This window comes from Tetrao urogallus (genome assembly GCF_951394365.1).
Source record: "Tetrao urogallus genome assembly, chromosome: 6".
Classification (NCBI taxonomy): domain Eukaryota; kingdom Metazoa; phylum Chordata; class Aves; order Galliformes; family Phasianidae; genus Tetrao; species Tetrao urogallus.
In genome coordinates this window covers 7,004,694-7,070,758 of record NC_136819.1, presented here as the reverse complement: position 1 = coordinate 7,070,758, position 66,065 = coordinate 7,004,694, and the positions used below count along the sequence as shown (strand labels likewise).

Below are 66,065 nucleotides of genomic sequence, written 5' to 3'. Positions count from 1 at the left end.
TATTGGGAGCCCTGAGCTGGAGGTGAGAGGAAGGGCAGCTGTGACAGGACTTGCAGGGGTCCCAGCTCCGGGAAGTCTTGGGAGGGCAGGGAGGATTGCCTCTCCCAGTTACAGCCCCACCTTCCCACCCAGGTTCTCGCTCATGGTGCAGGACAAACCTCTTCGCACTTCGTGGGAGCGAAAGCTGAAGGAGCGGCAAGAGAAGAAGCTTGTGAGGGACTTGGTGCAGCAGCTTCAGGAGGCGAAGCAGAGGGAGAGAGAGGTAACAGCATGCTGTGTTTGGGAGCTGGGCCAGCTCCTCCTGCATCACCCAGCGCTCTGGGGCAGCCCTCACCTTCCCCTTGGCGCAGTTCCACATCTTTGCCTACATCCCAGCCTTGCGGGCTGCTGCCCTGCAGTGAGCACAAAGCTTCCCACAGCCAGATGAGATTCTCCTATTGGATCCCCTATTGTCCTGCCAGCTCCGTGCTGTGATAGTCACTTGCTGCAAGTTGCTGGTTTTTTGGATAATTTCAAACTTGGGCCTCATGGAGGGTGGGGAAGGAAAGTGTTGACTCTGTGTGGCAGGTTTCTGCATGCAAGGGCATTGCTGTAGCCCTGCAGTTTCTTGTCTGGCCCCTCTGCTCCCAGTGGCCTAAGCTTAAGGCTAGAGGGTGGGAGCTGCAGGGACATTCTGGTGTTGTTCCCACAGGAGAAGAAACGGCGGCGGGAGGAGAACCTCAGAAGGCGGCTGGAAAATGAGCGGAAGGCAGAGATTGTTCAAGTGGTGAGTCCAGAACTGAATGCTGGGCTCTAATTTGACTTCTGCTCCAGTTCCTCCCCTTACCTCCACCCCAGCTCTGGAGGGGCTGGGGGAAGACAGTTGCAGCTCCTCATGAGGTCATTCCGGGGTGACCCATGAGGTAACAGAACATGGGATATGGGGCAGCAGCAGCGCTCCAAGCACGTGAGGCTTTGGTAGGGCTTCTCTATGTTGGAGAGACCTGGGGGTGGTGGGGTAAAGGGGGATGACTATCTCCTGTTCCTTTCCTCCCGTGCAAGAGCTGGGGGAGCCTGGAGTTTATCCTAAAACTACCTGGGAGTTTTAGGATAAAATGCTGCCTTTCCACCTGTCTGAAAGCTGCCTCCTTCTGCCCCCCAGATCCGCAACCCAATGAAGCTCAAGCGGGCAAAGAAGAAGCAGCTGCGCAGGGTGGAGAAGCGGGACACACTGGGCATGTTCCAGAAGGCACCCATGAGGGGCAAAGCAGCTGCAGAGTGAGGCTGGAGTTCTGCAGGCCCTGCTGATGTCTGGGGTCCGCGCTCTGAATGGACAGCAGGATGGAAAAGAATCCAGCTGCTGCGTGCCCTGTCTTGTGAAAGCAGGTTGTTGTCAGTGCCTGGGGCTGGACTGAGGATTGCCCAAATCTACCTTTTCTTCATTAAAAGCAAAGAGGAATTGCTCCAGCCTTGCCTTCAAGGAGGCTTCTGTACCTCTGGGGTCACAGGGCACCGTGGCCCCTGCCCCTGGGGCTTCATTTCCTCTAGGAGAAGCCTTGCTCCTGAGAATGAGTGCTGGGGTGGGAGCACCTTCACTGTGTTGCAGAGCAAGTGAGCACACTGCAGCCTCCTGCCTGCTCTTTTAGGCTGGGAGACAGTAGGGAGGTGGGAGGAATGAAGGAGTTGAGCTGGAAGCCCATGTGCACCTCTTCACAGTTGTAGATAGATTTCTTGCCTTACGAGCGCCTATTTCTGCGTTTTTCCTGCTGGTTGTGTTTCCCTGTGCTGCGCTGAACGAGCAGTTGCTGGAGGGAGCCATCCCACGCACCCTGGGCAGAGGGAAGCACGGGCATTTAACTGGATGCAACATTTGTGGGTTCTCCACTGGGGCAGGCGGAGTTCCCCGCTGCTGCATCCCCACCCCCAGTAGGGGAAAGGCTGAGGAGCCTGCCATGGGGCGGGGCAGAACTGTGGGTCATCAGCCTCGCGGCTGCATTCTTGTTGCTTCCTGGGTTAATGATTGCTGGGGTGGCGAGGTGCTGCCAGTCTCCAGCGCGCAGTAATTGACCTCACCTTCGCCTGCTCTGCGGGGGTAAGAGGGGCTTGGGTCTTCTCTACGTGGCTTTGGGGCACACGGAAGGTTTTCCAGTGTGGTGTGTGGGTGCACCCCCCCTGGGTGGGGCCACGGAGGACTCCTAGCTCTCTGGGAAGGGGGTGAGCGCAGGGCAGTGGGTCCAGAGTGTTCTGTAGCCAGTGCTGAAGAGAGGAGGTGGAGGTGAACGGGGAGGGGTTCCTGGGGGATCCTGGAGCAGCACACCGACGCGCTGGTGCCGTGCTGCTGTCCCCAGGTGCACCATGGTGGAGGTGATGGTGACACCGAGCTCCTCGCTGGCTGACCAGATGGTGCAGGTGGTGGTTTCTGGACTGGCTCCCTCGCAGTTGGTGACTCTGCGTTCCTGGCTGATGGATGAGCATGGCGAGCGCTTCCAAGCACGTGCCTTCTACCGCTCCGATGAGGAGGGCACGGTGGATGTGGGGCGGCACGCTGCCCTGGGGGGCAACTACAGCGGCGTCTGGCCCATGGGACTCTTCTGGTTCCTGCAGCCTGACAGCCTCTTCAAGCGCCTGGTGAAGCGCGATGTGATGGGCAGCCCCTTCCTCATCCACCTGGAGGTGTTTGACGGCCTCCGCCTGGTGTTGGGGCAGCAGGATGAGCCTCTGGCCACCTGCACCGCCGAGCGGTGGTACGTGGGCCCTGGTGTGCAGCGGGTGCCCATCCGCAAAGGGAGGGTGCGGGGGGCCCTGCTGCTGCCACCAGGTGAGTTGGGGGGCAGGAGCAGCCCCAAAGGGTCTCTGGGTCGCTGCCCTAGTGGCTTGGAGCCGGAGGTGGGACTGGGGGGTTCCTTGGTGGGAAGACCCCAAGGCTGGGTTTGGGCTGTGGGCTGGTGGCACCCCCTTGGTGTGGGATGGTAACGGGCTGTTGGCACCCGCTGGTGGTGGATCCTGCGTGGAAAGACCCCCAGTCTGAGTTTGTACCGCGGTGTGGTGGCAAGGGCTGGTGGCAGCCTTCATGGTGTTGGGTTCCTTGCTACCTGCAGGCCCAGGGCCCTTTCCAGCAGTGATCGACTTGTTTGGGGGTGCGGGTGGTCTCATTGAGTTCCGGGCTGGGCTGCTGGCCAGCCGGGGCTTTGCAGCGCTGGCCTTGGCTTTCTTCGCCTACGAGGACCTCCCCAAAGGCCTAACCCAGCTCGACCTGGACTATTTCGAGGAGGCTGCCGAGCTGCTCCTGCAGCACCCGAAGGTGAGTGCTGTGGTGTGGTGGGCAGCCTCAGCAAACAGGGACACGCTGATGAATGAGGTTGTATGAAGGGCTGGGATCATCCTGGGTATGTCATGGTGTCATGGAGGTTGTGGTGAGGAGAGGTATCCTGGTGGTCAGGGGCATCCTCCTGGCGACTTGGGAGTGTTGTAGTGATTGGGAACACTCACAGATCATAGAACCACAGAATATGCTGAGTTGGAAGTGACCCACTAAGGGCTGTTGAATTAAATTCCTGGCTTCGTGCAGACCATCCAAAAACTACACCATATGTCTGAGAGCAACGTCCCCATGGCCAGGGCCATCCTGAATTTGGGGAGATCCTGCTGACAGGGATGTCTTGATGACCAGAGATGATGCCACAGTGCACAAGGAGGCCCTGAGATGCCTCCTCGTGAGCAGGGCTTCCCCAGTGGTCATGGCTGTCCTGGTGCCATCCCATCAGTGCCACCGTCCCCTCCGTCTTCTCTCGCCCTGCAGGTGCGAGGCCCAGGGCTGGGTGTCATTGGTGTGTCCAAAGGGGCTGAGGTGGCTCTGGCCATGGCCGCCTTCCTCCCGCAAGTGGTGGCCACAGTGTGGATCAACGGCACGACCTTCCTGTATGGCAACCCCCTGCTCTACAAGGGCCTCCGCATCCCTTCCATCCCGTACCAGACCGAGCGCATGCTCTTCACCGAGCTGGGTGCCATGGACAACTCGGCCATCTTCGCCGACCCGCGCAGCCCAGCCTGCAGCTCCTCGGCCATCCCGGTGGAGAAGATCCAAGGCAAGGTCCTCTTTGTGGTGGGTGAAGCCGATCGCAGCTTCAACAGCAAACTCTTTGCCCAGCTGGCCGCGGAACGCCTGCCGCAGGACGCCTACCGCCTGCTGTCCTACCCTGGGGCTGGCCACCTCATCGAGCCTCCCGGCTCACCCCTCTGCAGCATCTCCAGCCTGCGTGGCAACCCTCTGCCTGTGGTGTGGGGTGGAGAGCCCCAGCCCCATGCCAGGGCTCAGCAGCACTCGTGGCAGGAGATTCTGCAGTTCTTGGAGCTGCACTTGAGCCCTGCTCCTGCTATCAAGTTGTGAGCTGCTCAATAAAGTCAATGGTTGCACCGGGGGGCACGTTGGGAGTTAATGAGTCTTGGTGGAGGTTAATGAGGCCCCTTGACCCGGGGTGTGAGTGTGCTGGGCAAGGAGCGGCAGCAGTCACATTTCCTGTGCTCAGCCCCAAAGTGGGATTTTACATCTGGAGTTGCTCTCCAAGAAAAGAGAAGACTGAGCCCAAGTCTTGTTGAGCCATGCTCTCTTCCTGCTGAGCTGAGTGTCTCTGTGCAGTCCTGGCTCAGAAATCATCCTTTATCCTCCCATGGAAGGGGAATGTTGCCCCATGGGTGCCTGGCTCCAACAGTTGGGGCTTGATGGCTGAGCTCCAGGGCTCCTTGGGTCTGTGTAGGCTTGGAGCAGGTCTGGTCTGGCTGTGACCCCAAAGCAGGACTGGGGTCAGGGTGAGAGAATTTAAGCTTCACTAAGAGCAGGACCCAGAAGAGAAACTGGGGAGGGGGGAATGGGGGGTGGGGGAAGCGCACAGGAGAAACATGAAATGCTGCTGTCAGCAGCAACCTAAGGGGAGCAAGGTCCTTCCCAGCCCCATGGAGCACTCCCCACACCTCCAGCCTGGGCACAACTCACTTCCAGGTCTTTGTGCCCCCTCTACTCGGTGACAGTGGGCACCCCACAGCTGTTACACTGAGCACCTTGGAGCACTGCTGGCAACGGCACCGGTGCGGTGTGGGGTGACGAATGAGCCAAGGGGTGTCCAGGGACTCCTGTGCTCTGCTGGGAGCAGCAGTCTCAATTCCCCATTTGCAGGAACATTTCCCCGAGCCCATGACAGCTGTGGGGCACCGTGATCTCCAACTGACTTTCGGTTCCCCTGTGGCACCACGAGTGGGGCAGAGCGACCTGGGTCTGTGCGTGGGGGCACCCCTGGCCGTGAGAGCACTTGGACAGGGACTGGGGCAGCCCAGCCTGGCGGAAGATGTCCCTGCTGTAGCACTGCTCTATAGACTCCTTGGCATGATCCCATGGCCAGCAGGGAGCCGGATGGCATACACCATGGAGCTGTGGGGTCTTATGCCAGCACAGTGCTGCTTCAACCCCATTTCTTGGTCTAGCACCAGATCTCAATTCCCCATTTGCAGGACACAGGGCATGCCGGCCTTCAAAAAGCTTTCGCTTCCCCCCCATCACTTCTCTGACGCCTCGGTCATCTGATTGTTGCCCAGGTATAAATGGAGGAGACCCACGGGAAGCTCCGTGTTGTGCTCAGTGCTGAGATGGCCTGGAGCTGCTCCCTGCTGCTCCCGTTGCTACTGCTGCTGCCCACATGGCTGCCCTCTGGCTTGGCACTGCTGCGCTACCATTACGATTGTGGGGACTTTGGCATGCAGCTGCTGGCGTTCCCCACGCATGGCCGCACCATGCGCTTCAAGGTCCTGGGTGAGTGATGGGCATCCCGTGGCAGTATGAGGGGGGTGGGAAGGGGTCAGCCTCACCGCCGCCGCGTCCTCGCAGATGAGTTCGGCACCCGCTTCGAAGTGGCCAACTGCTCCATCTGTCTGCACTGGCTCAGCGCTGTGGAGGATGGTGGGCTAGTCTTCTCAGCCGGCTACAAGGGCTGCCACGTGGTGCTGAAGGTGAGGCTGTGCTTGCTTGTGGGGCACCCGGTGAGCTGGGATGGGGTTACACCTCCTGCTTTCCCTGAAACAGGATGGCCGCTACGTGCTGCGGGTGCAGCTGGAGGAGATGCTGCTCAGTGGGGTGGTGGCTGCCTCCTACGAGGTGAACATGACGTGCCCACGGCCAGCTGGCTATGAGGTCCTCAGAGATGAGAACGTGCGTGGCCACCACCAGCCCGAGCGGGGCAATGGCGCCCTGACAGGTCACGGTGTCGATGTCCTCATCCCCCGGCCACGGCCCGGCCTCCTGCAGCACATAGCCCATTCTGCCCTGGCCGTCCCTCGCCCCCAGCTGCCCCCCAGAGCCCCCATGGAGCAGAGTCACCCTGTGGCACACGCACAGCCCATCCTGGAGCCCTCAGAGCTGCAGCACCAGCCTCAGCCCGGCATGGAGCACCCAAGACCCCAGCCCCAAAACCAACCTGGGACGATCCACGCTAGTGGTCAAACCCAGATGGGTCTCCTTCATCCAGGCCTTCAGTCCCCAAACCAGCCTGCCTTTGTGCATGTTGGAAGTCAGATCCAACCAGGGGTCCTTCGCCCAGGTCTTCAGTCCCAAAACCAGCAAGGATTAGTGCGTCCAGGGAGTCAAACCCAACCAGGTGTCCTTCGCCCAGGTCTTCAATCTTCAAACCAGCATGGATTAGCACACCCAGGGGGTCAAACCCAACCAGGTGTCCTTCGCCCAGGTCTTCAGTCTTCAAACCAGCATGGACTAGCACACCCAGGGGGTCAAATGCAATCAGGGGTCCTTCGCCCAGGTCTTCAATCTTCAAACCAGCATGGATTAGCACACCCAGGGGGTCAAACCCAACCAGGTGTCCTTCGCCCAGGTCTTCAGTCCCCAAATCAGCATGGATTAGTGCACCCAGGGTATCAAACACAACCAGGCATCCCTCGCCCAGGTCTTCAGTCCTCAAACCAGCACGGCTTAGTGCGCCCAGGGAGTGAAACCCAAGCAGGTATCCTTCACCCAGGTCTTCAATCCCCAAACCAGCATGGATTACTGCATCCAGGAGGTCAAACGCGGCCGGGTGTCCTCCGCCCAGGTCCTCAGCTCCAGAACCAGCCTGGGCTGGTGCATGCTGGCAGTCAAATCCAAGCAGGTCTTTTTCACTCTGGTCTCCCAAACCAGCCTAGCTTAGTGCAACCCGGGCTGCAGCCTGGCTTGATGCACAGCAGCACTCATGCACAGGCAGGGTTTGTCCGCCCAGGCCTCCAGCCCCAAAGCCAGCTGGGCTTGCTTCTCCCCAGCCTCCAGTCCCACACCCAGGGCAGCCTCCTGCGCCCCAGCCTCCAGAGCCAAGCAGGGCTGCTGCAACCCAGCCAGCCCCGACCAGGGCTGCTGCGCCCAGGGCTGCCACCACGACCAGGGCTGCAGTCCCAAGCCCAGCCCGGGCTGCTGCATCCCACGGCTCTCTTCTACTCCTCGGCGGGGGCAGGTAAGTGGATAGCATGGGATGCGGCATAGAGACCTGTGCATAGAGACTTGAGGGTGCTGGGAGTGGGTGGAGGGTATCTGAGGAGGGTGGGCACAAAGGATGCTTGGGGTGGGCTACAGATATCTGGGCAGGGGGATGCTCAGGATCGGCACAGGGATACTTTGGGTAAGCTAGAGATGCTTGAGCAGGAGAATGCTGTGGTCAGACAGGAAAATGCTTGGGCAGAAGGGTGGGCAGGGATACGTTTGGGTTGGGTTGGGTAGGTGGACAGTCATGTTGGGCTGGGGGATTCTTGGAGTGGGCAGGATGGTTTGGGTTGGCAGGGAAATCCCCCTCCCCAGGGAATGCTGTGGGGATGCTTGAACAGGAAAGTGAGCAGAGGGTGCTTGGTGTGGGCAGAGGGACGCTTAAGGCTGGAAGGAAGATGCCTGGGAAGAGGATGCTGTGGGTTGACAGGGATACTTGGGCAGAAGGGTGGGCAGGGAGATGCTGGAGGTGGGCAAGAGGTTGCTGAGGTCGGGCAGGGGGCCGCTCGCTGTGGGCATGTGTGCTGCTGAGTGCTCCCTGCCCCAGGTGAGCCTCTGACACGGGAGCAGTGCCAGGTAGCAGTGGGGAGGCTGTCCTGCGTGTCCCCGCCGGGCCGTGATGCCTGCCTGCAGGCAGGCTGCTGCTTTGATGACACAGACCGTGCGACGCCCTGCTATTACGGCAACACAGGTAGGGCTCAGCAGCGGGCAACCCATTGCTTGCTGTGGCCAACTGCAGCACATGACTGCACCTCTGTGTGCCACAGCCACCGTACAGTGCCTGCCCGAGGGCCACTTCGTGCTGGTGGTGCCACGGGGGCTGTCGGCGCAGCCCTACAACCTGGACAGCGTGCGCCTGGCCAGCACCCAGCCCGGCTGCCAGCCTGCCCAGACCTCTGACACCTTCGTCCTCTTCCACTTCCCTGTCACGCAGTGTGGCACCACTGTGCAGGTGGGGGTACAGCCCTGAGACCTCTCCCCTACCCGACTGCCAAATGGGAGCCTGACCACCATGTGCCCCCCCCCCCCCCCCCCCCAGGTGATCGAGGACCGGCTGGTCTACGAGAACCAGCTCATCTCCACCATTGATGTCCAGCCAGGGCCCCGTGGCTCTGTCACCCGTGACAGTGTTTACATGTAAGGGGACGACGGGTGGGAGGCATGGGGACGCTCACAGTGCTGCTCACCCCATTGTCCCCCCGCAGCCTCCACGCCCGCTGCATTTACAATGCCACTGAGCTGCTGCCGCTGAGCCTGGAGGTGGCTGTGCCCCCTACCGCTGCTCCTCTGGCACAGCCGGGGCCGCTCCAGCTGCAGCTGCGCATCGCCACCGGTGAGCCCGTCCCGGTTCTCCATCCCCTGCTCTTCACCCCCATCCCTGTGCCCCCCACTCCTGATTACTTCCGTCCTCACATCCCCCGTCCCCCATCCCCATTCTCACACCCTCACCGCACTGTCCTCCATCCCTGTGCTTCCCATCCCCATACTTTCCACCCCGGCGCCTTCCCACAGCCCTGTGCCCTGCTCAGCCTCAAACCCTCCCGTAGATGAGAGCTACAGCTCCTACCACCCTGACACCGACTACCCGCTGGTGAAGGTGCTGCGGGACCCCATCTACGTGGAGGTGCGGCTGCTGCAGAAGACCGACCCCAATCTGGTGCTGGTCCTGCACCAGTGCTGGGCAGCCCCCAGCACCAGCCCAGCAGCTGAGCCCCAGTGGCCCATCCTGGTGGACGGGTGAGCAGATGGGGAAAGGGGGGCTGGCAGGGCTCGCTTACGCTGACACAGGGTCTTCGGTCATCCCTCAGGTGCCCCTTTGCTGGGGACAACTACAGGACGCAGCTGGTGCCGGTGGGACCTGCCACGCTGCAGATGCCCTTCCCCAGCCACTACCAGCGCTTTGCTATCTCCACCTTTGCCTTTGTGGACAGCCCTTCCATGGTGGTGCTGGAGGGAGAGGTGAGGCAGGGGTGTCCTCCCGCTCAGTGGGCCCCCGCCATGACACCGGGTGTGACATGGCACCGTGTCCCATAGGTGTACATCCTGTGCAGTGCCTCGGTGTGCCACCTGTCCCAGCCCGAGCCCTGCCGGCCCTCCTGTCAAGAGGCCATGCCTTCCCGTAAGTGGGGCTGCGGTGGGGGTCCCTATCTGCCCTTGCCTTTCCCAAACCAACCCCTGTGCTCCTGTCCCCAGGGGCCCGACGAGCTGCAGGGGCCAGGAAGACAGCAGACATCGTGGGCACAGTCACCTCCTGGGGATGCGTTGTCTTGCCGAAGGGTCCTGCAGTGGGGAGACCTTAAGCGTGTGCTGCTGCCTCCTCGCTCCTCCTCCTGATCAGGACAGAGCCCCAGTGCTCTGGTCCCGGTGGGGGCAAGTGGGAACAATAAACCAGCAACTGGCAAAGACTAGTGGTGGCATCTGTGGGATGGGAGTGATGTGGGCTTAAGGTGGGGATGGAACCCCAGCAGAACCAGGTCTGTTCTGGCTCCCCTTGCCCCCACCGTGCTGACCAGGGCTGTGGTGAATAGTTCTTTATTTATGTACTGAAACTAGATAACTGCTTACAAAACTGCACAGTCCCCCATCCCTCCATCACAACTATCCACCGGGGTACAGGTTGGAGCCTTTCAAGTGTACCACAGCCACAGAAGAGAGTCTAAAGCCAGAAAGACCAACACGAAACTAGAAAACTAAAACAACAAATCCATGAAGCATGGTGACATCCAACTAACCCCTCCCTCCCCCCGCCAACAGTTACAGCAAGGAAATCTAAAGGAGAAAGGAAAGCCCTCCCTCCCAACCCCCACCCCAAATCCCAGCACTGCAGTGAGCGCTGCCAGCCCCACACCCGAGGCTACAGGCTGTAGAACTTCAGGCTGCGGTCCATGCCTGTCGAGGCGATGAACTTGGCATGGTGGCCAAAAGCCACCCCTGTGGTGAGGCCGCTGTGCTCTGCAGAGGGAAGACAGCATATAGTTATGTCACGAAGAGGTGGGAGAGGCTTCCCTGCCACTCTCAGCCCCACAGCCCCGTACCAGTGAAGTGGAGGATTTCTGTCCACTGCTTGCAGATGTAGATCTGGACGTCTGTGCCGCCCAGCGCCAGGTAGGTGCCACTCTGGTCAAAGATGAGAGACTTCACCTGGGGAGGAGCAGAGGAAACAAAGCTTCAGGCCAGGCCCAGGAAGTTCCCTCCAGACATCGTGCCAGAGGTGCAGCGCCCTCTCTGTCCTCCAGCACCCCAAGCAGAGCAAAACGGCAGGGCTCGGGTGGCCAACGCTGGGACAAGGGAGCCACCGCACCTCGAAGTTATTGTCCAGCTGCAACGTCTTGAAGTTCTTCAGTTTACGCAAGTCCCAGAGCTTGACAGAGGAGTCGTCTGCAGCCGTGGCCAGGTAGTAGCCGTTCTCAGAGAAGGCAATGCTGGTGATGGGGCCCGAGTGCCCTGGGAAGTTGGCCACGTTGGTGCGTTCCTGGGGACAGGAGGATCAAACATGGGCCTCAAGCATCCTCTGCCTCCCCAGGGCAGCAGCTTGGCGAGGAGAGAGACAACAGCGCACAAAGACGACAGAATTCGCACGCGCCCAGAGAAGCAAGGATGAGGAAAGCCATAGGGCTGTCACTCCAGGGGGCACACAAAGCTCTGCGCAAAACACAGCACCCGCTGCCCAACTCCTGCCTGCCTAGGGCCAGTCCTACCTTCAGATCCCAGATCTTGATCTGAGAATCCATCGTTCCCGTTCCAAAGATGAGCCCATCTGGGTGGAATTGGGCACAGGTGAGGGCTGCAGAGACAGAGAGACATACGAGGGTTGGGGAGGCTCTGTCCTGTGAGAACCCTGCTACCAGGAGCTCCCAGGGAAGAAAATCCCCCCTCCGCACAGCCACAGGAGACCCACAGCACGGGTACTCTTTGTCTTACCGCAGCCAGAGCTCTCATCTGTCACCTTGGTGAGAACACGGCCCGTCTGGATATCTGAGAAGGCCCAGTACTGGAAGAGACACGCGTGGCATTGAGCACGCAGCCACCAAGCAGGGTGTCCAAGCGCCCTGAGTCCAGGCTGCCTCTCACCTGGTCATCAGAAGAGCTCAGAAGGTAATCACCCGTGGCATGCAGGCTGAGCCCTGTCACAGAGCCCTCATGGGCACGGACAACCTGCACACAGGAAGCATTGGGCACAGACCAGATGCGGATGGTGGCATCAGGAGAAGCTGAGAACACCAAATCCTAGAGATAAAGGGATAAAGCAGGAACTTTAACATCAAAACAGTGCCGTGACTCTGTTCACGAGCTCCTTTACAGGCAGGAAGGGAAAGTTTGAAGAGGGCAGCAGCACACCTGTGAGGGGTGGAACACAACACTGGTGACCTTCTTAGAGTGGCCCTTGAGTGTCGCCAGGATCTGCTCCGAGCTCTTATCAAAGACGATGACATTTTTATCAGCCCCACCTAGCAAACGAAGCAGGGAACTATCAGAGATGGGACTTGTGGCTGGCCAACTTCAACATCCACCTGCTGCTCTTTGAGATCTCTGTCCTGAGAAGCTCTCAGGATGTGAGCCAAGAGAACTCCTCATGCCCCTTTGCTCACTCCAACCTCACAAAAGGTCAGAGAAAGGGCCCCATTCCCAGGAAGCTGAAGGGTCTGTACTGACAACAAAGAGGGAGGTGGCTCCCTTACCAGTGAGGATCTTGTTGGTGTCGGAAGGACAGAGGTCCAAGGCCAGGATTCCTGGAATGCTGGCACTGTGCAGCCCCTGTGCGAGGCAGAAAGAGGCCAGGTTGGTGCCACAAGCAGGAAAATACCCCAAAGTGAACCCAAAAGTTCTTGCAAGGGGCTTTGGAAGCCACCTCCACTGCAGCACTGGTCTCCATGGAGAGAGCCATGACTGCCCTGGCACTGACCAGCAACTGAACTGTGGGTTTGGACACTGCCCAGCAGAGGGTGAGTTTTTGAAAGCACTGTAGAACTCACCACGTGCGAGGCAACCTGCCGGTACTTGCTGAGCTCCTCTGGCTTCACCAGCTCCTCTGGCACTGTTTTGCCCCTCTGCAAACAGAAAATGGCATGGGGATGAACATTTGTCCCTCTAGGAACACACCATGCATATCTTGTGATCACTGTGGTATCCTGAATGTGAAATGTAAGCATGAAATGTGGCCGCTCACCTTCTTGCGCTCTGTAGTCAGCACAGTGGCCTTGTCTTGAAGCTACAAAACAGCACGACAGTGGTTACAGACAACCTGGGCTCTCCCAGCAGGACAGGGAGTAGCTTAGAGCTGGAACAGCACAGGTAGCACAAGTCCTTACCTTCTGGATAATCTCAGGGGTCATGCCTGCAAGCTCACCCAGCTCCATGGACTCCCCAGCTCCCTGCGTGGAACAGAGAAGGGCTCAGTTAAATGCAGGTAGGAAATAGGAGAGAGACACATAGTGAGGTAGAAGAAACTCACCGACACATTAGGCTGTGAGGACGGCACTGCCTGTGGCACGATAAGGCCGGCCTGCGGTTTCAGTGTGGCCAGAGCTGCAGAAGCAGAGAAACATTATGAGTTCTACTCTCCACCCTGGAGGCACTCAAGGCCAGGCTGCAGTGGCTCCGCACAGCCTAGTCTAGTGGCTGGCGACCCTGCGCATAGCAGGGGGTTGGAACTAGATGGCCATTGTGGACCTTTTCAACCCAGGCCATTCTGTGGCTCTATGGTTCTCTTTCCCTGGAGTTTTGCAGCCCCCTTCATCCAAGCTCACCTTCTCTGGCAGCAGTGACCTCCTTGGTAAGCCGTGCGATGACACGGCAGGCAGCATCATGCTGGTACAGCGCGTGGGACAGCTCCTGGCGCGTGGTCTGCAGCTGCTGGCGCAGCGTGAAGCTGTGCAGCATGACGGCATCCTACGAGGGCACCAGAAGGAGAGTCAGGGGGCGGCACTCAGCCCCGCACCTCAGCTCTCTGCAACTTACCCACTCATCCTGCAGCGCCTTCAGGATGGCCGGGATGCTGGTGGCCGATGGTGGCTTGGGCCGGATGGGATGGGCAACTGCCAACACAGATGCACCCTCAGCTCCTTGCCCTTTGCCACAGCCCCTCGTGCCCCCGCCGGCAGCGCGGGGACGGGCTCCCGGTGTCCCCCCGTGCCCTCCCACCTTTGATGTCTATGAGCTGCTCTTCGGACAAGGGCTGGTTGTTGACGGGGTCGGTGCCGTTCTCCGCAATGTATTTCTCGATCAGCCGCCGCTCGTACACGTGGTTAGACACCGGCGACACGCACGGGTGCTCGGGGACCTCGTTGGAGACTGTGGGGACAGCGTAGGGGGCGGCGCAGGTCACGGCGTGGTCCCGACGTCCCCCCGTCCCCCCACCGCCGCCACCCCCCCCGGGCGGCCCGCCGCTCACTGGAGCAGATGAGAGCCATGGCGGGCCCTGCGCGCTCCGCTTCCGGCTGCTCCTGGTTCCACTTCCGGCTCCGTGCGTCCTCACCGACGCTCGGAGCGCTTACGCGGGCTCCGCTCAGGCGGCCGCCGGAAACGGAAGTGCTCCCGGCGTGCCCCGCGCCAGTGCACACCCCCTCCCCAACCTCCGCCTCCCGGCGCACCCCGCGCAGGACTGCAGCTCCCATGGCGCCCCGCGGCGGCGGGTTCGCGCCAGGACCGTTCGTGCGTTGCGGCCGACCTGCCCCGCAGCGCCCCCGTGCGGCAGTGGGCGGCGCTGCCCTGTGCGAGGGTGCGGGAGAACCCCGGGGGGAACGGGGGGAGGACGAGGGGGGACACGGGGGATGGGGGGGGAGGGGGACAGCGCTGCGCAAAGGGAAAAGGGGGGGCTGGGGGAGGGAATGTGGGAGGGGGGATTGGGAGGGTGTGGGGGGGTGGAGGAGAGCAGAGGGCCTGGAGTGGGCAGGGGGTGCTGGGAGGGTAAATGGGGGCGTATTGAGTGCACAGACTGGGGCACCCAGGGTAATATTGAGGGGCAGGTTGGGGGGGAATGCTTTGAGGAAGCATATGGAGGGCATACGGGAGGGGGGGGTACATTGAGGGACTAGAGGGAGGGCTGTAATGGGGGGCAATGGGGGGGACATTGGGGGTTGGGGGGCTATATTGGGGATACTGAAGAGTGCAGAGGGGAAGGTCATATGGGGGAATATTGGGGGGCTGTGCTATGGGTTACATAGGGGGCGTATGGGGGGCATGAGCATGGGAGGGCATGTAGGGAGATGGGGGTTATATTGGGAGGCGGCATGGGTGGGCACACTGGGGAGTAATGGGGGTACGTTTGTGTGTATCGGTGGGGAACATATTGAGGGAGGTTGAGAGGGAGCCGTGTAGAGGGGAGTGGGGGAATGGGGGCACACTGGGGTGTTGTGTAGTGGGGGCTATTCAGGGGTGTTATATGGGTGAGCCCTATGAGGGAGGCAGATGGGGTTATGGGATATTGGGGTATACTGCAGGGAGTACTGCGTTGTGGAGGTGAATGGGCAGGCAGATAGATGGGGAGGTATGGGGGGCACGTCGGAGGATACTGGGAGTTCATATTTGCGGAGTCTGTATTGGGGGATATAGGGGGAGACGTAGGAGGGTCATGGAGGAGTATGGGGTGGCATGCTGGGTGAGCACATTGAGAGGGCACCCTGGGGATACGGTTGGGGGGCTTGGAGAGGGCACCAGGTTGTGGGGGGCTGACTGGGGGGGCAGCTCACACCCCCCCGTTGCCCACAGACCCCGTTGGCAGTGCCGAGGATGGAGGCTTTCGGCGGTGCCATGGCTGCCTTGAATGAGACCCTGTGGCAGCTGGGCCACACCGCCTGGGCCAGCCTGGAGGGCTGCCTGGAAGCCGAGCCGCTGCGCCTGCTGGCCGAGGTGAGCAGAGGGAGTCGGAGGTGGGGGGGAGGTGTGGTGGTGAGCATGGCATTGCCCCACGAGGCCCTTTTTCTTTGCAGAGCCTGCTGGCTGCACTGTGGCTCACCGCCTCGGCCATCTCATCGGGCCTGGCCGTGCTGAGCAGAGCACTGGGGGATCTGCTGGACGCCTGCGGCTTGCACGGTGAGCACGGTGCAATGTGAGCTCGCCCGGGTGCAGCCCCAGCTGCTTGGTCTCAAATATTCTCCCGTGTTTTGAAGCACAGGGGCCTGGCTGGCGGGCAGCGTGGCGCTGAGCCCCGGCGCGGTGCAGCGGGTCTTGCTGTGGGGGCTGTTAGCTGTGATGTGGGTCCACCTCCTGCCATGGCTGCTGGGCCGGGTCGTGGCACTGCTGCGGCCCGTGCTGCGCTGGCTGCGGCTCTGTGTCTTCCTGGGAGCCTTCCTGCACGTGGCGGCGGCAGAGGGCAGCGGCCTGGTGGTTCGGGCGGCCATGCTGCTGGGGCTCTGGGGGCTCTACGTGCTGCTGGGAGGTGGCAGGGCCCCCCCGCCCAGCCCTGCTGCACACCTGGAGGCTGCTGTGCGCAGCCTGGAGTGGAAGGTGGAGGAGCTGCGGAGGAGGCAGCAGCGCTATGGGCCAGCACGGGGCCGTGCGGAGGAGTGAGGGCTGTGGGGGGGCCCTGTGTGTGTGTGTGTGTGTGTGTGGTGTGTGTGGTATATGGGCCCCCCCAGTGCCCCGCATCAGTGCCTTCACTAACACCACACCCAAGCCCTGAATCCGCTCACACCAAAGTGCCTGGGGGGTCCCACACCGGGTAACCCCCCCAGCCATAGGATGAGGGCTACGTGCTTGGTTTGCTGTTGTGGAATTGGCCACATTGGTTTGCTGCTGTGTTTATTTGGCCACCAAATAAAGTTTGCTGTCCACACTGTGCCTGCAGGGAAGGTGCTCAGTTCCGGGGGGGCACAGAGGACACTCGGGGTGGGGGCAGGACATGCTGTCCCTGTGAGTGCCGTCTCCGTCGCCTGTTTGCTGAGGCTGAGGTTATCAGTGCCAATGCCTGGCTCTGTCCCTGCTGCCCTCTGGCTTTGCGGCACCCCTGTCCTTCAGTGTTCCCCCAGTGCCCCCAGTGCCCCCAGTGCCCTTGGCTCCCACTGTGTCCCCATCACTTCCAGTCCCTTCCAGTGTCCCCACTGTTGCTGTGGCCCCCAGCCCTCCCAGTCCCTTCAATCTCCCCACTTTTGGCTTAGCATCCACAATGTCCCACTCCCTTCCCTGTACCTCTAGTGCCCCCAGTCCCTTCAGTTACCCTCCAAGTCCGTCCAGTGATCCCAGTGCCCCAGTGCCACAAGTCCTTCACCCATCCCCACCCCTCCCTGTGCCCCCCATTCCTCCCATCCCTCCCAGTCCTGCTCAGAATCCCCAGTCCCACAAGTGTCCCTCATCCCTCCCAGTCCCACCAGCAATTCCTGTGCTCTCCCCAGCATACTGCATTCCTACCAACACCCGCACCCTTCCCGTTCCCCCGGTGTCTCCCATCCTTCCCAATCCCTCCAGCTCTGCCAGTGTCCCCCACCCTTCCCCGTGCCCTTATTACCCCTCGTCCCTCCCAGTCCCTCAGTGCCCCAGTGTCCCCCATCCCTTCAGCTCTCTCTAGTGTCTCCAGTCCTCACATGGAGTCCAGTCCTCATGCCTCCCAAACCTTCCAGCTCTCCCAGTGCCCCCCATGCCCCTTATCTCCCCAGGTCTCCCATTGCGCCCAGTCCTTCCCATTTCCCCCAGCACCAGCAATATCCCTCGTCCTTCCCAGTCCGCCCAGCACACCCCGGTGTTCCCCATCTCCCCAGTGTCTCCCAGTCTCTCCCGGTGCCCGGCTGGGGACGAGACTGTCGCTCGCGTCCGTTCCCTCGGGGTCCCGCAGTGCCCGGCGCGGGGTGTTTAGGACCCGCCGGGGTGAGGCGGCGCCGGTGCCGGTCCCGCCCCGGCCCCATTGTCTGCGCGCGGAGGCGGAGGGACGGCGGCGGAGGCTCCGCTCGCACGGACGCTCCGCGGAGCCCGCACGGCCCCGGCTCCGGAACCGGTCCGGCCATGGCCCTGGCCGAGGGGCCGTACCTGTTGCTGCTGGCCGCCGCCCTGCTCGGGGCTTCAGGTGAGCACCGCGGGCACCGAATTCCCCCCTGGCCGGAAACTGCTCCTCACGGCTACCCGGGGAGAGCCGGGAGGTGGACGTGGGATGAGCTGGGATCTGCCCATGTGCTCCTCGGGGTTTACCGGGATCTGCCCTGGGTGGCCGCGGAACCGCGGAGTGGTTGGGTTGGAAAGGGTCCTTGAAGATCACAGACCCACGGAAGGTTGGCTTGGAAAGGGTCCTTGAAGATCACGGAACCATGGAATGCTTGGGTTGGAAGGAACCTTAGGAATCATCCAGTCCCTACGATCCATTTGGAATCTGCCCCGTGTGCTCCGTGGATCTGGTGGGGATCTGTCCCACACAAGCCCTGTATCCCCAGGTGCACAGTGCCTGGCTCCCACCCCCAGCACTCACTCAGCACTGCTCCCCCCCGCAGACTCCTTCCTGGGCAGCTTGGGGTTGGACTCCCCAGGAGCAGAGCGCCCACGGCCCACGGGAAAGCCATTCCCATGTGTCAGTGCCCATGCTCGCCTTGGTGACGGTGGTCTCCATCTCCGCAGCCAGCAGCAGCGAGTGGTCCCCCCCGGAGCCCGTGTTCCTGCCTGTGGAGATGGAGCTGCAGGCAGTGCCCGAGCACTACCGCCTGCAGCGTGCGGATGGAGCCCTGCCTGCCAACACCTCTCTGCACACCCGTTCCGACACCTTCCTGCTGCTGCCCCGCCACCCCACCGCTGGCCCCCCGCCTCTTCTGCGAGCCTCCTACCCGCCCTTCAGCACCCACCAGGTAATGCCAACCGCCGCAAAGCCGTGCTGACCCCCACGGGGCCACCACTCCTCCATCCCCGTCTCTTCCAGGAGGTGCCCACCAAGAGTCACACCTGGGCTGTCCGTGCCGTGCCCCTGCACAGCACTGTGAGTCCAGATGAACCCACGGCCCGCGTCCTCTTCCACCTGCACGGCCCTGACTGGCGTGGACGGCGGGACCCCCCTGGGGAGCACTCGCTGCCCTGCATTGTCCTGCAGGCCCAGCAGCGCAGCCGGACGCTGCAAGGCTCCTGCCGTGTGCAGGTGGGTCGCAGCCCACAGCCCCGCAGCCCCAAGGTGCTGTCGCCGTAGCGCTGCTGGCCCCGCTCTGCCCCCAGCCCTAAGGCTGCTGTCCCCCCCCAGGCCCCACTGGGCATCTGCTTGGTGGAACTGGAGATCCCAGCACGCTGGTTCTCCCCGGTGTCGTCCCTGGAGTCAGTCGAATTGTGGTATGGCGTGGCTGGGCCGGGAACCTGCAGCCATCCCAGTGCCACAGTGGAGCCCCTGCGGTACGTGGGGATGCTGGAGCTGCAGACAGTGCCGGCAGTGGCACGGCGGCAAGAGGTGCCGTTGGATGAGAGGGTCCTGCTGCGCGTCCCCGACAGAGCCTTGCGGCCTGGGCAGCGCTTCACCGCCAGCCTGGCGCTGCGGCACAACTTCACCGCCATGTTGCTGACCCTGCGGTGAGAGCACGTGGTGAGGAGGGGGGTTGTGACGGGGGCACGGTGTGACAGCCCTTCCTCCTTACGTAGAGTCAAGGCCAAGAAGGGACTGCAGGTGGTGGCCGCCAGGTCTGCGGACCCTGCGTGGGCTGTCCACTTGGAACGCAGCCGTGGCCCCAAGCACTGGTCGGCTGTGGTAACATGTCGGCGCAGCAGGGACATCCAGAGGAGCACCAGGTATGGGCAGGGACACGGGAGAGATCTTCAGCGTGGCACCTGGTGGGGTCCACTTGGGCACGGGGACCTGTGCATGTTGCACTGTCCCTGTCCCAGCAAATTCTAATGGGATGGCTGGTGGTGTGGGAGAGCCCCATTTCAGCAATAGATTCCAAATGGGGATACAGGATGGTCCCATCCCAGTAGGTCCTAGTTTGGGATGTGGGGTGGCCCTGAAGCAGTGTGTCTCTGTTGGTGGACATCCCCATTCTGTTGGGTCCCCGTCCCAGTGGGTGCCATCCGGAGCTCTGTTCCCACAGGGCACTGGAGGCGGCTGAGCTCCTCCATCTGGAGCTGGTGGTGGAGAATGGCACAGGGGCTCAGGCACTGGCACGACCCCTCACGTGGCAGGTGGAATACCCAGGCCAGGACCCTGAGGCGCAGAAGGACAAGCTGGTGTGGGAGGTGCAGGTGTCGGAGCGTGACATGCGCGTCCTCGTCCCCCTGGTGCAGGTGGGTGCCCCCATCCCGCATCCCACCCCACCTTCCCACGGTGCTCAGCCCCACTGTGTCCACAGGAGCTGGAGCTTCTCAATACGTCCCCGCTGACCGGTGTCCCCCGTACCGTGCCGGTGACATTGGTGACGGTGGAGGTGGGTGGTGCCGTGTCTGAGCTCAGTGAGCCGCCAGGCTGTGAGTCAGCAGATACACAGGTGCTGCAGGTGAGCATGGTCCCAGCCCCCCCAGCAGCACTCCCTGGGCACCCTCTGCCCCTCCGTGTGCCCCAACAGGTGTCGGAGGGCTGTGACGCGGTGTTCGTGGGGGGCAAGGAGAGCCGTGGTGCCCGTGGGGTGCGGGTGGACTTTTGGGCACACCGCCTGCGTGCCTCGCTGCTCTTCACCGTCTGGGCACCTCTGCTGCCATTGCGTGTCCAGCTGGGAGACACTGCCCTGGAGCAGGTGCGTGGCTGGCGCCTGCCTGGGAACACTGACAGGTGAGAGGAGCTCTCTGTGCCACTGCTGCTTTGGCGTAGGGTGGACGGGAGCTGGCACTTGTGCTGTGTGTCCCTGTCCCTCTGAGACCTATGGTGCACGTGCCGCACATCTTTCTGAGTCCAAATGGCGCTCACGGTGTGCCCCCGCCCCCCATCCCGTGCCCCACCAACCCCCCCTGGAACTCATGGCACTCGCCCCTCTGCCTGTGGGTGACACACGTGTCCTCGTGCCCACAGCTCTAGCAGTGATGTGGAGGACCCTGGGGAGGATGCTGAGCGGCGGACACGGAGCTGCCGGCCGCAGTATCAGCGCACGGCAGTGCGGTTCCTGGCATACTTCGTGGCACATGCACAGGATGGTGGCCGCCACCTGTCCTACTTGCCAGGCCCTGAGTGGCTGCTGGATGTCACACACCTGGTGGCCAGCTGGGCACGCGTGCAGGACCCCCGTGTGGCATCACTGGAAGGCGGCACCGTGCTGGTGGGCCGGGAACCCGGCGTCACCTCAGTGGAGGTAGGTTTGGGGCAACGCAGGGAGATGCGGTACTGGAGGGGATGCTGACCAGCTGCCTGCAGGTGCGCTCCCCGCTGTCGGACGCCATCCTGGGCGAGCAGATGCTGGTGGTGTCGGAGGAGAAGGTGGCAGTGACAGAACTGCGTGCTGCAGTGGTGGCAGGGCTGGAGCTGGCGCTGCACCTGGAGCCTAGCCACCCTGGCTTGCTCACTGCCGTGTGCCAGGCCACGGCCACGCTGCGGGGCTCCAAGCAGGTGAGGATCTGTGGGTGGCCCAGGGGGAGCTCTGTGCCCCGGTGCCACCCTGGTGCCACTCGGTGTCCTGGCAGGAGGCGACGCTATCTGTCTGGCTGTCCTTCTCTGATGGCACGCTGGCACCGATGGAGCTGTACGGTGGGCAGGACGCCGTGCTGGCTGTCACCTCACTGGATCCCACAGTGGTCACTGTGGTGGGGACCTCATCCTGGCATCCGCGAGTGGTGGCGGAGGGGCCGGGCCGAGGGGCCCTGCTGCAGCTCAGTCTACACCCCCTGGATGTGTGCCGCCGTGGCCGTCACCGTGCCGCTGTGTTGGCTGCCGGCACTGCATTGTTAGAGGTGGCTGGGGAGCGCAGGACCCCCCCGAGCAGCCCCCGGTCTCCCATGCCATTCCCAAGGGCAGAGGGAGCCATGTCGGGTGAGGCGGTGACAGCGGGCCAGGGGGAGCATGGTGATGTGGGGCTGGTCAACACAAAGCTGCAGGGCATGGGGTCTTCCTCTGAGGAGGAGGAGGAGGAAAGAGAGGAAGGCTATGGCCGTGGCATGCAGGAGGAGGAGAAGGAAGAAATGGTGAAGGCCCCTGCACGTGTGAGCGACCTGGAGATCGGCATGTACGTGCTGCTGGGCGTCTTCTGCCTGGCCATCTTCATCTTCCTCGTTAACTGCGTCTTCTTTGTGCTGCGCTATCAGCAGAAGGAGCCACCCGACACCAGCACCGCTGCTGCGGCTTCCCAGCCCCACAACTGGGTCTGGCTGGGCACTGACCAGGAGGAGCTGAGCCGGCAGCTGGACCGCCGGCAGCCTGAGCCTGACAGCCTGCCGGGCCCCCAGCCTGAGCGCTGCTGCTGTGCAGACACTCTGGCACCCGACACGGGGTCCCCCAGTGGCACCTCAGTGGAGCCCCGCAAAGAAGGGCCTGTGCCAGGGGGCAGCCGGCGGAAACGCGTGGAGTTCGTCACCTTTGCACCCCAGCGTGCCCCCGAGGATCCCCCCCAGCCCACCCCCAATGTGCAGTCCATCCTGGTGGCTGGTGAGGATGACATCCGCTGGGTGTGCGAGGACATGGGGCTGCGTGACCCTGAGGAGCTGCGCTGCTACATGGAGAGGATCCGTGGCAGCTCCTGACCCCCACCAGGACCGTCCTCTTTGTCCCTGTTCCTCCGTGGAGGGGACGCTGGTGGGACCATCCCTAAGCCCCATTGGGAATCAGTGACATCCCGCTGTCACCTTCCCCTGGGGTTTCCACTGCGGTGCTGGGGACACAGGGTCCCCTTCCTTGCTGCGGTTCTCATTGCCACATTGTGTTCATAGTGCTGATGCCGAGTTCTGTGCCCCCCCCTTGACCGGCCTCGTGTCCGTTTTGTACAACATTTTGTACCCATTGCGCTGTGGGGTGGGGACCCTTATTTATGGAAGATTTTTAAGTCTGATTGTTGTTACAGAAATAAAATATTTAAAACAGAAGAGTGGTGCCTGGTGTGGTGACACAGGACTGGGTCACTTTGCACTGCTGGGGACAAGCACAGGCTGTTTGCTTTGGCACCAGGTGTGGGTGCATGTGGGAATATCCTGGCTATGGCCCAGCTGCTGTGACCTTGGGCAGGGAGTGGGCAGCATGGGGATGGGGTTGGGATGGGATGAAATGGGTTTGGGATAGAAAGGAATGGAATGGGATGGGAATGGAATGGGCATGGGATGGGGATGAGATGGAGATTAGGTGGGGATGGGATGGGACAGGATGGAGATTAAATGGGGATGGGGATGGAATGGGCATGGGATGGGATGGGAATAGGATGGGGATGAAGATTAGATGGGGATGGGATGGGATAGGATGGGATGGGATGGGATGGGGATAGAATGGGGAAAGGAAATGGGGATGGATGGAGACAGTGATGTGGCTGCTGTGCTGGGCTTCCTCAGTTTCATGAAGGCTCCCAAATCCATTTCCCATCCGGTGGTAGACCACACATCCATGCCCACCTCTTTATCCCTGGATGCCAAAGCGATCGGCTGCATCCGATCCATCCTGGTTATCCCAGGGTCCCCCTGTCCCCACTGCTGGTGGCAGAGTTCGTCCCTGCAGTGGGCGTGGGTTCTCCTAACCCCTCTCATCCCAAATCAGAGTGGGGAGCAGTGTGATCCCGCAGTGCTCTGAGCTTCTCCCACACCACCGATGCACTGCAGGGACACCACGAGTGCACGGCATGGTCCCCAAGCTGCCTCCGTTACCCCTCAGCGTACCGCTTCCCACGGGCATGTGATGCTGCAGTGGGACAGGATGGAACCACCCCCACATCGGCACCCCTGGCTTCCTGCATACCGGGGCCGGACGTGCGGCATGCAGCAGCACGGGGCCACATCCCGACACCGAGCAGCACCCGACGCAATGGGCAGGAGGTGAGGATGGAGGTGCTGTGCCTGCTGCTGGCTGCTCTCTGCGTTGCTGCCGTGCCCAAACCAGGTATGCCATCATCCCCAGCCCTGGTGGGATGTCGCCAACACGTTGGGTTCGATACACGGTGAGGATGCTCGGCACCAGTGGGGTCTGACCCAGCATGAGGTCTCCCATTCCGTGTCCCCTTGCTGCCACCAGGGAGGTGAAGTGCTTTGCCGTTGTTCCCCAGGATCATCCCACCCCATCCCATCCCACCCTGCTTTTTGCACCAGACCGTTGTTCTGCAAAGAATGCTGCTTCACGTGGAGCGCTGCTGAGAGAAAGCAAATGCTTTGCCCATGCTGCAGGCTGTGCAGAGGTGCCTCTGCTTTTCTCCTCCCCCCAAGCTGAGCAGTGAGGCGCTGAGCTCACAGCCCTCTGTTCCCAACAGACCCGGACACCATTTTGCCCCCAGCACATGCATGGTGCCCTAAAATCTCCCCTCAGCACCAATCACCTGGGCACAGGCCTGTCCCAAACCCCACTGCTAAGCCTGAAGTCTTTCCCAGAGCGGTCCTCTGCACCGGGAGGATCAACGTGTGGCCACATGGGATGAATTTGAGGTTTTGGCTTAACAGCAGGCAACCTCTGGTCGCCATTTTGTACCTCTGGTGCCATGCTGGGGACCGGCACCCCACTGTCATCCTACACCTCCCTGCCCTCTCTTTATAGCTCCAGTGGAGGCAACGGGAGTTCCCACCGCTATGCCGAGCAACACTTCGGCAGAGCCAGGTGAGAATGGGCATCCATCTGTGGGGCAGCGGGTGCAGGGACCCCCCCCGCCACCCTCATCCCGAGCTGCCTGCAGGTCCCTGGGGCACAGCCATGCTGCGCCTGGCTGGTGGCAGCCACCCCTGTGAGGGCACAGTGCAGGTGCAGCACCGTGGCCACTGGATGCCTGTGTGTCGGGAGTCCTGGAGTGCTGCTGCCTCTCGGGAGCTGTGCCACCACCTGCACTGCGGGGATGCTGAGGGTGATGCGGTGATGGCAAGCCTGGACAGTGACAGAGATTTCTCCAAGGGATGCCCAACTGCGGTGGCCAACTGCAGTGGGTGGGAGCCACAGCTCTGCCAGCTGCAGCTGGCCACTGAGCCCAGCTGCTGTGCAGCAGGGCCGGCAAACGTCACCTGCACAGGTAAGGGCACAGTGGGTGCACGCCGTCCCCGTGGCACAGTGCCGTGTGCCAGCGCCTCTCCATCTCACCCAGGTGCCCCGGTGCTGCGTCTGGCTGGTGGGCACAGCCGCTGCGAGGGCCGGGTGGAGCTGCGGCAGGCGGGCAGCTGGGGCACGGTGTGTGACGACGGCTGGGACCTGGCCGACGCCGCCGTGGTGTGCCGGCAGCTGGGCTGCGGCTGGGCGCTGCGTGCGCCGCGAGAGGCCGCCTTCGGCCGGGGGCACGGCCCCGTGCTGCTGGACGAGGTGAACTGCAGCGGGCACGAGGAGCAGCTGGGGGAATGCCCTGCTGCCCTGCAGCACGACTGCAGCCACAAAGAGGACGCCAGCGTGGTGTGCTCGGGTGGGTGACGTGTGCGGGGGGGGGGGGGTGGGGGGGGGGGGGGGGGGGGGGGGGGGGGGGGGGGGGGGGGGGGGTTGCCTGTGGCACTGTGCCCGTGCTGCAGCACCATCCAAAAGCGGTGCCGTGGTGCTGTCTGGTCCCTTGTGTCATGGAAATGGCTGCCCCCCGTGCTGTGGCACCGTCCTGACCCCAGACAGTGCCCTTGCAGAGCACCACGAGTGGCGGCTGTCCGGAGGTAAGGACGGCTGCGCAGGTCGCGTGGAGGTGCATTACCGTGGGACATGGAGCACTGTGTGCGACAGCACCTGGTACATGCTGGAGGCTGCAGTGCTGTGCCACACGCTGGGCTGTGGGGAGCCACTGCTGCGTCCTTCCTTCCACCACACATTGCCCACCAAGATGCTTTATGAGTGCCCGGACTGGCAGCCCTCACTGGCGTACTGCCGCTGGACCTACAACAAGTCAGCTCCCTGCCACGAATCCCGTGCTGCCGGTGTCGTCTGCAACGGTACGGCACCCTTTGTCCCCATGGGGAAAGGTTTGGGCCAGCAGCCCACCTGGGTCCTGAGGCTGCAGCCTCTCCTCTGCCCTCCTGCAGGCTCCCTGGGCTTGCAGACCCCCACGTTGGAGGTGACCGTGATGCCAAGTGGTGGTACATCCCCAAGCAGTAAGTGTGCTTTGGGGGAACCAAGGGGTGAAGAGGTGTGTGTAGGAGAGCGTCATGAACTGTCCATTCTCTGCTGCAGCCACAAAGGGCTTGGGTGCAGCTGGGGGCCTGCCCCTTCAGCACATGCCTCTCTTCATCTCATGTGTGGTGCTGGCAGTGCTGCTCCTGCTCACACTGGTGGTCTTCTCCACTGCCTTGCTGTACTTGAGGAAGAGGAGCGGTGAGGATCCCCCTGGGCATAGGGGGGGGAAGCATGGGGAACTGCTCCCAGCCATACTCTCACTGATGCTCTCCACTCTTGCAGCTCTCACTCTGGGGAACCCAGTGCCACTCCTGGTGACCCACAGCAGCCAGGGTCACGACATGCCCTTGGAGACTTGCAACAACTACAGGGAGGCACCCGCAGACCTCCCCAAGGGGCCAGGTGGGTCTAGCAGGTCACTCACTGTGTTAGCGCCATCTGCTTTGTGAGTCCTCAGCAGCCCCATCAACCCCAGCAGCCCACCATCCCCATCAGTCCTACACGCTCCCTGAGTCCACCAGCCCCTCCAGATCTGCTGGTGACTGCAGCCCCAGCTCTGTCTCTCCCTGCAGACTCCACACCAGCAACCCTTCCCACCACCAAGGGCTCTGACTCCTCTGACTCTGACTATGAACGCTATGATTTCAGCAGCAAGCCACCCATGGCCCTCTCCACCTTCCACAGTGAGACCCCACCCCCCACCCCGGCACCTCCCCGCTATACTGGATTCCCCCGTTGACCCTGTTCCTCCCACCCCACAGACTCACAGCGCCGACAGCCGGGTGAGCAGCTGCTGACGCCCACCCAGGACGGGATGGAGCCATTTCCCACAGAGGGTGCGCCAGCCCCATCCTCCTGTCCCACAGTTGTCTGTCTGCCTGTCCAGGGATGGGTGAATGGTGGCCCTGTGCTTCCCTTGTGACATTCATCCTGTGTCCCTGCAGTGCCAACCGTGCAGTGTGCCCACCCATGGGGCAGGGTGGGGAGCTCATCCTCATCCTCTTCCTCCTCTTCCTCCTCCCCGGAGCCCTACTGTGGTGAGAGCGCAGTCTCTACAGGTGCCTGGCACTGCCCGCAGCCCCCATCACGCAGCACCCACCCTCACACAGCACCCACCAGTAAGGGGACTGAATCAGCTGTAGGGATGGGGACAGCCCCGGGGATGGTGAGAGCACCCAGTGATGGGGATAGCTCTGGGAATGGGGATGGTGAGAGCACCCAGGGATGGGGATGGTGTTGGTGTGACTTCCTGGGAGGGAAAAGCTCTGGGGATGGCAATGGGGTTGGTGAGACCCCCAGGGATGGGGACAGTCCCAGGTGGATGCAGGGACCCAGGGAGTGGCAGGAGGGCTGAGAGGTGCTCATACATCTCCTGCTTTCCACAGCACCCCCAGACGTGCCCTGTGTGCCCATCCCAGTGCTCAACATGCCGTGGGTACCTCCGCCCCCAACAGACCCCAACTATGCTGACAGCTCCAGCACCTCCTCAGGGGAGTGGTATGAGAACGTGCAGGGTGCCGAGACATGTGGGGACCCACCCCTAGAGGAACACACACAGGACCCCAGCTTCTCTGAGGGGAGTGACTACGATGACATCCAGGGCTCTGGCTGCTGAGAGTGGGAACAGGCAGCGGGGAGGGGACTCTTATCCATAACACAGCCATGGGCCATTAAAAGCTTTTAGCCCCATCTGCCTGGCGAGCCCTCATCTCTTTCTGGGTGTACCCAAGGGATGCCATTCCCAACACCCTGCCCCATCCCGAGGGTACTCAGGCTGCCGTGCTCAGACTAGCATGGAACCCAGCGGGGTCCTGGGGAAGCTGAGCTATCATCGCCTCCGGGCTCTGAGCCACAGTGGAAAATTTGCCCCCTGTCACATCCTCCAGCTGTTTACTGAGCTGAGCGGCTCTGGCAGCCCAGAACAAAGGGGCCGCACCGCAACAACAGAGGAAGCACTGAAATAGCAACAAAACCCCAGACAAAGGGGAGAGAGAGGAGACGAGAGCAGGGCTGCGAGCGGAGCCTGCGTGGGGCCAAGCTACTCTGTGCGCACGATGCTATCCACCCAGGTTTAGGGTGCACCAAGTACCACGTCCCCACTACTTGGTGGTGAACTGAGCACCGCCCTGCGTTTCAGTGAGAAATGGGGTGAGCACGTTGGGTCCCACCAACGGACCACTGCAGCCAGCAGGATCAGCGCTGCCCACCCTGAGCATCTCTTAGAGACCTCTACTTGAGTCACGGAAAATCTTCAGCCCTGAGAAAGTGCTGAGGCAGGAAACTCCCTGGGAGTGGAGATGTGGGGCCAGAGTGAGGCTGTGGGGTGGGGGACCTCTGCAGGTACAGGGCTGTGGTGTTGCCGTGTGGAGAGCTTGGTGGCCCTGTGGAGCCGCCATTCATCAGCACTGCCACCAAGTCGATGGCGAGCGGTTTCCTTTGCATGCCTGACCTGGATTTGGGGAAATTAATTAGGGTGCAATCAATCAGTGCCTCCCCAGCACCCATGTGCCTCACAGCGACATGCTGTGTCCCCAGAATGCCTGTAACTGTGAGAAGTGTAGCAGTGCTTCAGGCACGAGACACGTGGTGCTCACCCAGCTTTGGGTACCAGCTCCAGCGCTCAGCTTGGTTTCTCCACACTACCTGCAGCCCTGAGAGGACTCTGAGGAAAAGGAAGGTCCCCGTGGCCCCCAGTGCTGGGCACGTTCACTTCTCCTTGGGTTCCCTCCTTCTGTGGGGCTGGGGGCTGATGGGGATCCTTTGATGGGGAGGGAATGGGGATGGGATGGATGGGAAAGAGTGGAGATAGGGATGGGATGGGGTTGGAGATGGGATGGGGAGGCAGTGGGTATGGGATGAATATAGAGATGAGATGTAGACAGGGATGGGATGTGATGAGATTGGAGATGGGATGGGGATGGGAACAGGAATGGGGACAGGAAGGGAACGAGACGGAGATGGAAATGGAGATGAGGATGGAGTGGGGATCGGATGGAGATAGAGAAGGAGATAAGATGTTATGAGGTTGTAGATGGGTTGGGGATGAGCATGGGGTCAAAAATGAGGTACAGTCCCCCTCTTTCTCGCTGGTTCTGCCTCTGGCGAGGCAGCTGCCAGGATGCAACTTCAAATGAGGAAGATGTGACGCAAAAACCACAGAGGGAAGAAAAACAGCCTGCCGCTGCCTGCCTGCCCCCTCCCCCCCCAGTTTCTCCCCTCCGGCCTCCCTTCCCCAGGCTGTGTACAGAGGCGTTGCTGCTCTACACACCTCCCGCTCAGCCACCAGCACCAGGGCGGAGGAGGCAGCACGGCTCCATGGCAGCCCAGGCGCCCGCCCTGTGCCTTCTGCTCATGGTGGGGATGTGGGGTGAGTACGCGGTGCTTCTCCTGGGGCACACTGCCCACGGTGTGGGGCGCAGGCTGATGCTGTCTCCTTCTCTTGCAGCTGGCTGCAGGCACAGAGGAGCAGCCCTGGGCCCTGGAGGTCAGTGCGCTTTGGGGCTCCGGCTTTGGGGTTTTGGAACCTGTATGGTTCCACGGTGGCATGGGATGCCTGCCCAGTGCCAGGCGGGGGATGCTGACCACCAATGCTCACTGTTCCAGAAAAGCCCACCTTGCGGCTCTCTGGTGGTGGCTGCCGCTGTACTGGGCTACTGGAGGTGCAAATGTGGAGCGGATGGAGCCCTGTGTGTTGGGATGGTGTGAGCCAGGACAGTGTGTGCCAGCAGCTGGACTGTGGCCCTCCTACCAAGCTGAACTTCATGCCTCCCAACCTCGAGGAGCAGCAGGCATGGGCTATGCGGTGCAAGGGGATGGAGAGGTGCCATTGGGTGGCCGCCAACTGCAGCCAGCAAGCCATCGTCGCCTGCAGTGGTGAGCATGGCTTTCCTAAGGCCATCTGTGCCCCCACTGCCCCCACCTGCTGCCTCTCTTCTCATTTCAGAGCCAGAGCCCACCAGAACCGAGCCCCCACCTGTGCCTCCCACCACCAGCCCTGAGCCCACCGGTGAGAGCCCCCTGTCCACAGCCACCCTGCAGAAGCTCAGCTGGGTGGCGGGATAGGATTTGCATAGCGAGGACTTTGTTCCCCACCAATGCGAATTTGGGGCCGAGGTCCACGCGTGTGATGGCTGCACTGTCTCTGTTCCCTCCCCAGGCGCCCCATGGCTGCGGTTGGTGGATGGCAACTTCAGCTGCTCAGGCTTTGTGGAGCTGCACCTGCGGGGCCGATGGGGGGCCGTGGCACTCAGCCCAGACGTTTGGCCGGAGCTGCCCACCCGCATCTGCCATGCACTTGGCTGCAACAACCCCAGTGGTATCCCCATTGGTGTCGCGGTGGGTGACACTGTTGACATCCCCATTGGTGGCCCAGTGGGTGGCCCCGTGTCTCTGCCATCAGAGAGCCGCCTGCCCGTGAGGTGGGAGGCAGTGGTGCCGTGCACCAGCCCTGAATTGCTTGACTGCTTCAGCTGGACCAGCCATGGGCACAGGAAAGCGTCCACCTTCCTCATCTGCCCAGGTGAGCGTGTGACAGGGGCACAGGATGGGTGGCAGTGGTGCCCCTTGCACTCACATACAAAGACAAAACTGCACACATTTGGTTACTGGAAGATGTACGCAGCATCCTGCTTGTGCCATGGGATTGCCAAGCCCTTGGCCCTCGCCTCCATCTGCTCAGGCTTTGAAGCTGTCCTGCGGGGCTTGGGGGGCTTAATGAGATGACATATTGCTGTTGTGGGTTTCCATGGCTGTGCTTGCCATGGGATGGCACTGTCTGTGCCACCATGCCACCAGTCCTCTCCCTGCAGGTTCCCAGCCACGTGCCGGGCGCAGGCTGGCAGGCGGCCCCACGCCATGCGAGGGGCACATCGAGGTGTTCCAGAGGGGCCACTGGCACATGCTATGTGACGAGCAGGTACACCGTGTCGAGCGAGGCCGCCAGCTCTGCAGGGAGCTGCGCTGTGGGGACCTCTCCTTCAGCGTCGAGCTGCGGGACTCCCATGCCAGTGGGATCATCTGCAAGGAGCGTTACCTCCACCTCTGTCCCGAGAGCCCCAAGGAGGTCTATGGCTGCTCTCGCACCCATGTGGTCTGTAAGCAGCTGTGCGCCCACCCCTCGCAGTGCCACTCCCTTGGGGGTGCCACCTGCATGGTGACGCCATCTTCTCCCAGGCCAGATGTCGAAGCCACCTCCTGCTGGCACCGCACCTGGCACAGTGGCCAGCATCTGCCTGGCCCTGCTCCTGCTGGGAGTCCTGCTGCTCATCTGTGGTCCCCCTGCCTACAGGAGGCTGATGAAGAGGAGTAGGTGGCCAGACCCCCAACCTGTCCCCAAACCCCTCTCTTTGTGTCAACCGCATCCCCCACCTCTCTGGAGTTTTTAGGGTGATGTGTGTGCACTCCATATGCCTTCCCCTGGATCCCACACAGATGCTACCACTCCATCCTCACTGTTCCTATATCAGTGCTACCATTTCATCCCCATTTTCCCTACGCCGTTGCCACCACCCTGTCCCCACCGTCCCCGTGCTGCCTGCAGCACGAGGATTAGGCGCATAAATGAGCGCTCAATATGAGACAGGAGATTACCAGGAGGATTACTGGGCATGGCAGATGGGGCCACAGTGGGCTCCTGGGGGGACACAACCTGACTGCATCCTCTCCCTCCCTCTCTCCATCCCTTCCTCACAGTCTCCAAGAAGAAGCAGCGGCAGTGGATCGGCCCCACGGGACTACACCAGAGCGGTGAGCAGGGAGCGGGGTTTTGGCGTGGGCTGTAAGCAGCTCTTGCTTCTTGCCACCACATTGAATTGTCAATGCAGTGCTGGCTTGGTGGCACCAAGCACTCTTCCCAAGCCACCCTGCCTTGCAGTCTCCTTCCACCGCAACAGCACTGTCACCCCGAGGGCAAGAGTGGAGGAGCAGAGGGCGCAGGGGAGGGACAATGATTATGCTCAGCCCCCCCAGAAGGGCCTGTCGGCGTACCCAGGTGAGGACACTGGCAACGCGCACTCCCTTCCCATGGGGAAGGATGAATTTGGGGCTCTGCAATGCAGGCACCATCTGGTGGCACTGGGTAAGGAGCCGTGTGTGGTTCAATCCACAGCCCTGGAAGGCACAGCACGAGCTGCCAGCGCCCTGGACAACTCCTCTGACAGTGACTACGACCTGCACTCTGCCCGCAGGCTGTGAGATGCAGAGGTAGGGCCGCCCCATTGATGGGATCGGTTAATTCAGCTGCACAGAGCCGGAGGAACAGATGGGTGGATACCCACATATCCCCATCCCCGCGGTGCTGGAGCCCACCCTGCTCACTTGGGGATCTCTCTGCTGGAGCTGAGCCCACTCGCATCCTTTGCTGCGCTCATCTCTGACCCCACGACAGCCTCAGGGTGCTGATGCGCCTCAGCCTCTGAGCAACCTTTTGCTTCTTCCTGCTCATTCTCTCACTTCTGGGCCTCCTTCCTGCCTGGGAAAGCGCAAGGTGGGGGCTTTCTGAGCTCTGCATGCATCTGAAAGTTTGCACCATGGGGCCAAGGGCTGCCGTGATGCAACCGCGCGCCTTGGGGCTGTAAGCAGAGAACTGAAGTTGGCTGCGCGTGCGCAGGACAGCACAAGGGCTGTGCAAAAAGCAAAGCGTGGATGGGCAGCGCAGGAAGAACAGAAACATCGAGAAGCAATCCATTGAATTGGTAATAAAATGGTTATTTCTGGTAACGATGCCTTGTTCTCCACCCTCCGCTACCGCGCCGCTCCTCGGATGGCCAACCAAAAGGCACCAGCAGCACAAGGGATGGATGAGCAAGAAACGTGCAGAAAGGCAGCAAAGGGCCCCTCGGGGAGAAAGAGCCGGAGAGCAGGAAGGATGCGCTAGAAGACAGTGCAGGAGGGTGAAAGGTTGAGTTGACAAAATGGAGAGGAAGTCAGTGTGAGGCTGCCAAGATGGCACGGAAAGATCAATAGAGCTCTGTCATTTCTGAAGGTACCACTGCTGGGACTCCGTGTACGATTCACCATTTTATTACTGTAATTAACCACCATGCGGGACTGCTTCCATCGACCCCTAAAGCATTCCTCTTGCTCTAGTCCATTAGTAATCTCCCCTTATAAATAACTTACAGACATAGAAGCGGTATTGGTAGGAAAAAAGTGCTGAGCAATGCAAACGCCATTTCTGCTAGCAGCCCTGGCTCCCCATCACCTCGTGTTTCCGGAGAAGGGGAATCCCAAATCCACCCCTGGGCACCACAGGAGCAGCTGAGTGTGCAACACCAACTCCTCCGTGCAACCTGGGCACACCCCCCAGGGCAGCATGAACCGCTCTTAGTGTAAAAGCACCCACATCCTGTGCTTGGAGCCTTCATGCCCTCAGTCAGAACCTGTGTGGGATGCGGAGGCTCCTGGGCAGCGTGGAGATGGGTTTTGTCACCTGAAAGGGGCAGCACTGGGATGCACTTCTGCTTTAGGGCGTGCTGGCAGCATCTCTGAGCTGCAACACACCTGCGAGCCCAGCTATTCCCACCTCCTATCTCAGGAGGGCCCCTTGCAGACAGCAAACATTTTGTGGCTGAAATACTGTGATTCCCACTGTACCTTTGGGATATCTATGAAGAAGCTGGGAATTCCTACACTACATGTGTTATAAACGACAGGCAGACCCAGAGGATTGCTCGCTTGCACACAGAGCGGTCAGGCTCCCAGCAGGCCTTATCAGTGCACAGCCCACGTATAACACACAGCTGGCTGCCTGGGTGCTATAGCAGAGCCTGGATGAACCTGCTGGGAAGCAGCCACTTCAGCCCGCCGGCAACCACTTCGCAATGATCCCAAAGACGTGTGGCTGCTACTGCATCCTATGCGACACTCTGGTGTGCAGGGGCTGAAGAGCCACGCTCTGGGCTCGCTCCTCTTCCTCAGTCCACAAAGAGGAGGGAGCAGCAGAGGACACCGTCTGGTTTAGTTGCCAGGCCAAGCAGGGCGCGGGGGGTTCCCGGGTGGGGGGTGGTACCCACAGGGTGGCCCTGGTGGATAGGGAGGCTGAGGGGGGATCGGAAAACTGGGGAGGGGAGGCTGCGTGGGGTAGGGACACTGTGGCCGCCCAGCCCCAGGGGGTGCGTAGGGTGGGTAGGCAGGTCTGGGTGGTGGAGTGGAGGGAAAGGAGGGGACATGCGGTGGGCCCCTGGATGGAGACCAGGAGTAGGCTGGTGCAAACGAGGCGCCTGGGGGAGGCTTGGGGAAGCCCGGTGCGGAGTCAGCAGCCTGCAAGGGTGGGTACGTGGCACCTGGAGGAGGCTGGTAGGGAAGGGCGGGCTGGGCGCTGGGCTGAGAGGCAGCAACGTGTCCTGTGGTGTGTGGGGCACCTGCAAAAGGAGCAGGTGGGAGAGCACCGTGCGCTGTAGGGCCAGGCGGCATGGCTGGGGCCGGGCTGTAGGGCAGAGGAAAGGAAGGAGCCCCTGATGGGACGGGCAGTAGCTGCGGTGGGTCCACGGGTGCACAAGGAGGCTGCTGCTGCTGTGCGTCCCTGACAGGCTCCTGTGGTGCTCGTGACTTCCGCAGCACCTCCTGCAGCTTTTCCACCCTGACCCGGCGCAAGTGGGACAACCTCCTCATCACCAAGAACTGCTCAAGGAAGGTCTCCAGGACCACCTCACCCTCCAGGAACTTCTCAGCCATTTTCTGGAAGAGAAGACAGTACAACATCCCTCAGTGCTGCCTCCCCAAATCCACTTTGGGATTGACATCTCCTTCAGGACCGCACCGCACAGAAGCAAAGAAAGAATAATCCAACCTTTTTTGGAGCGATAATGTCAAGCTACAAAAAGATAATCCTTGATTTAAGGGATTAGGTTTGGGAGAGTAACTGCAAACCTCTTAGAACTAATCACTTGAACTGCTAATTGTTTCAAACCTTAAGCTCACCTCAGACTCCTCTTCAATTTTTTGGCTTTCCACCTGCAGGAGATCCAGCAACATTTGAGGATGCATTGCGGCTGAAAATTTCTCTGGGGAAAAGAGCAGAGAAATAAACACAGACTGGGGCAAAAACGTTAGTACACTGACCTGTCTAACAGAGCTTGTCACCTATTCCACAGCTTTGCACTGAGACACAAGGAAAACCTAAAGCAGAAGGAGTTCACTGTCCTCATTTCTGTGCCCCACGTGCCTTTCCAACGCTGTCTTCCCACCTTGGAAAATGTTGGTGTAAGGAAAAAGTCTCAATAGGAAACAGTCTTAACCACTGACATACCTGATTGGTACCTAAACGCAGCTTATAAACAGAGGAGAAAGATCTATTACACAGGCAGAGAGTGACAGAATGAAGGGAGAAGGGTTTAAAACTAAAGAAGAGAAAATCTGGCTTAGCTGTGAGGATGAGATTCCTCACTCAGGGTACAGTGAGGCCCTGGCATAGCTTCTTGAGGAAGCTGTGTGTCCCATCCCTGGAGATGCCCAAAGCCAGGCTGGATGGGGCCCTGGGCAGCCCGATCTGGTGGGTGACAACCAGCCCACAGCAGTAGTTAGGGCTGGGGGGCTTTGAGGTCACTTCCAACTCAACCACTGTGTGGTTCTGCAATTATACGAAAGGAAATGAGACTGAAGCCACTCACCCAGCTTTGCCTTCTGCTCCTTACAGCGTTCAGTGAGGTTTTGCAGCTCCTCATACTTGCTGGAGAGCTCAGAACGTCCTGTCTCCAGAGGAACCTGGAACTTCAGGTTCTGCTCAGCAAGGCTGCGATTGGCAGCGAGCGCCATCTCCCTCTCCAGCTGCAGCTCCTGCACCTGAGGAGCAGAGCCCACGGTCAGCACAGTGCCACGCAGCCAGCCCTCACCTGCCTGCCTCACTGCTTACCTCCCTGGACTCCAGGGCCAAGCGCTCGATCTCTGCAGCATCCTCCTGCAAAGCCTGGAGCTCCTCCACAGTACGGTTCTTCAGGGTGTCCATGCTCAGACAGCCACGGCCTCCTAGAACAGGGAAAGGAATTCAAAAAGGCAGTAAGGCTGGAAAATATCACTAAGATCATCCAGCCCAGCCCACGCCCACTGGGCCACGTCCCCCAGTGCCACATCTCCGTGGTTCCTGAGCACACCCAGGGACAGTGACTCCACTACGCCCCCCGGGCAGCCTGTGCCTCACCACTCTTTCCGAGAAGAAATCTTTCCTCACACTCAGCCTGAACCTCCCCGAAGTCAAACCCAGCCCCCCGCGATCAGGCAGCGATCCGATTAAGGATACAGAAACAGCTTCAGTTCTTACAGAGACCCGGAAGGCCGCTCGCTTGCACCAGGCGCTCCTGTCAAGGTTCGCCTTCCTTCGGCCCGCTTCTCCCCAGCACCGTCCCCGCTCAGGACCCAGCGCGGAGCCCCTCCACCAACGCGACGATGCCCACGACAGCACCGAAAGGCCGCAAACACCGGCGGGCGTAAAGCCCAGCCGCGCTCCGCCCGGCTTCGGGCCGCCGGACTGCGCCGCCACTGACTTCCGGCGCCTCACCGGAAGTGAGCGCCGCCGCTGCGCGCTGAGGGATGTGGCGCCCCCTGGCGGCGAGGGGTGCGTGACGCCGCCGCCATCTTGTGGCCTGGACTCGGTGTGGGCTGGGTTTGTGGCTGTAGCTGAAGCGGGGCCTGGCTTCTCGAGCCACACTGCAGGGGTTCCATGCAGGGAGCTCCTTTGTGTTGTGTAAAGCATCTCACGCTGAGTAGCAGCTGCTTCTCACAGCGTTGCAACAGCTGCTGGCTCAGGCGGATCAGAGTGCTGCTCTTGCTGCTCTGCCGGCGAGCCCTGCAAGAAATGCAAGAAGAGCAAGTCCTTGTGAATAGCCTGCCTTGCATAAAGCAACCAACGCGAGCAGCAAGGCAAACACACCTGCTGTCCACTTGTGGTCTGCAGAATGCTGCCGTCCACATTTCATGGAACCATAGGACCACAGAATGGTTGCGTTGGAACGGACTTCTAAGATCACAGAACCACAGAATGGTTGGGTTGGGAGGGGCCTCAAAGCCTCCCCAGCCCCAATCCCTTGTTGCCACCTGATCAGGCTGCCCAGAGCCCCATCCAGCCTGGCTTTGAGCAAGCACCTCCAGGGATGGGGAATCCACGGCTCCCTTCCGTCAGGGCCTCATCACTTTCTGAATACAGAATTTCCTCCTCATAACTGATCTGAATGCCTCATCTTTCAGCTTAAAGCTCTGTGCAGACAGTCATGAGGAAGCGTGGAACACAAAGGGGACCACAGCAAGGTCATGGCAATATTTCAGAGGTGCTGCCATCAAGCACATGGCTCCAGAAAGGCACTCTGGTTTCCATGTGCCACGTGAGGCCCTGTTGGCTTCTGTATGACAAACATGAGTCATACAGATCTGGCTCAGTACCCAGTGGTCCAGTCGGTGCATAGCAGGGATGATAACCTCGGCAGAACCCAATGTTATTGCAGAAAGGGACATGAAATTCCAAAGGGAGATTGATATTTTCAAGGAGGATCGATAGTGTGAGGAACAGTCTCCAGGGACATGAAAGGGCTGAGCACCATCCCAGCTCACCATTTGTCAAACTGTAAGGACTGAGTACGGGATAAGCAGTATTGTATGTGAATGATACCATTGAGGGGAGACTTGATGAGTGGATCTGATGTTGTTCACAGCTAATTGGGCACCAAAGTGGGAGGTGGCAGTACGAAGGTGGAGCAAAGCAACACAAAATCAGTGCAGGGTTAAAAAATCTTGTACAGAATTCAGCTCAGCAGCCTGATTCTGTCTCACATATCACCTTTGGTTTTTTCACTTGTGGTTTTGGTTTAATGTCCCTTTGAGCCTAACAGTCACTCAACTTTCTCAGCACCACATCGCAGATGTGGTTCACAAGGGAGCTGCAGCCCAGCCAGCTCCCTTCCTGTACCTGCTCTCATGTAACCCAAGGGCTTCACAAATCATGTGCTTCAGCCACAGGCTGATACTGCGGGTGGCCTCAGTCACTGGCTGGGTCTCCCACAGCAGATGGGAAGAGCTGGCCTCACCATCCAAAGGTCCTGCCCAGTAAGGAGCCAACATCTCTCTTCCTTTATTGATATTAATCAAACCTTGCTACATCAAGTTCTAGGAATTTGACACCTCAGGAGAGTCAAACCAGACTCCTGTCCTCTCAGTCTGCCCTTACAGAAGGGTCAGGAAAGATGGAACAGGGAGAGGAAAACAAGTTTGCTTCCTTGATCTGCTGTTACCAGGATAAACTATATCTCAGGAAGGTGACTTTTTTTCAGGCTGAGCCTTTTGAGCTGGCACAAGTAGAGCTCTAGGAATGGATACCTTTTCCTCAACAGAGCAAGGGTAGTTCTGCCTAGCACCAGGTCTGTTTGGTAGGGCTTTTCTGGAGCTTCATCAGCAAAGTTCCTCACCACATGATTTGGCCCCTGGGATGAGGGGGCCAATATAACATATGATAGTTCAATGCAACATCAGTGTTGGTGCCCAATCTTGTACCGTTCCCATCCAGACTTTTTGTGCACCTAGCCACCAGGGATGGTCTGGTGCAACTGATTCCCACCTTGTCTTTGTTGTTGCTGACAAAGCCACACAGGGATCCAGACAGAGCTATTTGCCACTCAAATCCAAGTCACCTAACCTTCCTGTGTGTCCAAAAGTAAGGCATCTTTTACCCTGGTTTCCCAGCAATGATGACACCTTGGGATGTGCAGATTTCTTGATTGTGTCTTTCCTGGCTTGAATACAGTAGCTGCCAAAAGGCATTTCCAGAGCAGCCACATCTCCCTGACATTGCCCAGCTCTTGATCAACCCATGACTGTGAAGTGAGGTCCCCATGCTCCACTTCCTCCCTGTCTCCACTGTTCGTTAAAATGACCAGGAACACTCTGTTCTCCCCCCTTCATAGCCTGTTTCCCATCGGGATAAGATTATGAAATCAATAGCCCTTGGAAACAAACAGTTTTCCGAAAACTTCCTTTAGGCCTCTCAGTGGAAAAAACCTGCATTTCTTATCAGGCACATGCAGCTTGACGTATGAGCAAACAGGCAGCAGCCCCAGGGCCTCACCCCCCTGTATTGGCCACCAGTCTGGTCCTACTCCTTGCCAATGAGTTGCCTTCAGGCTCTGAGCCCTTCTTCGACCTTCACCTGCCCCTGGGGGGACATCGTGGATGTGAGTGTGGCTGTTGATGTCTGCTGTCTGGGCCTGTTCATTTGGGAGAAGTCTCAGCAACAGTCCTAAGAAAGAGGGAAGTCAGCTTCTGGCCAATCTCAGAGCTGCTCAACCCCTGGAGCCATCTGCCTGCCCTTGTTGATCATAGAAAAATATGATGGCCGAGTTGGAAGAGATCTTAAAGCCCTCCCAGCCCTACTCCCTGCCGTGGGCTTGTTGCCCCTCACCAGATCAAGATGCCCAGGACCCCATCCAGCTTGGTGTTGGGCACCTCCAGGAATGGGGCATCCACAGTTTCCATGGGCATTCTGTGCCAGGGCCTCACCACCCTCTGATGACCAAGGCAGCTCAGGGGGTCCTCCCATGGGTTCACCCTGGCCTGTCCCACGATGAGCAACTCTACCCTTGGTGGGAGGGTTGAAACTGGATGGGCTTTAAGGTCACATCCAACCAACCATTTTGTGTCTCTATGATTTAGGGCGTTGAGAAGTGGCCTTCTTGCCCAGAGGCACATCTTTCAGAACACACATGAGGAATGTGGGGTTTTTTTTGGTACAGGAAAACCTGCTCACAGAGCTACTTTTCATCTTTGAGCCCACTTATTGCTGCTCTGGAGCTTTTCTTGCTAACATAGGTGACCATGAGAGTGGCCAAGTTACAGAATACCATAGTTTCACAGCACCAGTCCCGATCATGAGGCTTCCTCCAGTTTGTATTTTAAATGCAATAAGAGCATTTGACCAAAACTTTTCCCAGCGGGAAGACTGCCATATGGGCATGCTGTTGTCCCCTGCCTAGGGATATCGGGCATTTCAGCCCTTCTGCCCTTATCATCGCCTGCTAGACCCTACTAGGCTGCTCTCCTTTCCTCTCCCTGGTGAAGTTAGCATCCATCTTCCTGTCTCTCCTTGCAAGAAGTGGGGCTGAGGCTGGCGCTCACTGCTGCAGGCTCTCTCTGTTTTCCTCCTGTGCTCTGTGCACAGGACAAGGTGACCGTGCCGGCTCATGCGCATGGCACCACGGTGCCCGAACCAGAGCTGAGCACCTCTGATGCAACCACACGTGGGTGAGCTCTGTGTCATCCTGGCCAGCAGCATCCCCACTTTCATCCCCTAATTGGTCCCAGTTTCATCCTCCATGTCTGCAATCAGACCAGCATCTACCTGGGCCTCCCCATGGCACTGCAGGACGCTGGGATGTGTTTCTCCTGGGGCCTGAGCCTTCCTAAGCATCGGTTGCCCCAGTGGAGGGGATGGCAAGCCATCACCTTGACATTCCCCTGGTGTCCTCTGCGGACATTGCGATAACTCCCACATGGCCGTTTGCCTTTCTTATCGGGGCTGCTGGCCAAACAACCGTGGGCTGTATATAAGGAACTCAACTGGGGCTCCTGGCACATTGGCACTTCACCGTTGGTATCGGCAACTTGCCACAGAGAACCATGATGAAGCTGCTCCTGCTCCTCAGCTTGGTGGCCCTGGCCCATTGCGACATCCGCAGGTGAGCAGTGTGGTGGTGGGTATGTGATGGGGCTCAACAAGGACAGGGGGCAGCTCGCAGTGCCCAGCCATAGCCACGGCCAAGGCACAGCATGGGTGTCCCCCAAACTTCTGTGCCCTGATCCCCATCCCTGCCCTGAGCCTGATCTCTCCCACACCTCAGGATCCCGCTGCAGAAGGGAAAGTCCCTGCGGAAGCAGCTGAAGGAGCATGGCTTGCTGGAGGATTTCCTGAAGAAGCATCCCTACAACCCAGCCTCCAAATACAACCATGTCTTTACTGCCACTGAATCCTATGAGCCCATGACGAACTACATGGATGTGAGCAGGGGGCAGCCACAACCCAAGGGCTACCAGCCCCTCACCAACTCTCTCATCACCTTCCTATCCCCCTAACCTCCTTCCACAGGCTTCGTACTATGGCACCATCTCCATCGGCACCCCGCCGCAGGACTTCACTGTCATCTTCGACACTGGCTCCTCCAACCTGTGGGTGCCCTCTGTGTATTGCAAAAGCCTGGCCTGCAGTGAGTATCCCTCTCCCTGAGGGCTGGTGGATGGTGTCCCCTTTTGCCACGTGTTGTCACCTTGCCTTCACTGCCCAAGGGTGGGATGGGCTGTGACCATTCCTCTCTCACACCTGCAGGCAACCACAAAGTTTTCAACCCCTTCAAGTCCTCCACCTACGTGAGCACCAACGAAACCGTCTACATCGCCTACGGCACCGGCAGCATGAGTGGCATCCTTGGCTATGACACTGTGGCCGTAAGGCAGCAGCGATCCAGCTGCTTGTGTCACGGGACGTGGGGACATGGGGATGCCACATGCCCCAACCCAGCTCATCCTGCTCTCCCCATCTCTCCTACCAGGTCTCGAGCATCGATGTCAAAAATCAGATCTTTGGGCTGTCTGAGAGTGAGCCTGGCTACTTCTTCTACTACTGCAACTTTGATGGCATCCTGGCCTGGCCTTCCCCAGCATCTCCTCCTCTGGGGCCACCCCTGTCTTCGACAACATGATGAGCCAGGACCTGGTGTCCCAGGACCTCTTCTCCGTCTACCTCAGCAAGTAGGTCCCACAGAGAAGGTTGTCTCCTTGAGGGTCCCTTGGAGGCTTCAGCATCACATCCCCTCGATGCTGTGGGGATCCTGGGCCGTGGGACCGCTGTACCTAATGGCTGCTCCTACAGGGATGAGGAATCAGGCAGCTTTGTTCTCTTTGGTGGCATCGACCCAAATTACACCTCCAAAGGCGTCTACTGGGTCCCACTCTCTGCTGAAACCTACTGGCAGATCACCATGGACAGGTATTGTTGGCAGTGATGGGACAGAGTGAGGGTGGTGACATCCCATATCTCACCTCCGGGCTCCGTGCAGGGTCACCGTTGGCGAGAAGTACGCCGCCTGCCGCCTCACCTGCCAGGCCATCGTGGATACTGGCACCTCACTGCTAGTCATGCCCGAAGATGCCTACAACCGTGTCATCAGTGACCTGGGTGTCAGCTCTGATGACGAGGTGAGGCAGGAGGTCCTGGGAACCCACAGGACTCAGGATCCTCCTGAAGGCCAAGGTCCTGCCCTGGTTCCAGGACACGTGGTTCCAGAGGGGCCACTGACCCCATATTCCCAACAGATCAGCTGTGATGACATCAGCAAACTGCCTGATATCACCTTCCATATCAATGGCTATGCCCTCACCCTGCCAGCCAGCGCCTACGTGCTGAAAGTGAGCACCCCATGGGGGTGGTGAGGGGGATAGGGGTGGGGATGGGATGGGGATGGGATGGAGATGGGATGGAAATGGAGATAGGGGTGGGGATGGACTCTTCTGGGTGTCCTGGGCAGTTGGTGATGGTCTCCATCCTTGCCCACAGGAGGACGGGGCCTGCAGCCTTGGCATCGAAAACATGGGCACCCCCACTGAGTCGGGTGAGCAGTGGATCCTTGGCGATGTCTTCATCCGCAGGTACTATGTGATCTTCGACAGGAGCAACAACGCACTGGGGTTCTCTCCCTGTCCTGAGCCCCTTCAGCCCCTGGCTGGGCCAGACCCCACTTTTTCTTTCAGGCTGCTGCTGTCACTGAGCACAATAAAGCCTTGGAAACGCATTCATGTGTTGAGTTTCTCTGGGAAAGGGTCAGGTCAGGCTGCAGCATCTCCATGGTGCTGATGATGTCAGGCTGGGCTCCTCCTGCTGGTGAGGCCCTTTGTTTCTCCCCACCATGATGCTTGCTGGCCACAAGTATCCAGGGTGCAGGACAAAACCATCACCATGCTGGCAGGGCTCTCCTAAACTGTGTTTGTTCCTGGCACATGGCTCGCTGGCTCCTGTTGGCAGCACCTGCACTGAGTCCCTGGCAGCTCCCAGTTGGCTCATCCCAGCCTCCAGCAAGCCACACATGTCTCCTGTGCACAGAAGGGACAATCAGAAGATTCATCCCAGGGATGGGATTCATCTAAGGATGGTGCTGGTGATGCTGCTTGCTGCCACCTGGGTGCCACTGCATCCCCCAGCTCCCTGTGGTTCACCCAGCTGTGCAAACACCCCACATCTCCAGGCAAGGCAGCGGGCAGCCTATAAGTGTCAGAGGACAGTGGCATGACAGCAGGAAGCTGATAGGTGTCAGGGGCCCAGTGCCGAGGTAGCAGGTGGCCAGTAAGTGTCCCCAAGTGGGATGAAAGTGCTGGTTTATCAGGGTGCTGGCACGCCTCATCTGGCAGTGCCTCTGCGTGCTGTGATTTAAGGGCAGGCACCCCACAGTGCAGCACTGCATCCCTGTGCCATGAGGTGGCTGTGGCTGATGGGGCTGGCAGTAGCCACCCACACCCTGATGACAAAGTAGGGAACACTGGTGGTCATGGTGGGATCCCTGTGGTTGTCGCTGTGCTCAGCTGCAGTCCTTCCAGGACAGGTGCAGTGCAGTGACAGCTCCAGTTACAGCAATCCATTGTGTATATTCTGTTGCTTTCTGTTCTGATAACGTGTTCAAAGAACGTTTGGATTTTGTGTTGGGGGACATGGTTTAGTGAGAACTCTTGGTGATAGGTGGATGGTTGGACTGGATGATCCTGTAGGTCTTTTCCAACCTTGGTGTTTCTGCGATTCCGTGATTCCCACAGGGTCATCTTGCAGCAGGAAGACAGAGCAGAGTGCTGCAGGACAGCGGGGTGCTGGGGGAGCTCCTGCTGCAGCAAGCCCTCTCCCCAGCAGTCGAGCATCGCCGCACCACCACCATGGAGCTCTTGGAAAACTACATGGATGTGAGCGTGAGGGGCTTGGCAGGACCCCAGTGCCTGGGGGATTCTGTGGGCAGGGGGCAGTGGAAGCCTCCAACAGGCCCTGCATTGGCAGCTGAATGCTGTCACTAGGGAAGACTGAAGCCCTCCTGCCCTGCTCAGCTCTCTCCCCCATCCCTCCCACCTCCCGAGGCAGCCAACCACCAACGCTTAGACCTGGCTCGTTCCTCCACCCACTGCAGCGCGACCATGCTATGGTGCTGACAGCATGGCTGGCGTGCTGACCTACGACACCGTCACGGTGAGCATCCAGGGGGCACAGGGTGGGGGGGGATGTGGTGCACCCCAAGCTTTCCCCATCAGGTTGGGTGCAGAACCAGATGGTTGGGCTGAGCCAGAGGGAGCCTGGCTCCTTCCTTGTCCACATGCCCTTTGATGGCTTCCTGGGACTGGCTTTTCCCCACATCGCCTCCTCCGGTGCTACTTCGCTGTTTGACAACACGATGAGCCAAGGCCTGGTGGCTCAGGACCTCTTCTCCATCTACCTCACCCCGTAAGTACCAGCAGCACGTAGGCAAACTCCGACACACTTGGAGCCAAAGCATGACCAGTGGTGAAAGCTTCGCATTGGGCTGACCCCAAGGCATGCACAGCTCCCACCTGGGAGCAGAATTCTGCCCTGGAAGGGCACTGGCACCCCATGGGCACCCCACTTCCACAGTGATGAGCGAAATGGCAGCTTTGTGCTCTTCGGTGGCATCAACAGTTGCCACTTCATCAGGAACCTGAGCTGGATCCCGCTGACTGCCCAAACCTACCGGCAAATCAAGGTGGACAGGTAGTGCTGGGACGTGGCATGGGTATGGGGACTCGTCACCAGGATGACAGCCTGCCTAAGGGACATGCCGTGCCTCCAGATTCGCCATGCATGCCTCCCCATCGCCTGCATCCATGGCTGCCACGCCATCCTGGACAGCGGCAGGCCCTGGTCTCAGCGTGCGCCACATCCAATGTAAGATGGGAGCCACACGCAGCCCCAGTGGTCTGGTAAGCACATGGGGATGAAGGCAGGGACAGGACAGTGGTGGCTGTCCCCTCCATGGCAGCACACAGTGAGATGCAGCTCCATTCTGCCCATCTCTGTCTATCGTCTTTGTCATCGCCGGCGCTCAATTCCCGCTGCCAACCCAGTCCTACATCCTCCAGGTGAGTCCCAAGCCCCAGCACACCGTTCCCACGGGCTGCCCACCACTCACCACATCCCCATCCATCCAGAGGGAGGATGGCTCCTGCATGAGTGGCTTTGAAGCCTATGCCCTGCCCATGGCCACTGGTGAGCTATGGATCCTTGGCAACGTCTTCCTGCGTTGCTACTACAGTGTCTTTGACAGAGCCAACAGCATGGTGTGGCTGGCGCTCACCGCCTAAGGCACACCAGTCACAGAATCACAGAACCATAAAGGTTGGAAAAGACCTTTAAGACCATCCAGTTGAACTGTGGACCCATCCCCACCGTGCCAACTGACTACGTCCCCCAGTGCCGCATCTCCATGGTTCTCAAACACCTCCAGGCGTGGTGACTCCACCACCTCCTGGGCACCCTGTGCCAACGCAGCACCACTCTTCGATAGGAATATTTCCTAATATCCAGCCTGACCCTCCCCTGGCGCAGCTTAAGGCCATCTTCTCTTGTCCTTTTGCTAATTACCCCCTTTGAGGTAATTACCTCCTCTTCGCTGTAGAGAGTGATAAGATCCCTAAGAGCTGCACAGTTCTTCGTGTCCCCAACACCAAGTGGGGCTGGGCTGGGTGCGTACAAGGAGGAGCCTGGAGCATAAATACTGGGGTAACTTTATTGGGGGTGGAAGAGCACTGGCACCCCAGACCCACAGCCTCTGGCACCATGGAGTGGTGAAGGACCGGGGGTCCCTGTGCCCACTGCCCAAGGATGTATCACCACCTCTGGTTGCTCGGCGCATCCACTGTGCACCTCAGTGCCCCATCTTCAGCTGTGCCTGGCCAGCCAGGCCTGCTAATCCAGCAGCCTTCCTCCTCCTCCTCCTCCAGGTGTGGGTGATTCTATGTGTCCATGTCCGCGTCCCCAGGCTGTTCCTGAGCGTCCTGCCTTGAGCTGGGGCTGCTGCTGAGGGCTGGGGATCCTGTGGCCTTACCAGGGCAGCCCAATGGGGGGCTCGGGGTGTTGGGAGGGGGCTCTCCCCCCAGAGAAGGGCTGAGGGGGTTGGTGTGGAGCAGGACCTGGGCCAGGCGGTGGCGGGGGGTCTGGGGTGTGCCCTCATGGGATGGTGATGGGGACAAGGATGGGGATGGAGATGGGGATGGAGATGAAGACAGGGATGATGGCTGTGGGGTTGGGGATGGGGACAGAAGTGGAGATGTGTCACTGCTCTGCAGAAGGCTGTCTGCTGCAGAGAGAGAGAGATGCCCACATTTAGCTTCATCCCTCCCTAAAATTCCTGCATCCCACACTGGGGACAAAAGCCAGGTTGGGGCACCCACATACAGAGGTGGTACCTTGGCAACGTGGGCAGCAGGCAGTGGGCTCAGTGCAGGACTGAGGACACGGCCTCTCCTCGCAGCTCACCTCCCCGAGCTGTGGCACAGCAGGAAGAGGGTGATGAGGAGGATGAGGGGGATGAGGAGTGCAAGGAAGAAGGAGGCGTGAGCTCACCTGGCAGGTACAGAGGATGCAGGGCCGGCCCTCGGGGCTGAAGCTTTGCCCATTCACCACTTTCCTGCCCTCATAGTTGCAGTCTAGGGGGACAGTGCTCGGAGCAGGGGTGGGGGACACATCCTTGTGTCCCTGTGTCCTCACATCCCTATGTCCCCCTGTCCCCTTCGTCCCTGCATCCCCACACCCACATGTACTCACGTCCCCGTGTTCTCGTGTCCCCACGTCTTTCTGTCCTCATGTCCCTGTGTCCCCACGTCCCCCTGTCCCCAAGTCCCCATGCCCCCGGATTTCACCTTTACAGACAGGGCAGCACTCGCCCTCGGGGTGGAAGGGGTAGGTGCAGAAGATGGCGCAGTCCACGGGCGAGCAGGCCACTGAGCCCAGCTGGGGAGAGGTGGGGGCTGGGCATTAGTGGGTCAGGGTGCCCAAATGCCCACACCCCAAAGTCCACATGCCTCACCAGGCAGATGCAGCTGAGGCAGGGGTCCAGGAGTGACGGGAAGGTCTCATTGTTGTAGAAGATCCGCCCCATGTAGGTGCATCCTATGGGTTGAGAGTGGGGTTGCAGCGCCTGGAGTCCTGTGTCGTCACCCTGTCCCTTGCTGTCCCCATCACCTGCTGAGCAGTCGGGGCAGCACTGCCCCGGGATGTGGATGGGGTAGGGGCATGTCTCCACGCAATCTGTCCGCTTGCAGCTCACCGAGCCATCAGCCTGCGAGGGGGAACAAGTGGCACAGACCTTGAAGCCATACAGGCTGAACCCACAGCGGGGGAGCTTTAACACAGTATGGGGGGAGGGTGGAAAGCCTGTGGAGCTGGGGATGGCAGAAGAGCAGAGGCTGAAGCATGGCCAAGGCAGGAGGCAGTTGGAGAGAGACCCTCCATCCTTCCCTGAGCCAACCCCAGAGATGCAAGGCAAGGCATGAGGACAGGGGATGGGGACACGGAAGGGATGGGGATGGAGACAGAGATGTGGACAGGTAGGAGGAGTGAAACAGAGTAGATTCTCATTCACCTGGCATACGCATAACTCACAGGGATCACCTGGAGACCAAATCTGTCCAATGGGAAACTCTACCCCATTGTCATCCACGAAGCAGCCTGGTGGGGACATGGACATGGCTGGGGAGAGGGCACCTCATCCTGTCACTCTCTGCCACATGTGGGTACACAAACACCACCTGAACCCTGTGGCAATGCATCCCCAATTCCATTTCTCCCAACTGGTGCCCCACACCCCAGCTCACCCGAGGGGCGCGGGGGGTCCTTGCAACTGAAGCAGCACTGCCCGGGATGCAGCTGCCTCTGGTGCTGGGGACAGTCCAGCACTGGGCACGGGGCAAAAGAGCACTCCACCTCTCCATTCTGTGGGGAGAAGGGAGCATCACCCAGCAGCTCTGTGCCACTCACGGGACAATAAGAAGTGCCCCGGACCCACCCGGCAGACACAGGTAGTGCACTCGTCCCCATCCAAGCTGAAGCGGGCTCCGTGCGCGTAGGTCTGGCCATGGAAGCTACATTTTGCTGGGCAGGAGGGAGGCAACGAGGGCTGAGATGGGGAGCTGAGCCCCCCCAGGACCCCATGCGTGTGGCAGAGCCACCCACAGCCACTCAATCTCTGGCAGGACCCCACCTGGCTGGCAGGAGCAGCAGTTGGGGGGTGAGGCGCTGGGGCAGGAGCCTGGGGGGCACTCGGGGGAGATGCAGGAGATATTGCCAGCCTGCAGAGAGGAATGTGGGGCGGTCATGGGATGAGCAATGGATGTCAGTCCTGGCATGTGGCAGTGCGTCATTTGGATCCCACAGTTCCAGTGTGTCCCATCAATGTCATGAGCATCCGGGACAGGACTGGAGGACTGCCCCCAGCCCTGTCCCACTGCACAGCACTCACCAGGCACATGCAGATGGTGCAGTTTCCATCTGATGGAGTGAAGACTTCTCCTTCAGTGTGGGCCACCCCGTTGCTCAGACAGCCTGCGAGCCGGGAGTCAGAGCAGGCCACAGGGGGGGCACAGGAATGGGGGGGGCAGGGCTCACCTGTGCAGCTGGGACAGCAGCCTCCAGCCGGGGCGGGCAGAGGGTGGGAGCACGGTATGAGGCAGGTGATGGCCTCGCACAGCACTTGGCCTCCCTGCTGGGGTGGGCACAGCTCAGGCACAGCACGGGGATGTGGGAATATGGCGATGTGTGGATGCAGGTATGTGGAACGCTCACCTGGCAGCTGCAGCTCTGGCACCCTGGCTCGTTCCAGCGAGCGCCTGGCTCCTGGGGAGCCCCACGATGCCAGCAGAGAGGAGCTGATGTGGGAGTCCCAGGGGGCGGATCGATGGCATCGTGAGGGGAGGGAGGAATGGATGTGCCTGGTGCCGCGGCAGGGAGGTGAGGAGAGGGGAGCAGGCGGGGTCCCCCAGCTCCGGGAGGGAGTAGGATATGCGTGGGGGGGTGCTGCAAGGACTGCAGGATGGGCGAGGGTGCCAGGATGGCCTTGGGGAAGCCTGGGAGGGAAGGGGAAAGGCGTCAGCACGGGGATTTTGGGGGTTCCCACGTGGAGGAACAGGCGGTTACCTTCGCAGGACACCCTGTCCCTGCTGAGCCGGTAGCCAGGCCGGCAGGAGCAGAGGAAGCTGCCCAGTGTGTTGTGGCAGGCATGCTGGCAGGCACGGCGCTCACCCGGCTGCCGGCACTCGTTGACATCTGGGGGATGTGGAAATCGTTGGTGTCCCCAGCGGTGTCACCCGTGGCACTGAGCACAGCACGGGCACATAGCAGGGTTGGGTTTCTACCATGTGGGGGGGAGTCGTGGTGCCGGCACGTAGGGGAGGGGTGACGGCGCATGGGGAGCTGTCGTGGTGCAGCCCGTGGCAGCGGGCGGCCAAGCCCGCGTGCAGCACTCACCCACGCAGGTGTGCTGGTTCCCATGGAGGTGGTAGCCAGGACGGCAGGAGCAGCGGTAGCTGCCCATGCTGTTCTTGCAGCGGTGCTGGCACGGCGTGGCCAGGCACTCGTCAGTATCTGTCAGGCAGAGGCTGAGGCTCAGCGCCCCAGCTGAGCGGCCCTCCCCAGCCCCTGACCCCACGGACCCTGGCAGCTGTGGCGGTTGGCGGCGAGCTGCATGCCGGGGCCGCACTCGCAGACGAAGCCACCCTCGGTGTTGACGCACAGCCCCTCGCAGGCAGCGCTCAGGCACTCGTTGATGTCTGCGGGCGAGAAGGGACGGAGCTGGGGGCTGGGGAACGCTGGGAACCCCCCTCCGGCCACACCTCGCTCCCCCCAGCTCACCATTGCAGCGGACGCCGGCGTCCGTCTCCACCATGGAGAAGCCGAGGGGACAGACGCGGGCCACCTCCTGGCACCCACCGTGGTTACAGGAGAGGTCGCAGCCGTACTCCCCGCAGCTCCCTAGCGGCTCTGGAAGGCAAAGAGTGGCTCTGCGGGACACCGGGGGCACCCTGGAAGCCAACTGTGCGCCCTCGGCTCCGTGGCACGTGGAGGGGATGGGGCCCTACCTGGGCAGGTGACGCCCCGCTCTCCATCGGGGCACGAGCAGAGGTTGGGTGCAATGCAGAAGCCGCTGCCGCAGCCAAAGGAGCAGAGCGCTGCGGGGCGCGGGAACGTGAGGGCGCGGGGACTCCCACCCGGTGCCATCCCCGGCGCCCGTACTCACGCAGGATGCACTGCCCGCTGCCCGGAGCCAGCATCCAGCCGGGGCAACATCCGCTGCCGAAAGCCGAGAAGCAGATGTGGGGCCCCACGTGGCGCCTGGGAGCGGGCGGCGAAGGAGGAGGTCACCCTTTGCCGAGCCCCACGGACGTGAGGAGGCGATGGGGGACCGGGGATGGGGACGTGAGGGAGCTGGAGTGCCGACGATGCAGCGGCACGGATCTGAGGAAAGGGTCTCGGGGTACAACGGGATGACTGCGGGATGCGGTGGGACGGAGGGGTGGTGGAGAGGCATCTCTGGGCAGGACGGAGACGTGGGGAGAGGCAGCCCGCGAGGGTTACCATCCGCGGTAGTGGATGGGGCGCACGTGGGCAGGACGCTGCACGCCGCCATCGCCAGGTGCAGCTGGGGTAGGGATAAGGAAAAGGGGGGCAGGCTACCTCTCCACGGCAAAGCTGGCCGGCTTCTTCCTCCCGGAGTACACCCTGCCCTGCCCGCCCGGGAGGAGCAGGGACACACAGGCAGCCCGGACGAGCAGCACGACCAACATGCCAGCGGTTCCGGCGGCACGCTCCCAGCGCTGCCTTCCTGCCTGCCTTGCAGCACGGGGCGCCTACCGCATGCTGGCCCTTGGCCCTGCTCCTCCTCCCGCCCGCCGGGCCGGGAACAATGCGGGGGGTGGAGGGAGGCAGAGCGGGGCGCGCCGGGGGGCCCCGATCCTCCTCTGCCCCAGCGCGGGAGAACGAGCGTGGGGATGCTCGAGCCGAGCCTCGCGCCCTCGCCGCACTTCGGCCTCAGCGCCACCGACCTTCTCCTCCTCCTCCCCGAGGGAGGGGGTCCCCACTCTTTGGAGAGGGGAGAAGGGAGCTCAGCGTCCCCCCTGCTTTCTCCTTTCCCACATCTGGCAGAGCTCCGGGCTGGCCTCTCCCCACCCCTCCTCCTCCTCCTCCTCCTCCTGGCGGCACTGGGCTGCCTTCCCAGCCCTGCACGGGGACCCACCAAAGAGGAGCACGCAGCAGATAGAGGAGCCAAAGTGCAGTGGGGAAGGGCGCGGCGAGGGCCTCCGTGGGGGCTGAAACCCCTCCAGCCCGAACCTCCCTGCGCCCGGCCGGGGGCTGAAGCAAAGGTGAAGGGCAGGTAAATGATTGACGGTGCAGAGCAAAGAGCATTCCCTGCAGCACGGCACTGGGGTGACCCTCTGCCTGCAGCCCCAGGCTTCCCCTGCAGCGTGACCCCGGGGCATCATCAAATGCTGGCTGGAGGGAAGTTGAGAGCGTGGCACCTGCCACGCCGGGTTTGCTTTTAGGGAGGGAGAAGGGCCAAGCACAGATCCTGAGCCCTCCAGCAAAGGAAAGGTGCCTGTGGAAGGTCAGTTAACTTCTCCCATCCCAAACAACAGCCTGCTGCAGGTGGATCGGATTCTTCCCACACCTAAGGCTTGCCCAGCAGCTCAGGGCTGCTGGAAACACGCACACGACTTTAGGATGCTGCCCACCTCTTAGCTGCTGCAGGAAAGGAGGAACATAGGGAAAAAAACTTGTGCTAGCATGGGACCATGGTGTGCATGCACACGTGCAGCTTTTGGAGCAAAACCTGAGTTGTATAGCAAGAAGAAAGGATCCAATCTGGGGTCCTGTGCCGTTCTCCCCTCCTCTGGTGGCGCAGAGCCTCCTAAGTGTGGGATAATATCTGTGGGGGCTCTGTTAACCCCATGGGTTCCAATGGGGAAGAGGGCAGCTGGGGACTCCTCAGCTCCCTCACGTGCATTTTGGCAACTGCTCAGCAATCAGGACAGCAGCAAGCCAGAGCGGCTCAGAGCCAAATGGAGGCCAGGATAATGATTAATCTATTTAACATGCAGAGAATGGAGGGGCAGGACCCCATTCCGCATGGAGCCCGACTTCCAGCTCCTAGCTTTGTACTCCCTGCCCCTGCTGCACCAGGGAATGCAGGAATCCTTAAGTTGAAGCAATCCTTAAGTTCTTTACTATGAGAGTGGTGAGGTACTGAACAGGCTGCCCAGAGACTCTGTGGATGCTCCTCTGTTCCTGGAGGTGTTCAAGGCCAGGTTGGATGGGGCCCTGGGCAGACTGGTCTAGTATTAAATGGGGAAGTTTTTGGCCTTGCCTGTGGCAGGAGGGTTGGAGCTCCATGATCCTTGAGGTCCCTTCCAACCTGGGCCATTCTGTGTGATTCTGTGAATCCCATGCAGCTGCGATGCTTAGTGGTGCGTGGCAGCACCAGCGGGCACACCATTCCGTTTGGACTACTTTATTTGGTAAAACTCCACAAACGAATTGAACTTCCCAGAAATTCCCTCCCTGAGCGAGCCAGAGGTGCAGTGGAGGGAGAGAAGCGTGCTGTTCTGCTGTCCCCCTCCGCTTCCTTCGCAGAGAAATGCTCTGGGCCCACAGATCTCACCTGCCCCAGATGCCTCCTCCAGCCCTCACGCTTGAGGCAGCTTTGCTTCCTCTTCCAAAAACAAACAAACAAAAAAAAAAAACCCCAACAAAACCCACCATGGATCGAAAAAGAATCAAAAACGAAAGCAGAAAAACAAACAAACAAAACAATAGCAAAGCATGAACCCAGGCAAGGGCAGTGCTGTGCGTCACCCAGCGGAGAGCAACCAGCAACGCCCAGCACTGGTCGAGTCCGTAGGATTGGTGAATCCAAGCTGGCAACAGCAAGGTGCCCCCCAGATCCCTAACAAACAGCTCTCCTTCAGGCACCTCCCCTCAGGCAAGGGCTGCTGCCGGCGCTGAGTGCAGCCAGGCAGGGGAAGGAAGCCCCTTGCTCTACGTGGAGGAAGGTGTCAGGAAAAAGCCCCAAATCCTGCTAGTGGATGCGGGTCAGCTCCTCCACAATCTTGATCAGGTCGTCCACAGTGGCCTCCCTCTTCATCCCACTGCCGTCGTCAATCTGCAGAGAGAGAAAAGCATGACAACACCTGTAGGTGATGGAGAAACAGCAGGACGTGTGTTTAGGGTTTAGCACAGCCTCCATTTCTGAGCAGTGTCCCCATCTGCGGGGTCGCCCCTCACCTGAAGGTTTGCCACCACCTCCTGCATCTTGGGCCTGCTGATGTCCAGGAAGCTTTCGATCAGGTCACCATCAATGAAGCCTGTAGCTGGCTCTGTCTTGCGCTCAGTGTGAAATGATCTCCAGGTGGCACTGTCAAGGAGCCAAATCCACATGGAGTGACATCAATCCCACCCTGTCCAGACAAAAAACCTCTCTGCTGGGCAGCTCGAGGCAGACTGACCATGCTGCCTCACAGAACTGGTCTGGAAAACAGCCCTAAAAGTGTGGCAAGGAAGATCTTGGGAACTCGACATTATTGCACGCAGTTCCTCAAGCACAGCCATCTCCTGGGATCAGAGACAAACCAACATTTGCACTACTGCAAAGCCCAGTTTGTCCTCAAGTCCTGCAAGATGTGCTTTAATTCACAAGCCAGCCCCCAGCACCCGCTGGCATGGGCTCCCAGTTGGACCACAGAAGGATATAAGGAGTGCTCGATCTTGCCCACGCTCTTGATGACTTTATTCAGCCTGTTCTGCATGTCCAGCAGGAGGTTGTACCAGCTCTCTGACAGCGAGGTTACCAGCCCTATAAAGGAAAACACGGCGGTGCGAGGTCAGCATCTTGCAGACCCTAGGACCACACTGCTGCAGCTGCCAGCAGGCAGAGAAGGGCAGGACTGCAGTTGGAGGCTGCTCCCTGACAGGGCTGGGACAAGGGTGGGGAGAAGAAGAAGAAATGCAAGGAATCTCAGGCCAGGGTGCTCCCTGCCCCTCACCTATCATGCCGTTGACCGTGCCGAAGAGAACGGAGCCCTGCGTTGGTGTGGACGTCTCGCCCAGGTTCTGCATGACCAGGGAGCCGTGACAGAAGACATTGACAAACTCTCCCAAGTGGGACAGCCCCACCTCCTGCAAGTGCTGGCGCTCCTCATCAGTCGTGGCAGCACTGCAAGCCAAAGCACTCCGCTCAGTCTGTGCGGGGGGCGCAGGGGAGCTCCCCCAAATCCCATCTCAGAGCTGGGCATCCTTCTGTCCATTTTCGTGCCCAACACACGCCCCATCCCTCCTGCCATGTACTGCTACGGCTCCCTTCCTGCCAGCCCACCTGTCCTTCTGGCACACAAACAGGTTGAAAGCGTTCTCTGCTCCCAAGAAGTTGTCGTCGTCCAGGATCTCTACGGCGCTCATCCAGTTTGGATTGAAGTCCCGGGCAATCTGCAAAGGGACACGAGGAGGGGCAGCGAAGCGCATCTTCATCCCACTCAGCAGCCCCATTTGTGAGTGAGGCACGACTCACAAAAGAGTCTGACTTCTCTGCTGAGCCAATAGCACAAACTGCCTCTGGGAAGATGGCGCTGGCCTGAGCTGCGCTTGGATGACGCCAGGGCAAATGAGGCCAGACCGTGCTACAGCCAATCGCACAGGTGCACAGATGGCCCCAGCGCCCGGTCCGACTCCCAGCTACGCTGCATTTGCTGACTGATGCAGCCAGTCTCAATAAACCTCCCCAAGTGCACAGCGTCGGGCAGCTCCCCCCTCCTGGCACGCACTGCAGGCCTGCAGTTTCCCAGCAGCTGACACACAGCCCAGCCTCCCGAAAGCCTGGGATCTGTTCCTCCAAAAAGACAGGGGTCTGTCTAGAAGAATGTCACCAGGTAGTCCTGTCGTCTGAGCACAACCCTACGCCCTTGTCTTCAAAGGGCTGGTGAGGTGGTCTGAGCCAGGTTCCTCCATTTTCCATCTTCAGCACTGCTCCACTTGCCTGAAGCCTAATGGAACAATTAGCGTGGACCCCCAGTGCCTCTGACCAACTGAACTCCATGAGGGATACGTCTATTGAAGCCCCAACACTCGTAACACTAAGTTGTCTCATTCTAACATTTAACAGCTTGATACCATTACAGAAACTGACACACCTGCAGTTCAGTCAACCCCCCTTGTGTTGATGTGACAGTATCTCTGGAACTGTCTGATAAATCACAGCATCTTTCTATGCATGTGAAGTGATGGGAGAAGTGGAGTTCTTTTGTTTCTTGAAGGTCTTTTTCATCCTAAATGACTCTGATTCTAAATGACACTAAGGGACACGGCTGAGCGACGGGACTCAGCAGACAAGTTGACAGTTGGACTTGATAAGAAGGTCTTTTCTGACCTAAACAACTGCAAATCTAATACCCAACAGCACTGATACCTCTTCAAAGTTTCCTTCCATGGGCTTGTAGGCAAGGAGCAGGACCGACCGCATCAAATCTCCCACAAGGATGAAGTCTCCTTTGGTCTTCAGGTAGAGAGCCATGATGTTGTTGTAATGGTTGCACTCCGTGCGCAGCTCCTTCTCGGCTGTCCACTCATAAAGGCGCACCTGGAGGAAGGAAGGGACGAGACTCTGAGCTGGGACTCACACCTATGCCAGCCAAGACACACTGCCAACAGACCCAGCTGACAGCCACACAGCTGGAACAGCTCCCAGCTCTGACACATGCTCGGGAAGGAAGCTGCAGTCTCACGAGGGCCCTACCGTGCTGTTGATGCTGGCTAACAGCTTCCCGTTGAACTCCACCATGGAATACACAGCTCCCTTCACTTCCTTCTCAGCCAGGCTCTGCAGCTTGCCTGCAATCAATCCACAGCACACCCAGTTATTTGCACTGTGCTCCCAGGGCTGACAAACCACGGAGGGTTTTGCACAAGCTGCTACAAGCAACGCTGCTCACTGCCTCAGAGGATCTGTGGGCAAGCAGTGCAGGAATGGGAGGACAACGGAAAGCAAATCCCAGAATGCGATTCTGGTGAGGGAGTCCTGGGCTTCTCTGGCAGCTGGGGAGGAGAGGACGTGCTGTGACAGCCCACAGCGGAGTGACAAAGCCCTGCAGAACCTGCTTAGATCTCTCTGATTGCCCTCAAGCATCTGGACTTGGCCAGACAAGAAGCCTTTGCTCTTACCGTCAGAGTAGTGGAAGACGACGATGCGGCCCTGCTTTGGCTCTGCCTCCTCAGGATACACCATGGCAGTACCCACGATGAAGTAGGTGTTCGGGTCTTTGCCAAGCTTGCAGGAGACCAGGCTAAGGGCGTATTCGTTTTGTAGGAACTGGTGAGCATGAAGCACTGTTGCAAAGAGGGAAAGACAGAAACAGCTGGGTCCCTTGGGGGCCAGCAGGCAGCACCTCCACGCACGGGAAGAGCAGCTAAAAGCTCTAAAACTGAACAAAGTGCAGAGTCTGGTGATCCCCTCACTGCCTTGTGCCACCAATCACTACACCTCAAACCTACACCCTTTGGCTGATGCTGGATGGCTGACGATGGAGGAAAAACACTTCAACGAAGGGAACGTGTGAGATCACAGGACTGTGCGGCTCTTAGCCACATGCTGATGGACATCCAAGCAGAATTTGGAAAGCACATGGGGCTGGTACCTTCGAAAGTGTGCTGATCAATGATGAGCAGGTTGTGCACCTCCACCTCCTCTCCAAAGGACGTCTCGTGTGGTGCTGTGCTGCTGGAGAACAGCTTGCTGGTACTCACGCTGCTAGACAGGGCCTGGGACACAGAAAGATGTGTCACATCCTTGTGCTACTTGGCATGTACATGCAGGCTGAGAAAACTGGGGACCAGGGGGATGAGTGGGGAGGAGCTCCCTAGGCCTGAGCAACAGGAAAACCTGCACAAACCTGTGGTTTGGCTAAGAAGCTACAGTAAACACAGCTCAGGCATCAGCTGGCAGCTGCCCCCTCACCTGGGTGCTGGCACTGGGTCTGAGTGCAGTGGTGCCCCCGCTGGCATCTTGCACCTCGATACGACTTGAGAGCACACCAAAACACTGTGATACCTCTTGGTAGCAGATCTTCCTGCAGGACAAAGAGCTGTATGAGCAGAGATACCGGGACGGGCTGCTCCAAGGTGTGGCAACAAGAACAGAACTGCTCTCTTGCACTGACCACTCTCAGCAAGAAGCCATCGATTTGGCCTGCTTGCTAACCAAGCCCACAACAGAGTAGGCTCTCCCCATGGCAGAGCACAGGCCCCAAAACTAAACTCTCAGCTCACCTGGGTGATTCATAGAGGGGAACCGTGCGGATATGCAGCTTCTGGATCTCATCAATGGTGCCAATTGTCAGCGTGCTGTTATTAGCCAATGCTAAGCTGTAAAGGAGGAAAACTGTGAGCAACAGGGCTTGCAAGGCCAGTGGTGAAGCCAAGAATCTCCCTTCTTCCCCTCACCCCCAAACTGCTGATCAAGGTTCCCTTCCCGCACTGCACATCAGTCAGATTAGGGCAGTTTCTACAGCTACTGACGCAGAGAGAGACATAAATGCTTAAGACCTCAAACATCTCACGTGAGAATCCACCAACAGTACAAAGGACTAAGGAGTGCCCTGAGAGTACCCAGGCCAGGACTGTCGTACACTGCAAGAGTATCTATGAAGAAGGCCCTCCCTTGATCAGTCAGTGCCAGGCAGGCACATCCTCTGGACAAGGTGGATGTACCACCAGGCCTGAGCAGGACATTCTCATGCAGTCTGTGCCAACACAGAGTCCCAAGTTCCCTCAAGCCGTGCCGTGGGGCGGGCTCACCTGTCAGGATACCCATCAGAGTTGAGGGGACACATGTAGTTCACCTCCTTCAGGTTGACGTTGGAGAAGACCAGCTTGTGGTTGCTGCTGTAGATGACGGTGGGGCGGTCAGAGCAGGCGAACACATTGGTGGTGGACAGGGAGCGGAAAGTCCTCAGGACTGTGGGCTGAGTGCCAAGGGTCACCTTCTTACGGTCACTCAGCAAGCCTGCAGGAAAGGAACAGCAGGTTGGGAGCAGGGCAGCACAGAGCTACGTGGCCGTGACATGCTGGCAGGAAATGAGCGTGAAGGAATGCATCCTGCTGTCAGCAAAGAAGTGGATGCAAGCATCAGGTTCCTTTCTTCACAGTCCCCTGGAGAAATCCACTCACAGTGCCCACAGCCAATCCCCACCCTGTCATAGCGAGGAAGAAGGAACTACTGAAAAAACTTGGGAAAGAGACAGATCTCCTCCAGAAGAATGGGGAGAAGAAAAAAAAAGAAGTACCACAAGCAATTGAGCACAAATCCAAACACCCTCCCAAGCAGCCCACTAGCTGCTAGGCCCTGTAGTCACCTGTCTCGAGGCTGAGCCCAAAGTAGAAGAGAGCACCGTCCCCCAGTGCACACAGAAGGTAATGGCTGCTCTCGAAGGTTGTCATCAGGATGGAGCGAGGGATAATTTCTGCAGGGAGCAGAAGAGAAGGCTGATGCCACGTGTGGCTCCACCAGGTCAGTCTCTGCTGCCAGCAGTCCCAGGAGAGCCCTACCTCCTCCTAGCATCTCTTTGTGCAGCAGTTCAAAGGAAGGAAGCTTTAGGATGCGGGCAGAGATATCAGTCCAGAGTCCGATGGCACACAAAGGGGACATGCCATTAGTGTCCCCCAAAGGAGTGATGTCCAGGCAGGCAACTTCATGCTCCATTTCGGTGCAGCTGGCAGGAAGCAAAAATCGGATTGAAGTGTCAATCAGGAAGCCTGAAGGCGACAAGGCTGTGAACCCTTGGGCCAGGAAGAGAGATGGGCACCTACTTGATCTGCCTGAGCTCCTGGGGTCGGATCTCCAGGTAGTAGAGGGCTCGTCCCACAGCCACCACCACCTGGTTGCTGTTACAGGAAGCCACGCTGATGTTCTTCCCGTTGGGCTCTTTCCACTCGCTCACGAGGGCTTTGGGCTCCTGACTGACCAGTCTCACAGAGGCAGAGGTGATCTGAGGAGAGAAAATACCTCTGCTCAGAGCCTGAACAACACCTCCTGTCTGCCATCAGCCCAGGGGAGCGCTGCAGACCTTACCCTGATGAGCAGCAGAGATCTAAATAACCCACAGCCAAGAAGGGCTATGGAATCACAACAGGAAAAGCATCTCTAGAAGGGGCGTTACCTGGATCAACTGCTGATGTGCCACGTTGCCACAGAAGAAGGTCTGCTGATCATCCACAAATCCTGTGAGCTCCGTTTCTTCTACCTCCTCTCCATTTAACATAAGAACCCTAGAAGGGAAAGAGAAAATCTCTTGTATCATGCTCCAATCCTGTTGTATCAGGCTGAGAGCCTGGCATGGCCTTAACCCCACCTCACCTGGTCTGGCCAACAAAGGACAGCACCAGCATATTGTCCATCTCACGATGAGAATCTGACCTCAGGGGCCACAAGCCTGCAACAGAAAGGCCACACGCTCACAGTGAATAATCCAAAAGGGGGTGCAAGTCCCCTGCCCGCAGCTCAGCCATGAGGTATGTCCCCACTTGGTGGGTTGTATATGAAAGAATGAACCAACTCACACACCTTTAATTCCTGGCAGGTCAATGCTGGCATGCTCATGAATCCCAATGCCGTTCCGGATGATCCGTAGTGAACCCTCTTTAAAGGCACCCGAGCATGTGACCAGCTGGAGGAAAAGCAGGCATTTACCAACTGGGGAAGCCTCCCCATGCTTCCTTGCAGTGACAGGCTCAGGGGAAGTTGGGATCCTTATCATCCATGCTTCTCAAAGGAAGCTCTTTGGCTGTTGACCCTTCCCCAGCGCAGGAAAGAAAACCCTTCCTCGTGAAAACAGGAGCCTTCCCACCCAGAGCAAGACCTCAAAACCTTCCCTGCACCAGGACAAGCCTTAAATCCCTGATAAATGAATCACAGTCCCTTCCTTCAGTGGACACACCACACACATCTGCCAGAACCAGACATCCCTAGCACAGAGAAAGGCGAGCTGGAGCCAACATTACCTGCCCTTGGCCTTGTCTCTCCAGGTCTACCACACACATATCAACGATAGGACCGAGGTTGGTGAAGGTCTCCATAGCCACTACATAGGAGCCTTGCTCATTGCTGTCCACGTTGAGCTATGAACAAACACAACCATCAGTTTCCAACAAGAAGGGCCTAGCGAGCATAAAGAATGTAGGGAAAAGAAAACTTCTCCCTACGTATTTGCATATCTAATAGAATCATAAAGGCTGGAAAAGACCTCTAAGATCATCAAGTCCAACTCCAACCCATCCCCACCGTACCCACGAACCACATCCCACAGTGCCACGCTTCTTTAACAGCTCCAGTGGGGTGACTCACAGCATCCTTGGGCTGTGCATTTCAATGTTTGATCGCTCTTGAGGCCAGGATGAAAGCAAGCACGTATAAAATCCTGTTTGAACGCAGGACTAAGCCAGGAGAATGCCACCACTCACCTTCACAAGCTGGGAATCCCCAAGCCGAGAGCCAACAAACACCACGCCGTTGTCCAGGTAGGTCAAGCACTCTGCAATGGATGTCTGGGAATTGAGAAGGTGCAGGTGAACCACCATGAGAAGATGGAAAGGGCACTGCCACGCTCCCCAAGGATCACATCTAAACGCAGTGTAACAGAAAAGCACGGGGAGGGAAATTTGATCCCTTTAGAGAACCCACAGAGAATCCAAACATCTCTGAGGGATAGCGTGCAAGATGAAAAATCAGGTGGCCAGACAGGGAACTGCCCACATCTGGCAGCTGAAAGTTCAGAGCTGACAGCTGTGGAGAGAAAAACATCACCCAGTCTGTGCTCCACAGAGAAGCTACTTCCACTATTTGGCACCTGCAGAGCACCTGCATCCTGCAGAGCCCCCTGGCCCCAGTGAGAAGTGGCAGGGACGCTGTAGGTGGTGCAGCGGTGTCCTACCTCACCAAGCAGCTCCACACGCAAGTCCTTCAGGGTGACTGTGCCATCCATTTGCTCCTCCTTCTCCAGAAGCAGCATGAAGAGACGTCCTTCCATGTCCCCCAGCAAGTAACGGGACCCGTTGGGATCCACACGGTTGTGGCACACAATTGTGCTTTGCTGCATGCGAAGGAATTGTTAGGAAGCCGCTGAAACAACTCCAGAGAGGCACGAAGCCACAGCTAAATCCTGCACAGGGCGCTCCTCTGCACGGATTTGCCCAGAAAGGACCTTTTGGTCACGGCTAAGGCCCTCTTTCAGCCCTGAGCAGCACCTCAGCTGTGCCATCTGTGCTTCCTGCACCACTTGAATGTGGGAACTGGCCCAGCCCTCCGACAAAACCACAGGTTCAAGCTCTGTCACCAACTCTGTCAGTCTTTTTCCCCTTGAACAAGTGCCCCAAACATACTCACATGGACTTGAGTCTCCAAGGGGCTCGTTCATATCTCTCACTGCCTGAACTGAAACCAGGCTCTGGCCTGGACCAATGTCCAAACCACCTCCTAATTAATCTTTTTCTCTGGGGCCCTAACAAGATTTCAGCTTTCTTGCACCATTTCCAGGAACTCCACAGAGCCATGTACTCCAGTGCAGGCACGCATTGCCATCACTACAGGGATCACAAATATCCCTCAGACCCCAGAATGCAGACTGGGCACGGGGCAGAACACTGACACTCACCAAATCTCTGCAAGGGGCTCTACTAGGCTACAGCTAAAGTTAAGAACAGATGAAATTCCTGAACCAGAGCGGCTCAGCACCCTCCCAGGTTAGGATTTCTGAGCACAGCACAACAATGGTCATTGCCATACAGAGACCCACCATCACAAACACAGTAGAAGGTTCCAGCTTACAGACTCCTGGAAAGCCACAAGCTGTCCTGGAGAGATAAACAGACTGACAAGCACCTACTATCACTAGGTCCAAAAGCCTTCAAATGAGAAAGCTTTCTTACTTGCACCATTTATTACACACAGCAAGGATTTTTAGCAATAATAATTCAACCAGCGAGCAACTGAAAATCTGCTAGATTCAGAGAGGACATTCATCTGGGAATTTCAGTAGTGTCTGTAGCAGGAGTAGGGTAGGAAATGCACAGTTGAGGTGTTACCTTGATGATGGGTGGAGCTATAGCCAGGTATTTATCTCCATTGTGATAGGTAATGGACTCCTGCCCAATGATGATTGCGCCTCCAAAAGGTTCTGGCACTGCACAGGGGAGAACTCTTATCAGTGAACCTGTGCAGCATAATTGAGAGTGAAAAGGAAGGAAAGACACCACGTGCAGCAGGACTAACCTGCAATGACCATGGAGGCTTCGGCCTCGACGTTCTCCTGCTTCCAAGGACCTTTGTTAAACTCCTTCTCACGCAGGGACACCTCGTACGTTTTGACGTGGCGACCCTGAGGGTCCTGAAAGAGGAGGCACAAACATCACATCAACACATAACAACCTCATGTCGCTGCAGCAGAGGCTCCTGAGGTGCAGCTGAGGAACAGCCTGCAGAGAACTCCTCAGTCCAGTGCTGCAAGAAGGGCAGCGCCAGCTGACTGAGAAGGGGAAGCCAGCAGGAGAAACAGATGTGCAGGAGAGGAGGAACTAGCACAGCTGGAGCACATCCTGTCCATTTTACAGCTGAAGTGGGACCATTAAATGGCAAAGGAACTGTTAACACCACTTTGGCATTTCTGGACCTTTTTATTCCTTACAACAGCAGTTCTTAAGCCTTTTGCGTTGTGTTTTTTTTTTTTAATAAGCTTGCTCATCTCTGTGGTATCCTCCTCTGGTTTCAAACCTACACAAAGATTATCTCAGACACTCGCTGCTATTCTCCTTGATCCAAATCCCGTGATAATGATTAACAAACTGAGAAGGAATCAGACAAAGCAGCAGCTTGGATACATTCCGCCTCCACATACAGAGTCAGGCTCCCAGGGACAGCCTAACCCCAGTGCTTTACGTAACGCCTCATGAGTCAGACAGAACTCACATCTCACCCTGCTGCAAGGATGAAACGCAGTTGACAGACACAGAGGCACTCATTTACTCTTTATTTGTACAGTACCTGCTTAAAATGAACAAATCACTAACATATTTCCTTCCAGACCAGGTTGTAGCATGGAAATGTCAGATCCTGTGGGACAAGACCTTTTTCACTTGCTGACTAAGTGCGGAGATCAAGTTCTTCCTTTATGATACCTCTGGGGACTAAGTGGAAACTCGTGCTTCTGCCTAAACTCTTAACACTGAGTTTAAGATTTTGGCCAAATCACAGTTGTGCTCTGCCTCAGTTTCCCCAGACAGCAGCAACACCAATCAAATCCATGCAGATATGCAGATCTTCTCAGAGCTGCACACCACCATCAGGTTTCTTGGCTCTGAGGAGCTCACCCATTAAGCAATTCAAAGCCAGAAAGCATCATCAGCCACCCTCACTGCATAGATCTGGAGCGAGGATGGGCTGAGCTTTATTTCAAACCTCAAAGTCGATGTGGGTGTGGGGGATAAAGACTCCACACACATACATTCCTCATTCAGACAGAAACAGCACTGCCACGTGTTCTGAAAGCTGGTTCAGATGACAAGGGAGAGCTGCAGCTTGTGCTGATGCCCCACCACTGGAGGTGCTCAAGGCCAGGCTGGATGGGACCTTGGGCAACCCTGTCCACACCAGTGGTTGGGCTGAGCGGGCTTGTAAGTCTCTTCCAACCCAAGCATTCCATGATTCTGAGGAAGGAGCGTGCTGCTGCCACATTGCAAAAGAAGCCTATAAACAGGAGGGGGACTCAACTCCTTGAAAGGGTAGATAACTGCAGGACAAGGGGAAATGGTTTTAAGTTGAAGAAAGGAAGATTTAGGTTGGACGTCAGGGGGAAGTTCTTCACAGAGAGAGTGGTGAGGTGCTGGAACAGCTGCCCAGAAAGGCTGTGGATGCCCCGTCCCTGGAGGTGTTCAAGGCCAGGTTGGATGGGACTTGGTCTAGTATTAAATGTGGAGGTTGGCCCTGCATGTGGCAGGGGGGTTGGAGATTCATGATCCTTGAGGTCCCTTCCAACCCTGGCCATTTTTTGATTCTATGAGAACTAAGAGCTGTAGTGAAAACAAACTGAATTCACACCACCATCCTGTGCTGGCCCAGGAAGGCTTCCTTCAGCTACAAAACAAGCCTGTGGGAGCCAGAAGCATCTCTAGCTCTGCCCACCCATTCTTACAGCACTGCTTTGAGCAAGCTTCAGGACACTGCCAACGCTTCAACCCCTTTGGAAGACCCTTGGAAACACCGATTTCAGGATCAAGAACAAGGTACCTGATAGACGAAGCAGATGGTTGGGGCCTGACAGCCATAGAGGAACTTCACGTCGATGACTTGGAGCTCCTCCAGGCGGATGTTGAAAGCCTTCAGCTCCTTGTTCTCACGGTCCAGGGGGATGACCTTGAAGAGGCCATCGTAGAGCCGCAGGCCAATCATCCGGCACTCTGGGTCAATGATGCCGATGATACCGGTCTCTGAGGGACGACCGATGCGATCCTGAAGGGGAGATCCACGGAGGTGGGCAAGAGAAAAAGCAGCGAGCTGTGAAATGCTTTGATACACTCGAGCAGAGCCCACCCAATGGAAATCCAGTGCTCTTATCACCCACGGCCCCAGCTGGAAGTAGCTGATATCAACCCCGCTATGTCACGAGGCAGAACCACAAAGCACAAAGATTAAGTGCTTATTTCCACACACACTGACAGATGTGCCCACTTACACCTCCTGACCATAATCCCCTGCTCAGCTTCACTAACAGCAAGCCTGGAAAAAGATAGAAAATAGCTTGGTTTGACAGCTGATGGAAACCGTTTAAATCGTTTGACTGATGAGCAACAAAAAAAACCAATCCCCAGGATTGGCACCCACAAATGGATCCCTAACCCTCTCAGGAAGATTTTAACTTGAGTAGGTGTGGTAGCAAGGCTCACCTGCACATTTCCATGGGCACGGGTTATAATGTCAATATTGTCACCATTCTGCTTGTACTCCAGGATGCAGGCGTTGTACTTGGCTGTCAGGATGAAAAGCAGATCCTTGCTCTCCCCCTGCAGGAAGGGAGGGAAGGAGGGAGGGTCACAGGGGCTCTGAGAGGTTGCAAGGAGCCACCCCCCATCCCCAGCACACTCACTTTGGGGCGGAAGAGCTCCATGACGGCAGTCTTGCCATACATGCCCACCTCCTTGACAGGCCGCAGCCCCTCAGCTGTCACCACATAGATCTCCAGGCGTGTGTTCTTGGCGATCAGCAGGTTCAGGTCCTCTGCGGAGGTGAAGTGTCCTGGGGTAAGGAAAGAGATGGATCGTCAGCTTCAAACCCTGGGGCCCTGTCGATGCCCTCCCTAGCCCAAACTCAGCTTCCAGCACTCAAAGTCTTGCCAGTCCCACTGTGACCAGCTTCACAAGCTCCAGAAACCTGAACAGAAGACCCCTCCCCACTGCACCCCTGAAGAGCAAAACCCCACTGCTCTGCTCAGCTCTATCCTCCACCTTTGGAGCCCAGCAGCTTCCAGTGAAACACCCTGCCCCTCTTCAAGCTCCCTACTATCTCTCCTGTCAAAAAAGCAGCCCAATATCCCGTCTAGCCCTTCACACTCTCCTAGAACCTCAAGGCAACCCCAGACACATACCCTGGTGCCCCTCACTCCACCGCATCAACCCCAATGCCCACCACTGGATAACCACTGGACATTCCCAGAACCCTCCTTGCACCCACAAACCCCGGGGTCCCCCTGCACACCTGGGCTCCCCACAAACACCATCCAGGAGCATCATTTCACCTCCAGACCTCCATAATGTCCCTCCCATCTCAGCACAACCATCTACCCACAACACTCCCAGTTCCTCACTGATCTCACCTCCCCACAACACCCCAATCACTCGCTGACCCGATCTACCCACAACCCCCCCCCCCCCCGGCAACTCCTCCGTGTGCCTCTGGAGGCCTCCAGTGCCCCCCAAAAACGCAAGGCCGCACAGATCCCGCCGTGAACGTTGAGCCCCGCCCCGCCCCGTCCCGCCGGTACCGGTGACACAGCCATTCACGGCCGTCGGCTTCTGCGCCGTCACAACGTAATTGTACGACATGGCAGAGACGGCAACGAGTCCCGTAACCGACCAAACCGCGGCGCGCACCGGGAGCTGCGGCCTAGCGCGGCCACTCAACCGCCCCTTCCGCCCGCCGCGGTGACGTCACCGGAAGTTAGCGCGCCGCGCCGCTCTGCCCGCCGGGGAGGACCGCGGAGGGGCAGACGGGAGGGCAGGTGTAGGGGCGGCCCTGGTACCTCGGGGAGGGGCCTCACCTTCAGGGAGGGGCGCTTCCCGGTGGGTCTCCATCCCAGCAGCGCCCCGCGTTGTGTGGGACCGTACCCCCCCCATCTCAGCACTGCCCCTCGCGTGTGGGGCTGTGCTCCGCCATCCCAGCAGTGCCCCCGAATGTGGGCTGCACCCAGCCCAGGCGGGACCCGCCCCACCCC

The 66,065-nt window shown here is 59.0% G+C and overlaps 11 protein-coding genes across 11 annotated transcripts in view; 7 read left to right on the top strand and 4 right to left on the bottom strand.

The window, feature by feature from the left end:
- Nucleotides 1-1,438, top strand: part of CCDC86 (coiled-coil domain containing 86) — a gene marked incomplete at its 5' end in the record, with an annotated part of 1,861 nt that extends 423 nt beyond the window's left edge. The window contains 3 exons of the mRNA XM_079537582.1: nucleotides 133-262; nucleotides 692-766; nucleotides 1,142-1,438. Of these exons, the coding sequence (XP_079393708.1) occupies nucleotides 133-262; nucleotides 692-766; nucleotides 1,142-1,261 (325 nt within the window). The 3' untranslated portion in view covers nucleotides 1,262-1,438. The remainder of the gene's footprint in view (nucleotides 1-132; nucleotides 263-691; nucleotides 767-1,141) is intronic.
- Nucleotides 1,439-2,328: 890 nt separating this feature from the next.
- LOC306947816 (acyl-coenzyme A amino acid N-acyltransferase 2-like) lies at nucleotides 2,329-4,366 on the top strand (the record flags this gene model as incomplete). The annotated part of the gene is made up of 3 exons (XM_079537245.1): nucleotides 2,329-2,797; nucleotides 3,078-3,280; nucleotides 3,779-4,366. Exons 1-3 carry the CDS (start codon nucleotides 2,335-2,337, stop codon nucleotides 4,364-4,366), a joined length of 1,254 nt encoding a protein of 417 aa, XP_079393371.1. The 5' UTR covers nucleotides 2,329-2,334.
- A 1,250-nt stretch (nucleotides 4,367-5,616) lies between these two features.
- Nucleotides 5,617-9,786, top strand: ZP1 (zona pellucida glycoprotein 1; the record flags this gene model as incomplete). The annotated part of the gene is made up of 11 exons (XM_079536681.1): nucleotides 5,617-5,779; nucleotides 5,855-5,976; nucleotides 6,050-7,460; nucleotides 8,034-8,177; nucleotides 8,254-8,438; nucleotides 8,526-8,623; nucleotides 8,692-8,819; nucleotides 9,034-9,223; nucleotides 9,295-9,445; nucleotides 9,521-9,605; nucleotides 9,680-9,786. 11 exons carry the CDS (start codon nucleotides 5,617-5,619, stop codon nucleotides 9,784-9,786), a joined length of 2,784 nt encoding a protein of 927 aa, XP_079392807.1.
- A 554-nt stretch (nucleotides 9,787-10,340) lies between these two features.
- PRPF19 (pre-mRNA processing factor 19) lies at nucleotides 10,341-13,896 on the bottom strand (the record flags this gene model as incomplete). The annotated part of the gene is made up of 16 exons (XM_079537851.1): nucleotides 10,341-10,438; nucleotides 10,522-10,627; nucleotides 10,788-10,958; nucleotides 11,185-11,270; nucleotides 11,408-11,477; nucleotides 11,558-11,713; nucleotides 11,825-11,934; nucleotides 12,166-12,241; nucleotides 12,460-12,534; nucleotides 12,654-12,695; nucleotides 12,796-12,858; nucleotides 12,939-13,012; nucleotides 13,234-13,375; nucleotides 13,445-13,521; nucleotides 13,628-13,777; nucleotides 13,878-13,896. 16 exons carry the CDS (start codon nucleotides 13,894-13,896, stop codon nucleotides 10,341-10,343), a joined length of 1,515 nt encoding a protein of 504 aa, XP_079393977.1.
- A 3,523-nt stretch (nucleotides 13,897-17,419) lies between these two features.
- Nucleotides 17,420-22,033, top strand: TMEM132A (transmembrane protein 132A; the record flags this gene model as incomplete). Its single annotated transcript, XM_079537187.1, has 11 exons — nucleotides 17,420-17,480; nucleotides 18,023-18,246; nucleotides 18,318-18,530; nucleotides 18,630-18,949; nucleotides 19,019-19,165; nucleotides 19,465-19,657; nucleotides 19,723-19,866; nucleotides 19,936-20,138; nucleotides 20,376-20,652; nucleotides 20,715-20,906; nucleotides 20,981-22,033. The coding sequence occupies 11 exons, from the start codon at nucleotides 17,420-17,422 to the stop codon at nucleotides 22,031-22,033; spliced, it is 3,027 nt and encodes a 1,008-aa protein (XP_079393313.1).
- Nucleotides 22,034-23,081: 1,048 nt separating this feature from the next.
- CD6 (CD6 molecule) lies at nucleotides 23,082-27,162 on the top strand (the record flags this gene model as incomplete). The annotated part of the gene is given in 13 exon segments (XM_079537054.1): nucleotides 23,082-23,115; nucleotides 23,118-23,369; nucleotides 24,015-24,074; nucleotides 24,151-24,477; nucleotides 24,550-24,858; nucleotides 25,067-25,366; nucleotides 25,457-25,525; nucleotides 25,605-25,745; nucleotides 25,830-25,949; nucleotides 26,120-26,230; nucleotides 26,309-26,383; nucleotides 26,492-26,665; nucleotides 26,933-27,162. Coding segments are annotated over 13 exon segments (2,202 nt in total).
- Nucleotides 27,163-28,862: 1,700 nt separating this feature from the next.
- Nucleotides 28,863-31,739, top strand: CD5 (CD5 molecule; the record flags this gene model as incomplete). The annotated part of the gene is made up of 10 exons (XM_079537713.1): nucleotides 28,863-28,914; nucleotides 28,993-29,031; nucleotides 29,151-29,420; nucleotides 29,491-29,553; nucleotides 29,704-30,066; nucleotides 30,356-30,640; nucleotides 30,720-30,851; nucleotides 31,239-31,292; nucleotides 31,420-31,536; nucleotides 31,654-31,739. 10 exons carry the CDS (start codon nucleotides 28,863-28,865, stop codon nucleotides 31,737-31,739), a joined length of 1,461 nt encoding a protein of 486 aa, XP_079393839.1.
- A 1,764-nt stretch (nucleotides 31,740-33,503) lies between these two features.
- VPS37C (VPS37C subunit of ESCRT-I) lies at nucleotides 33,504-35,763 on the bottom strand (the record flags this gene model as incomplete). Its single annotated transcript, XM_079537723.1, has 5 exons — nucleotides 35,713-35,763; nucleotides 35,398-35,510; nucleotides 35,156-35,327; nucleotides 34,467-34,549; nucleotides 33,504-34,223 (listed from the first exon to the last, which is right to left on the bottom strand). The coding sequence occupies exons 2-5, from the start codon at nucleotides 35,488-35,490 to the stop codon at nucleotides 33,504-33,506; spliced, it is 1,068 nt and encodes a 355-aa protein (XP_079393849.1). The 5' UTR covers nucleotides 35,491-35,510; nucleotides 35,713-35,763.
- Nucleotides 35,764-40,142: 4,379 nt separating this feature from the next.
- Nucleotides 40,143-44,861, top strand: LOC306947677 (pepsin A-like; the record flags this gene model as incomplete). Its single annotated transcript, XM_079537053.1, is given in 15 exon segments — nucleotides 40,143-40,198; nucleotides 40,361-40,517; nucleotides 40,606-40,723; nucleotides 40,843-40,961; nucleotides 41,066-41,153; nucleotides 41,156-41,264; nucleotides 41,386-41,502; nucleotides 41,573-41,711; nucleotides 41,829-41,921; nucleotides 42,070-42,211; nucleotides 43,330-43,463; nucleotides 43,808-43,986; nucleotides 44,155-44,271; nucleotides 44,351-44,480; nucleotides 44,625-44,861. Coding segments are annotated over 15 exon segments (1,935 nt in total).
- An 865-nt stretch (nucleotides 44,862-45,726) lies between these two features.
- VWCE (von Willebrand factor C and EGF domains) lies at nucleotides 45,727-50,336 on the bottom strand (the record flags this gene model as incomplete). Its single annotated transcript, XM_079537052.1, has 19 exons — nucleotides 45,727-45,794; nucleotides 45,966-46,044; nucleotides 46,123-46,205; nucleotides 46,419-46,509; nucleotides 46,586-46,837; nucleotides 47,141-47,226; nucleotides 47,373-47,490; nucleotides 47,564-47,649; nucleotides 47,759-47,846; nucleotides 48,017-48,099; nucleotides 48,163-48,259; nucleotides 48,340-48,620; nucleotides 48,691-48,819; nucleotides 49,021-49,137; nucleotides 49,206-49,322; nucleotides 49,405-49,533; nucleotides 49,632-49,721; nucleotides 49,790-49,884; nucleotides 50,227-50,336. The coding sequence occupies 19 exons, from the start codon at nucleotides 50,334-50,336 to the stop codon at nucleotides 45,727-45,729; spliced, it is 2,199 nt and encodes a 732-aa protein (XP_079393178.1).
- A 2,288-nt stretch (nucleotides 50,337-52,624) lies between these two features.
- On the bottom strand, nucleotides 52,625-65,676 carry DDB1 (damage specific DNA binding protein 1; the record flags this gene model as incomplete). The annotated part of the gene is made up of 27 exons (XM_079537697.1): nucleotides 52,625-52,708; nucleotides 52,831-52,960; nucleotides 53,296-53,398; nucleotides 53,589-53,758; nucleotides 53,918-54,027; nucleotides 55,004-55,174; nucleotides 55,331-55,425; nucleotides 55,756-55,920; nucleotides 56,229-56,352; nucleotides 56,549-56,660; nucleotides 56,860-56,955; nucleotides 57,388-57,595; nucleotides 57,945-58,052; nucleotides 58,138-58,301; nucleotides 58,399-58,577; nucleotides 58,749-58,857; nucleotides 58,946-59,021; nucleotides 59,153-59,255; nucleotides 59,590-59,706; nucleotides 60,049-60,132; nucleotides 60,519-60,677; nucleotides 61,669-61,766; nucleotides 61,856-61,970; nucleotides 63,866-64,087; nucleotides 64,522-64,638; nucleotides 64,722-64,870; nucleotides 65,616-65,676. The coding sequence occupies 27 exons, from the start codon at nucleotides 65,674-65,676 to the stop codon at nucleotides 52,625-52,627; spliced, it is 3,429 nt and encodes a 1,142-aa protein (XP_079393823.1).
- Between the last annotated feature and the right edge of the window lie 389 nt (nucleotides 65,677-66,065).